Source organism: Triticum urartu, chromosome 1, assembly GCF_003073215.2.
Source record: "Triticum urartu cultivar G1812 chromosome 1, Tu2.1, whole genome shotgun sequence".
Classification (NCBI taxonomy): domain Eukaryota; kingdom Viridiplantae; phylum Streptophyta; class Magnoliopsida; order Poales; family Poaceae; genus Triticum; species Triticum urartu.
Window position 1 is genome coordinate 38,074,467 of NC_053022.1, and position 72,089 is coordinate 38,146,555.

A 72,089-nucleotide genomic window follows, 5' to 3' on the forward strand; every position below is an offset into this window, starting at 1 on the left:
CCCCAAGGACCAGTTCTTCGAGAAGGTCATCAACCCCTACCTCGCGGAAGTGCTGCAACACCCTCAAACCATTAAGATGCGTGAGGGGTTGTTGCACATCCGCGATGTTGAGGGACCAAGGAAGACCGGACGCACGGAGGCAAGGCTCGAGGCATTGGAGCAACAAGTTTTCAAGTGTCAGGAGATGGTGGAGCATGGACTCGGTTCCAATCACATTATGATCACGGAGTTCACCAACAACCACAAGCTGGACATCAAGGACATTGGGGAGGCCATCTTCAAGCTTCATGAGAAAATCGAGCACCTCCAAGCCCAGATCTATGACCTGCAAAATCAAAACTGTGAGTATGAATATGGATTCAAAAGGATGAGTTTGGCTGCAGATTTGAGGATCCAGGAGACTCGGTCATCCTTTTATGATGGTAAGCCTATGCCTTGGAAGAAGGACGACAAGCCTACATCATCAACAACTCCACCCTATCCACCAACAAAGAATAATTGAGTATCTGGTATGGGCACTCCCCTTGGCAACTGCCAAGCTTGGGGGAGTGCCCCGGTATCGTATCACCATCACTTTTATCTTTACCGTTTTTCTTAGTTCGATCCTTTTAATAATATTTTGATCTAGTAGAATAAAAGTTCTTAGTATGATCTAGTTGTGAGTTTTGCTTTATGATCCTTCTATGTAATCGAGTCCGTGAGCTATATATATAATAAAGATTAATGTTGAGTCCAGGGCTTGATTATCTTGCTATGATCTTGAGGAAATAAAAGAAAAGAGAAAGAATAGAAATGAAATAAAAGAGATCATATGGATCTTATGGAGAGTAATGAGCTCACATATAAAAATTATGATGAATAAAAGTTGTTGAGAGTTGACAAACATAGTTTTGGTCATCGTTGCAATTAATAGGAAGTAATAAAGAAAGAGAGGTCTTCACATATAAATACACTATCTTGGACATCTTTTATGATTGTGAGCACTCATTAAAATATGACATGCTAAAGAGTTGACATTGGATAAGGAAGACAATGTAATGGGTTATGTTTACTTACATCTGAGATAAATTATATTGTCATGGATCATCCAACATGATTGAGCTTGCCTTTCCCCCTCATGCTAGCCGAATTATTTACACCAAGTAGAGATACTACTTGTGCTTCCAAACACCCTTAAACCAGTTTTGCCATGAGAGTCCACCATACCTACCTATGGATTGAGTAAGATCCTCCAAGTAAGTTGTCATCGGTGCAAGCAATAAAAAAAATTGCTCTCTAAATATGTATGACTTATTAGTGTGGGAGAAAATAAGCTTTATATGATCGTGTGATATGGAAGAAATAAAAGCGACAGACTGCATAATAAAGGTCCATATCACAAGTGGCAATATAAAGTGACATTCTTTCGCATTAAGATTTTGTGCATCCAACCATAAAAGCGCATGACAACCTTTGCTTCCCTTTGCAAAGGGCCTATCTTTCACTTTTATCACCTACCTTCCATACGAGTCATGGTGCTCTTCACCCTTCCTTTTTAAATTTTATCTTTTGGCAAGCACAACATGTTGGAAAGATCCTGGTATATATGGTTAACTGGATGTTGAAAGGATCGAGAAGAGGTGTCTAGAGGGGGTGATTAGACACTAAGTGCCAAAAGTTGCAGTTTTTAATATTCTTAAGTTTAAGTGGAGTTTAAGAACAAGTTTAACAAACACAATACATATCAAGCAAGCATGCAATGAGTATATGAGCAGCGGAAAGTAAAGCATGCAACTTGCAAGAATGTAAAGAGAAGGGTTTGGAGTATTCAAACGCAATTGGAGACACGGAGGTTTTTGTCGTGGTTCCGATAGGTGGTGCTATCGTACATCCACGTTGATGGAGACTTCAACCCACGGAGGGTAACGGTTGCACGAGTCCATGGAGGGCTCCACCCACGAAGGGTCCACGAAGAAGCAACCTTGTCTATTCCATCACGGTCGTCGCCCATGAAGGACTTGCCTCACTAGCGGTAGATCTTCACGAAGTAGGCGATCTCCTTGCCCTTACAAACTCATTGGTTCAACTCCACAATCTTGTCGGAGGCTCCCAAGTGACACCTAGCCAATCTAGGAGACACCACTCTCCAAGAAGTAACAAATGGTGTGTTGATGATGAACTCCTTGCTCTTGTGCTTCAAATGATAGTCTCCCCAACACTCAACTCTCTCTCACAGGATTTGGATTTGATGGAAAGAAGATTTGAGTGGAAAGCAACTTGGGAAAGGCTAGAGATCAAGATTCATATGGTTGGAATGGAATATCTTGACCTCAACACAAGTGTAGGTGGTTCTCTCTCAGAAAATGTGTATTGGAAGTGTAGGTATGTTCTGATGAAGAGTGGGTGGAGGGGTATATATAGCCTCCACACAAAATCTAACCGTTACACTCAATTTACCAATCTCGGTAAGACCGAAGGGAAAAACTCGGTCGGACCGATTTAGTAAACCTAGTGACCGTTAGGGTTTTCGATGGGACCAACTAGTTCAACTCGGTGGAATCGATGTGCTAGGGTTAGGGTAAAACCAAAACTCGGTTTGACCGATTACTCAAACTCGGTGGGACCGATTTGGGTAATAAGCAAAACAGAGAGTTGGTCAAGCAAACTCGGTGGGGCTGATTGCATATCTCGGTGGGACCGAAAATATTGCAACAGGTAACAAAGAGTTTGCAAGCCCATCTTGGTGAGACCGAGATCCCATCGGTGAGACCGAAATGATTAGGGTTTCTGGCAGTGGCTATGTTAACTGAACTCGGTGGCTCCGGATAGAAAGAATCGATGGGGCCAAGTTTGACTTTTGGTTTAGGTCACATGTGGATGTGGGAAGGTAGTTGAGGGTTTTGGAGCATATCACTAAGCACTTTGAGCAAGCAAGCCATTAAGCAACACCTCATCCCCTCTTGATAGTATTGGCTTTTCCTATAGACTCAATGTGACCTTGGATCACTAAAATACAAAATGTAGAGTCTTGATCTTGAAGCTTGAGCCAATCCTTTGTCCTTAGCATCTTGAAGGGGTTCCACATCCTCTAGTCCATGCCACTCCATTGTTGAACTTATCTGGAACATACTAGGTAAAAGTGTTAGTCCAACAAGAGATATGTTGACATTAATTACCAAAACCACCCAGGGAGCACTTGTGCTTTCAATCTCCCCCTTTTTGGTAATTGATGACAACATACATCAAAGCTTTAGATAAAGATATAGAGAATAGCAAGTAAAGCTTTGGAAAGACATGTAACATGCATAGGCTCCCCTACATGTACGCAATCATGTGAATATTGAATATAGGAGCATGTGAATGCGTAAACATGACAGAGTAAGCAATGTGTTACATGTATCTTGGCTATATGCATCAGAGCAAATGATGTGAATGTGAGAAATGTACCTTCATGCTCATGAGTCCTTCTTGCAAACAGTATGTACATCAGCAAGGATTTCTCATTCACATGACTGAGATGCATATACTTACCTTGTGGTCTTGAGTTGGCTTAGGATGGGATGAACCTGCGCAAACAAGGTTAAGTAACACAGATACACCTACTGACCAGAGCAGAACAAGAGAAACCACAAGAGAACCAAGACTGGGATGACATGTAGAGTGAGTACTAAGTACCACATTGGATATAGACATGTCCCCAAAGGTAAAGATATGCAATAAAATCAGAGATTTCCTTCCCTTAGATGTCTTGCTCCCCCTGAATCTGCATGGGATATTGGAAGAAGATAAGGAACAGAAAATCAGAGCAACAAAAAAAAGGAAACAACAGAGCTTGAGCTAAAGCAAGAAACCAAACATGTCTTTCCCCTCTTAAAGACATGCGACATCTCTCCTCTTGAACACCAAGCATCTGGGGTCTTTGATGATATTACTTTCTCCTAGTTGAGAAACTCTCTCCCCCTGAGTATTCTCTCTTTCTCCCCCTATAGGAAGGATTAATCTTTGATGTGATCTCTCTCTCCCCCTTTGGCATCAATTTCCAAGAAGGGCTCTTCTGGACATGTGATACAAATGGGTTGGTCCTCGAGTCACAGAGCAAAGCAGCATGTCTAATATGATGCTGGTAGAGGACAAGAATCATTGAGTGGAGCTGGAGCAAACAGAAATCAGCAATAAGTGGCAAGTTGGTTTTCCTGTGATGGAATCGGTGACTCCGAGTTGTGGGCTTCGGTTGCACCGAAAGATTTCGGTTGGGCCGAAGAGAACAAACCGGTGTGACCGAGTTCATCAGAGTGAAACCACTTGTCACCTCAGCTCACTAGACAAGTAAGATCTCACAAGGATATGCAAGGAATTAACTGAAAGATTTGCAATGAATTGGATGCAGAAAATGCAAAACAAAAAGGAAAGAAAAGAAACTAAAAGTTCTAGATGAAGTTTTTTTGAAAGGGGAAACAAATATGCAAATGCAAAAGCACGGGGAAACACTAGAGAACTTCATCTAGAAATGGTCGGTGACAAAGTCACCTATGTTAGAGTATATTGACTTAGGAGTCAAGTGAGAGCACTTGATCATAGGTCATACTCATCGTTTAAGCTCAAAATGGGGTTACCATTTTTCGTTTAAGCCTTTTGATGTATTCACATCTTGTCGAGTTGCTTTGACTCATGACTTGGAGTAAAGCTTCTCTAAGATGGAATAACATACCTTGGGTGGTGGTGTTGATATTGTTCATGTAGTTGAACTTGTGTGGGTTGCTCAAGGTTGATGTAGTTCATCAAGGGTTGGGAGCACCACTTGGAGTTTGAGTTCATCTACCTACATGGGTTAGCTTTGCAAGGAAGAGCACTTGTGTATCCAAAATGACAATCATGAGACTCATCATGGAATTTGCCAAAGGATATGTTTGAATGGTTTCGTGCTTCCTTGTCTTCAACCACCATTGTGTAGAGACTTGGTGATTTAGAGATTGCTCAAGATGTGAGTGAGTTGCAATCTCATAGATTTAGATTCAACCAAGTACCTACACGGGTTAGATAACATGCAAGGTACAAATATATCCAAGACATATGAATAGCATCATAAGAGAAATATCGAGGATTAGTCATAGGCTCATGCCCCGCATGTATCAAATGGAGTTCCTACTCCAAGTTTGAAGCATCAATGATGTTAAATTCACCTCTCAACCTGCAAAACACTTTCTCATCAAGTGGTTTAGTGAATATATCCGCCAATTGCTTATCGGTGCAAACATGCTTAAGGTTAATGTCCCCTTTTGCAACATGATCTCGAATGAAATGATGACGAACTTCAATATGCTTAGTTAGAGAATGTTGCACGGGATTGTGAGCAATCTTAATAGCACTTTCATTGTCACATAGCAATGGAACATGTTTCACATATATCCCATAATCTTTAAGAGTTTGGGTCATCCAAAGTAATTGAGCGCAACATGAACCAGCGGCAATGTATTCCGCTTCGGCGGTGGATAAGGATACCGAGTTTTTTTTTCTTGGAAGACCAAGACACAAGAGATCTACCAAGGAATTGACAAGTACCCGAAGTGGACTTTCTATCAACCTTGTCTCCGGCATAATCCGAATCGGAGTAGCCAACAAGATCAAAAGAGGACCTCTTAGGATACCAAATGCCAAAATTTGGTGTATGGATTAGGTATCTCACTATCCTTTTCACAGCCTTAAGATGACATTCTTTAGGAGCAGCTTGATATCGTGCACACATGCACACACTTAGCATAATATCGGGATGAGAGGCACATAGATATAACAATGAACCAATCATAGAGCGATAAACCTTTTGATCAACCAGTTCACCATCTTTGGTCAAATCAAGATGTCCACTAGTAGGCATGGGTGTAGTCATACCTTTGCATTCTTGCATATTGAACTTCTTGAATAAGTCCTTGGTGTACTTCGTTTGAGAGACAAAGGTACCTTCCTTAGTTTGCTTGATTTGCAAACGGAGAAAGAATTTGAGTTCACTCATCATAGACATCTCAAACTTCTCCGACATTAGCTTTCCAAACTTCTCACTAAAATGAGGGTTAGTTGAACCAAATATGATATCATCAACGTAAATTTGGCACACAAATAATTCTCCATTAACCCTTTTAGTAAAAAGAGTAGAATCAATTTTACCAATTTCAAAGCCTTTTTCAATAAGGAACTTGGTCAAGCATTTATGGCTTATGTGAGAAGGTGCATCGGCTACAGTCCACAACTGGCGTCCCAAGCACACTAGCTCGCTCCCCAAATATCATTTCACTGTTCAATCATCGCCGGTGAAAGATGGTCACGTGGACCCATGTCGTGAGGGCAACTTCGATAGCCCACTCCGGTGAGAGCGCGGCCGCAACCGCCATCCGCATGGTAACAAGGTGCATGAGTGCGGCCGCAATCTGCAACCGGGCGGCAAAGGCAACCCAAACGGCTGTTGTTGCTTCTCAGGTGGCGGAAGCAACATCTGCCTTGGGGATAGCAACTGGCGAGAGCGGCACAACAGCTGTCCATTCTGCAGCGGCGGCCTTAGCCATGATGGAGGCTGCCCACGACCATGTCGAGGCCGCCCACGCCCAGCTCCTGGAGGTCACCGCACAAATCAAACGAAGCTTCTCCGACAATGGTCGGCAACCCACGGCCGAAGAGCTGGCAATCGCCGAGAGCGTTTGAGCAGCCGTCCGTTCCTCCGCCGCATACCTTGCGATGACGGAGCCCGTCCAAGCCCAGATCGCGTCTGCCCACACCTAGCTCGTGGCGGCCTTTTACAAAGAGATGGCGGACGCAGATGGCAAGATGCTTGCCGAGTATGGTGCGATGGATGCCATGGAGCCCCTTCCCCAGGAGACCGTCGGGCACGAGCTGGACATGGAGGCGGCGGCGGAGATCGATGAGCACCAGCCATAGTAGTACTCTTTGTTTTGTTTAATTAAGAGCGCCGGTCTTCAATTTGTTAGAGTAATGTTTAGGTCAGCTAGCTCTGATTAACTGGTGAACTTGCTCGATTAAGAAGTGTAGGTGTGCTATAGTCTCCTTTGTGAACCCAAATTATGCAATGACGTGCATGACCACTATAACCATGGAAATTCAAACCAAAACTTTTAACATTCAAACTCATCACACACGGGTGAAGCTATCTGAATCGTTTGTGATGTCCACATATCGTACACAGTTCTGAATAAGGGACCGTGTCCGATGACACTTTGCGCGCCAGTTTTTTGGCTGAAGCGATTCCAAATTTTCGGCTTCCGCGGAAATATCTACCTCCCCGCCCCTCCCCATTACCAAAAGCCACATTTCCCTTCTTTCCGCCTTCCTTTCCAAGTTGAAACCTTCACTCCTTGCTTGCAGCGCCGCCTCCTCGTCGATGACCTTCCTTCATGCTGCTCGGCCTCGTCTATCCAGGCAGGTAATCCACACCCGACCCCCATCCTCCTCCTCCTTCCACATCCCACATGCCCCGACCACTGGCGCGAGCGCAACACCTTCCACCCAAATCAACGACCCCTCCACCAAATAAGCGCCGCCCTAAGCCATGGTGCATGCAGTATAGCCAGGATCTCAAGGAGCATTTGGCGGCAGAGAAGCAAATCGTGGCCGCACGCGCGGATGAGGTCGCGATGGCTGCCATTCATGCCGACCCCCAGATCTTGGAGGAGCACCTTGCCATTTGCTAGCTACGCCGGTTAAGCATGCTCGGTTTACCCGTTGCGTGTGCTGCTCCTGCCTTTCCTTCACAAATTCTAGTAAATTGTGCTATCTAATTTTACCATGCAATCTGTTGCTCTAGTGTATTGATACATCCATTTTGCATCAAGCTTTTATATCGGTATTTATTGCATTATGGGCTGTTATTACACATTATGTCACAATACTTATGCCTATTCTCTCTTATTTTACAAGGTTTACATGAAGAGGGAGAATGCCGGCAGCTGGGATTCTGGGATGGAAAAGGAGCAAATATTAGAGACCTATTCTGCACAGCTCCAAAAGTCCTGAAACTTCACAGAAGTTATTTCCAGAATATATAAAAAATATGGAGCAAAGAAAGTTCCAGAGGGGGCCCACACCCTGGCCACGAGGGTGGGGGCGCGCCCTACCCCCCTGGGTGTGCCCCCTGCCTCGTGGGCCCCCTGGTGGCCCTCTGATGCCCATCTTCTGCTATATGAGGTCTTTCGTCCGAGAAAAAAAATCAAGCTTTGGGGAAGAAACTCCGCCGCCACGAGGCGGAACCAATCTAGGGCTCCGGCAGAGCTTTTCTGTCGGGGAAACTTCCCTCCGGGAGGGGGAAATCATCACCATCATCATCACCAACGATCCTCTCATCGGGAGGGGGTCAATCTCCATCAACATCTTCACCAGCACCATCTCATCTCAAACCCTAGTTCATCTCTTGTATCCAATCTTTGTATCCAAACCTCAGATTGGTACCTGTGGGTTGCTAGTAGTGTTGATTACTCCTTGCAGTTGATACTAGTTGGTTTACTTGGTGGAAGATCATATGTTTAGATCCATCATGCATATTAATACCCCTCTGATTATGAACATGAATATGCTTTGTGAGTAGTTACGTTTGTTCCTGAGGACATGGGAGAAGTCTTGCTATAAGTAGTCATGTGAATTTGGTATTCGTTTGATATTTTGATGAGATGTATGTTGTCATCCCTCTAGTGGTGTCATGTGAACGTCGACTACATGACACTTCACCATTGTTTGGGCCTAGAGGGAGGCATTGGGAAGTAATAAGTAGATGATGGGTTGCTAGAGTGACAGAAGCTTAAACCCTAGTTTATGCGTTGCTTCGTAAGGGGCTGATTTGGATCCATATGTTTTATGCTATGGTTAGGTTTACCTTAATACTTCTGTTGTAGTTGCGGATGCTTGCAGTAGGGGTTAATCATAAGTGGGATGCTTGTCCAAGTAAGGACATCACCCAAGCACTGGTCCACCCACATATCAAATTATCAAAGTACCGAACGTGAATCATATGAACGTGATGAAAACTAGCTTGACGATAATTCACATGTGTCCTCGGGAGCGCTTTCCTTCATATAAGAGTTCGTCCAGGCTTGTCCTTTGCTACAAAAAGGATTGGGCCATCTTGCTTCACCTTATTTACCTTTCTTACTTGCTACTCGTTACAAATTACCTTATCACAAAACTATTTGTTACCGATAGTTTCAGTGCTTGTAGAGAGTACCTTACTGAAAACTGCTTATCATTTCCTTCTGCTCCTCATTGGGTTCGACACTCTTACTTATCGAAAAGCTACGGTAGATCCCCTACACTTGTGGGTCATCATGTATATGTTCTATATGTCGTGCAGTGTGGTGCTCACTTATTAACTGTTTTGTTAATTAGTTGTCGTCTTCAGTTAACTGTTTGGTTCAATTTTGCAAATGTGATGTTCAATTCTTCAGGCTGCAATTTTGTATTGTCTTCCATGTGATAAATAAATTGAATTTATCTTTACAAAATACATGAGAAACGAATACAATTGCTATATTTCCAAGTTGTTAAGCATGCTTGGTTTGGTTATACATTGTGCAATGTGGTGCTCAGTTAACGTTTGGTTCATTTGTGTAGTGGAGTTTAGTTAATTGTTTGGTTCAATTCTGCAATGCGATGTTCAATAGTTGTGGGTGCATTCTATTATTGTATACCATGTGAGGAATAAATTGAATTTGGTTGTAGCAAATACATGAGAAACAAATACAATTGCTACAATTGGTTGTAGTTATAACTGTTTGGTTAACTGTCTGATCTTCTATTAGGAGTATGTTATATTGTGCAATGTGGTGCTTAGTTAATGTTTGGTTCATTTGTTGTGGTGTTTAGTTAACTGCTTGGTTCGATTCTGCAATGTGATGTCCAATTGTCGCGGGTAGAATTTTGTAATGTTGTGCATGTGAGGAATAAATCGAATTTGGCTGCACTTAATACATGAGAAACATATACAAGTGCTATATTTCCTAGTTCTTAATCATGCTTGGTTTGGGTAAATGGGTTTTCCGTGTGTCTTGAATTAATCTGATGAATCTGCAATGTGCTTATTTTTCATCAACATATTTTACCGATAGCATGCGAACCATTACTTAACCTGATGACTAACTACCTTATATGTATTGCAGGGAAACAATGGGAAGCACTGACGTTTACAATCGAGGTTAGCACGTGCATGGTCCGTTCTCTAATAGCACATTATTGTGCAATTGCAGGAACCATTCTAATATTTTGGTTTTTAACAATTTGGTCTTGCACATGTAGGTCCTGCTGTCAGAGGTTTTGACCCACTGTTCGACCCTTTTTGCATCTGGGGAAATGAGTTGTTCGTGAATATCAATCAAATCAAGAAACTTAGAAGATTGTTAGGATAAAGAAATTAGCGACAAAAAACAATAGGATCTTTGTCTGCACAATGAAGAAGACATCAGTTCACTACAAGATGGTACTAACTATTATACCTTGCCTTTTTTATTCCTTTGCCCCATTTCCAATATAGAGAAGATATTTATGCACATACTTGTTTTCAGGCCTTTCCAAAGCAGTTCACTGATGATTACCTCTTGATAACCCACAAGTATAGGGGATCGCAACAGTTTTCGAGGGTAGAGTATTCAACCCAAATTTATTGATTCGACACAAGGGGAGCCAAAGAATATTCTCAAGTATTAGCAGCTGAGTTGTTAATTCAACCACACCCGGAAACTTAATATCTACAGCAAGGTATTTAGTAACAAAGTAATATGATAGTAGTGGTAAGGTGGAAAAAGGTAACGATAGCAAAAGTAATATTTTTGGGTTTTGTAGTGATTGTAACAGTAGCAGCGGAAAAGTAAATAAGCGAAGAACAATATATGAAAAGCTCGTAGGCATTGGATCGGTGATGGAGAATTATGCCGGATGCGATCGATCATGTAACAGTCATAACATAGGGTGACACAGAACTAGCTCCAATTGATCAATGTAATGTAGGCATGTATTCCGAATATAGTCATACAAGCTTATGGAAAAGAACTTGCATGACATCTTTTGTCCTACCCTCTCGTGGCAGCGGGGTCCTATTGGAAACTAAGGGATATTAAGGTCTCCTTTTAATAGAGTACCGGACCAAAGCATTAACACATAGTGAATACATGAACTCCTCAAACTACAGTCATCACACGTAAGTATCCCGATTATTGTCACTTCGGGGTTAACGGATCATAACACATAATAGGTAACTATAGACTTGCAAGATAGGATCAAGAACTCTCATATATTGATGAAAACATAATAGGTTCATATCTGAAATCATGGCAATCGGGCCCTAGTGACAAGCATTAAGCATAGCAAAGTCATAGAAACATCAATCTCAGAACATAGTGGATACTAGGGATCAAACCGTAACAAAACTAACTCGATTACATGATAAATCTCATCCAACCCATCACCGTCCAGCAAGCCTACGATGAAATTACTCACGCACGGCGGTGAACATCATGAAATTGGTGATGGAGGAAGGTTGATGATGATGATGGCGACGGATTCCCCTCTTCGGAGCCCCGAACGGACTCTAGATCAACCCTCCCGAGAGAGTTTAGGGCTTGGCGGCGGCTCCGTATCGTAAAACACGATGAATCCTTCTCTCTAGATTTTTCTCCCGCAAGTGAATATATGGAGTCAAGGTTGAGGTCGGTGGAGCGTCAGGGGGCCCATGAGGCAGGGGGCGCGCCCAAGGGGGTAGGGCGCGCCCCCACCCTCGTGGACAGGTGGTGACCCCCCTGACGTAGATCTTTCCTCCAGTATTTTTTATATATTCCAAAATAATTCTCCATTGATTTTCAGGTCATTCCGAGAACTTTTATTTCTGCACAAAAATAACACCGTGGCAATTCTGCTGAAAACAACGTCAGTCCGGGTTAGTTCCATTCAAATCATGCAAGTTAGAGTCCAAAACAAGGGCAAAACTGTTTGGAAAAGTAGATATGACGGAGACGTATCAACTCCCCCAAGCTTAAACCTTTGCTTTTCCTCAAGCAATTTAGTTGATAAACTGAAAGTGATAAAGAAAAAAATTTACAAACTCTGTTTGCCCTTGTTGTTGTAAATATGTAAAGCCAGCATTCAAGTTTTCAGCAAAGATTATGAACTAACCATATTCACAATAACACTTAGGTCTCATGTTTACTCATATCAATGACATAATCAACTAGCGAGCAATAATAATAAATCTCGGATGACAACACTTTCTCAAAACATTCATAATATGATATGACAAGACGGTATCTCGCTAGCCCTTTCTGAGACCGCAAAACATAAATGCAGAGCACCTTTAAAGATCAAGGACTGAATAGACATTGTAATTCATGGTAAAAGAGATCCAGTCAAGTCATACTCAATGTAAACTAACAGTAATGGATGCAAATGACAACGGTGCTCTCCAACTGGTGCTTTTTAATAAGAGGAGGATGACTCAACATAAAAGTAAATGGATAGGCCCTTCGCAGAGGGAAGCAGGGATTTGTAGAGGTGCCAGAGCTCGGTTTTGAAATAGATATGAATAATATTTTGAGCGGTATACTTTCATTGTCAACATAACAACCGAGCGATCTCAATATCTTCCATGCTACACACATTATAGGCGGTTCCCAAACAGAATGGTAAAGTTTATACTCCCCCTCCACCAACAAGCATCAATCCATGGCTTGCTCGAAACAACGAGTGCCTCCAACTAACAAGAATCCCGAGGGAGTTTTGTTTGCAGTTATTTTGATTTGATTTGCATAAAGCATGGGCCTGGGCATCCCGGTGACCAGCCATTTTCTCGTGAGTGAGGAGCGGAGTCCACTCCTTTTGAGAATAACCCGCCTAGCATGGAAGATAAAGATAGCCCTAGTTGATACATGAGCTATTCGAGTATACAAAATAGAATGTTTATTTGAAGGTTTAGAGTTTGGCACATACAAATTTACTTGGAACGACAGGTAGATACCGTATATAGGTAGGTATGCTGGACTCATATGGAACAACTTTGGGGTTTATGGAATTGGATGCACAAGCAGTATTCCCGCTTAGTACAAGTGAAGGCTAGAAAAAGACTGGGAAGCGACCAGCTAGAGAGCGACAACAGTCATGAACATTCATTAAAATTAATGAACACCGAATGCAAGCATGAGTAGGATATAATGCACCATGAACATAAATATCGTAGAGGCTATGTTGATTTTGTTTCAAGTACATGCGTGAACATGTGCCAAGTCAAGCCACTCGAATCGTTCAAAAGAGGATACCACCCTATCATACCACATCACAACCATTTTAATAGCATGTTGGCACGCAAGGTAAACCATTATAAACTCCTAGCTAATTAAGCATGGCATAAGCAACTACAATCTCTAATTGTTATTGCAAATATGTTTCTTTCATAATAGGCTGAATCAGGAACGATGGACTAATCATATTTACAAAAACAAGAGAGGTCGAGTTCATACCACCTTTTCTCATCTCAATAAGTTCATCCTATAATCATCATTATTGCATTTCACTTGCACGACCGAATAGTGTGGATAAGAATAATAGTGCACATGCATTGGACTAAGCTGGAATCCGCAAGCATTCAATTCAAGAGAGAAGACAAGGTAATATGGGATCTTTGTTAGATCAACAATAATGCATATAAGAGCCACTCAACATTTTAATCATGGTCTTCTCCTCTCGACCCCCAAAGAACAAGAAAATAAATAAAACTATTTACACGGGAAAGCTCCCAACAAGCAAAAGAAGAATGATAAAATTTTTTGGGTTTTCTTTTTAGTTACTACTACTACAGGCATGGAAAGTAAACTAATTAAAAGCTACAACTAATTTTTTTCTTAAGGTTTATCAAACACACAAGAAGAAAGCATAAAAAGGAAATAAACTAGCATGGATGACACAGTGAAAAAGTATGAGCACCGACAACTAGCATGAGTGTGTGAACATGAATGTAATGTCGGTGAGAAATACATACTCCCCCAAGCTTAGGCTTTTGTCCTAAGTTGGTCTATGGCCACGGTTGGCCTGGCGGATATCCAAAGTTGTAACTGGGGTCGTACTGAGATGCAGCGGCAATTGCCTGATGAGTTGCAGCTTGGAGGCGAGCTGCCTCCGCCCTTCTTTCATACTCGGTCGCCTCCTCCCTGGTTATAAAATATCTCCCCTTTGCCTGAAAGTCAAAGAAAGCGGGAGCAAGGAGAGCGACGTGATAGGTGCGTCGTCTGTCAAAGATTAGTCGATACTGGAGGGACTGGTCGTTCCTCTCAACAAACTGATGACTGATGTCTACTACACAACCTTCTTCTTGTAGACGTTGTTGGGCCTCCAAGTGCAGAGGTTTGTAGGACAGTAGCAAATTTCCCTCAAGTGGATGACCTAAGGTTTATCAATCCGTAGGAGGCGTAGGATGAAGATGGTCTCTCTCAAGCAACCCTGCAACCAAATAACAAAGAGTCTCTTGTGTCCCCAACACACCCAAAACAATGGTAAATTGTATAGGTGCACTAGTTCGGCGAAGAGATGGTGATACAAGTGGTATATGGATAGTAGATAAAGGTTTTTGTAATCTGAAAAAATAAAAACAGCAAGGTAACTAATGATAAAAATGAGCACAAACGGTATTGCAATGCGTTGAAACAAGGCCTAGGGTTCATACTTTCACTAGTGCAAGTCCTCTCAACAATAATAACATAATTGGATCACATAACTATCCCTCAACATGCAACAAAGAGTCACTCCAAAGTCACTACTAGCGGAGAACAAACGAAGAGATTATGGTAGGGTACGAAACCACCTCAAAGTTATTCTTTCCAATCAATCCGTTGGGCTATTCCTATAAGTGTCACAAACAGCCCTAGAGTCCGTACTAGAATAACACCTTAAGACACAAATCAACCAAACCCTAATGTCACCTAGATACTCCAATGTCACCTCAAGTATCCGCGGGTATGATTATACGATATGCATCACACAATCTCAGATTCATCTATTCAGCCAACACATAGAACCTCAAAGAGTGCCCCAAAGTTCCTACCGGAGAATCACGATGAAAACATGTGCCAAACCCTATGCATAGGTTCATGGGCGGAACCCGCAGGTTGATCACCAAAACATACATCAAGTGAATCATGTGATATCCCATTGTTACCACAGATACGCATGGCAAGACATACATCAAGTGTTCTCAAATCTTTAAAGACTCAATCCGATAAGATAACTTCAAAGGGGAAACTCAATCCATTACAAGAGAGTAGAGGGGGAGGAGAAACATAAGATCCAACTATAATAGCAAAGCTCGTGATACATCAAGATCGTGCCAAATCAAGAACACGAGAGAGAGAGAGAGAGAGAGAAAGATCAAACACATAGCTACTGGTACATACCCTCAGCCCCGAGGGAGAACTACTCCCTCCTCGTCATGGAGAGCACCGGGATGATGAAGGTGGCCACCAGAGAGGGATTGCCCCCTCCGGCAGGGTGCCGGAACGGGTCTAGATTGGCTTTCGGTGGCTACGGAGGCTTCTGGCGGCGGAATCCCAATCTATTGTGCTCTCGGATGTTTTTAGGGTATATGGAGATATATAGGCGGAAGAAGTACGTCAGGGGAGCCACGAGGGGCCCACGGGGGTGGAGGGCGCGCCCAGGGGGTGGGCGCACCGCTACCTCGTGGCCTCCTCGTAGATCCCCTGACGTGCACTCCAAGTCTTCTGGGCTTCTTCTGATCCAAAAATAAGTTCCGTGAAGTTTCAGGTCAATTGGACTCCGTTTGGTTTTCCTTTTCTGCGATATTCTAAAATAAGGAAAAAAAAGCATAAACTGGCACTGGGCTCTAGGTTAATAGGTTAGTCCCAAAAATCATATAAAATAGCATATAAAGGCATATAAAACATCCAAGGTTGATAATATAATAGCATGGAACAATCAAAATTTATAGATACGTTGGAGACGTATCAGCATCCCCAAGCTTAATTCCTGCTCGTCCTCGAGTAGGTAAATGATAAAAATAGAATTTTTGATGTGGAATGCTATCTAACATATTTATCCATGTAGTTCTCTTTATTGTGGCAAGAATATTCAGATCCATAAGATTCAAGAAAAAGGTTTAATGTTGACATAGAAATAATAATACTTCAAGCATACTAACCAAGCAATTATGTCTTCTCAAAATAACATGGCCAAAGAAAGTTATCCCTACAAAATCATATAGTCTGGCTATGCTCCATCTTCACCACACAAAATATTAAAATCATGCACAACCCCGATGACAAGCCAAGCAATTGTTTCATACTTTTGATGTTCTCAAACTTTTTCAATCTTCACGCTATACATGAGCGTGAGCCATGGACATAGCACTATAGGTGGAATAGAATGGTGGTTGTGGGGAAGATAAAAAGGGAGAAGATAGTCTCACATCAACTAGGCGTATCAACGGGCTATGGAGATGCCCATCAAAAGATATCAATGTGAGTGAGTAGGGATTGCCATGCAACGGATGCACTAGAGTTATAAGTATATGAAAGCTCAAAAAGAAACTAAGTGGGTGTGCATCCAACTCGCTTGCTCACGAAGACCTAGGGCATTTTGAGGAAGCCCATCATTGGAATATACAAGCCAAGTTCTATAATGAAAGATTCCCACTAGTATATAAAAGTGACAACATAGGAGACTCTCTATCATGAAGATCATGGTGCTACTTTGAAGCACAAGTGTGGTAAAAGGATAGTAGCATTGCCCCTTCTCTCTTTTTCTCTCATTTTTTATTTTTTTATTTTTCTTATTTGGGCCTTCTCTTTTTTATGGCCTCTTTTTTTTATTTGGGCTTCTTTGGCCTCCTTTTTCGTCCGGAGTCTCATCCCGACTTGTGGGGGAATCATGGTCTCCATCATCCTTTCCTCACTGGGACAATGCTCTAATAACGATGATCATCACACTTTTATCTACTTACAACTCAAGAATTACAACTCGATACTTAGAACAAGATATGACTCTATATGAATGCCTCTGGCGGTGTACCGGGATGTGCAATGATGCATGAGTGACATGTATGAAAGAATTATGAATGGTGGCTTTGCCAAAAATACGATGTCAACTACATGATCATGCATAGCAATATGACAATGATGGAGCGTGTCATAATAAACAGAACGGTGGAAAGTTGCATGGCAATATATCTTGGAATGGCTATGGAAATGCCATAATAGGTAGATATCGTCGCTGTTTTGAGGAAGGTATATGGTGGGTACAAGGTATCGGTGAAAGTTGTGTGGTACTAGAGAGGCTAGCAATGGTGGAAGGGTGAGAGTGCGTATAATCCATGGACTCAACATTAGTCATAAAGACCTCACATACTTATTGCAAAAATCTATTAGTTATTGAAACAAAGTACTACGCGCATGCTCCTAGGGGGATAGATTGGTAGGAAAATACCATCGCTCGTCCCCGACCGCCACTCATAAGGAAGACAATCAATAAATAAATCATGCTCCGACTTCATCACATAACGGTTCACCATACGTGCATGCTACGGGAATCACAAACTTTAACACAAGTACCTCTCAAATCCACAACTACTCAACTAGCATGACTCTAATATTACCATCCTCATATCTCAAAACAATCATCAAGTATCAAACTTCTCATAGTATTCAATGCACTTTATATGAAAGTTTTTATTATATCCCTCTTGGATGCCCATCATATTAGGACTAAATTCATAACCAAAGCAAATTACCATGCTGTTTAGGACTCTCAAAATAATATAAGTGAAGCATGAGAGTTCATCTATTTCTACAAAATAAATCCACCACCGTGCTCTAAAAAGATATAAGTGAAGCGCTAGAGCAACAACAAACTACTCCGAAAGATATAAGTGAAGATCAATGAGTAGTTAAATAATTATTTAGCTATGTGAAGACTCTATAACATTTAATAATTTCAGATCTTGGTATTTTATTCAAACAGCAAGCAAAGCAAAGTAAAATAAAATGACGCTCCAAGCAAAACACATATCATGTGGTAAATAAAAATATAGCTCCAAGTAAAGTTACCGATGAATGAAGACGAAAGAGGGGATGCCTTCCGGGGCATCCCCAAACTTAGGCTTTTGGTTGTACTTGAATATTACCTTGGGGTGACTTGGTCATCCCCAAGCTTAGGCTCTTGCCACTCCTTATTCCATAATCCATCGAATCTTTACCCAAAACTTGAAAACTTCACAACACAAAACTTAAAGTAGAAAACTCGTGAGCTCCGTTAGTATAAGAAAATAAATCACCACTTCAAGGTACTGTAATGAACTCATTCTTAATTTATATTGGTGTTAAACCTACTGTATTCCAACTTATCTATGGTTCATACCCTCCGATACTACTCATAGATTCATCAAAATAAGCAAACAACACATAGAAAACAGAATCTGTCAAAAACAGAACAGTCTGTTGTAATCTGGATCAAACGTATACTTCTTGAACTCATAAAATTCTCAAATAAATTTATGGACCTGAGGAATTTATCTATTAATCATCTGCAAAAATAATTAACTAAATAGCACTCTCCAAATAAAAATGACAGCAATTCTCGTGAGCGCTAAAGTTTCTGTTTTTTTACAGCATGATCAACAAGACTTTCCCAAAGTCTTCCCAAAGGTTCTACTTGGCACAAACACTAACTAAAAGCATAAAACCACATCTAAGCAGAGGCTAGATGAATTATTTATTATTAAACAGGAGCAAAAAACAAGGAACAAAAATAATATTGGGTTGCCTCCCAACAAGCGCTATCGTTTAACGCCCCTAGCTAGGCATGATGATTTCAATGATGCCCACATAAAGGATAAGAATTGTAACATAAAGAGAGCATCATGAAGAATCTGACTCGCGCATTTAAGTCTAACCCTCTTACTATGCATAGGGATTTTGTGAGCAAACAACTTATGGGGACAAGAATCAACTTGCATAGGAAGGTAAAACAAGCACAACTTCGAAACTTTAAGCACATAGAGAGGAAACTTGATATTATTGCAATTCCTACAAGCATATATTCCTCCCTCATAATAATTTTCAATAGCATCATGAATGAATTCAACAATATAACCAGCACCTAAAGCATTCTTTTCATGATCTACAAGCATAGAAATTTTATTACTCTCCACATAAGCAAAATTCTTCTCATTCGGAATAGTGGGAGCATCATAAGAGACTCGAATATTATAAATTGTTTCCACATTAAAAGAGTAATGTTCAGAAAAAGGGTAATCATAATCATGACAAGTTTTATAAATATAATCATCACTACTTTTTATAGCATATGTATCATCACAATAATTATCATAAGTAGGAGGCATGCTATCATCATTATAAATTTGCATATCAAAACTTGGGAGACTAAAAATATCATCTTCATTAAGCGTAGCATCCCCAAGCTTGGGACAAACATTAATTGCAGCAAATATATTCTCAAAAACATCATCTTCATCAAACATAGCATCCCCAAGCTTGGGCCTTTTCATATCATAAGCATAATCACTCTCATCATTAACAGTATAGATAGCACCAATAGTGTAGCAATTATCATATTCTTCCAAGCAAGTTCCAAAAAGATTTTCAAGATCATAAGAAGTATCATTATCTTCCACAATTATATTTTCACGAGGCACAATAGTAATAGGAGCAGCATTATTTGGGAAAGATATCTTTTTACCTCTCTTCTTTTTTTCTTTTCTTCTTCTTCACCACATCATGTGTGGGTTCAATCCTCTTTTTGGAGCTCCTTATTAATGAGATTGGTTGAATAGGAGGCTCCTCCTCGTTACCTGATTCATCATAAGAAATAATAGGAGGATATTGGGAAGTCTCTTCCCTTTCATTGGTATTCTCTTCATCTTCTATTTGTTTTCTTTTCTTTATGTAGTTGGCAATATAAGGATTTTCAATACAATTCACCGCACAATACATATAAATTTCCTCTAGATCAAAATGAAGAACTCTATCAAGGGCAAATTTTGGAATATCCTTAGTTATACATTTCATTTCTTCATAGCCCAAGAGCAAACTAAGTTCATTATGATGTTCAAGGGAAATCAAGTCATCACAATTTTTTGGACACGATACGATCATGAAAAAATTTGCATTGGGTATTGAAACGATCATGTTCATTGCAAAGCTCACAAGTATGGCCAAGATAATTTAAATTTTCAACACATTCATCTAGCTCTTCTTGCAACAATTTAGTTTCTAAGTACTTACGCCTCTTGCAATATCTATCTTCCCTATTTGGTGTGTACTTACAAACCCAATGTACTCCACAAAAATTGACATGTTTATAGGAGACATCATAACTAGTGCAATCATCATTAGTATCATGGATATTCGAAGAATTCGTACTAACAACATTGCAATCATGCTCATCATTCAAATATTTAGTGCCAAACATTTTATAGATTTCTTCTTCTAGCACTTGAGCACAATTATCCTTTCCATCATACTTACGAAAGATATTAAAAAGGTGAAGCGTATGAGACAAACTCAATTCCATTTTTTATAGTTTTCTTTTATAAACTAAACTAGTGATAAAACAAGAAACTAAAACACTCGATTGCAAGATCTAAAGATATACCTTCAAGCGCTAACCTCCCCGGCAACGGTGCCAGAAAAGAGCTTGATGTCTACTACACAACCTTCTTCTTGTAGACGTTGTTGGGCCTCCAAGTGCAGAGGTTTGTAGGACAGTAGCAAATTTCCCTCAAGTGGATGACCTAAGGTTTATCAATCCGTAGGAGGCGTAGGATGAAGATGGTCTCTCTCAAGCAACCCTGCAACCAAATAACAAAGAGTCTCTTGTGTCCCCAACACACCCAATACAATGGTAAATTGTATAGGTGCACTAGTTCGACGAAGAGATGGTGATACAAGTGGTATATGGATAGTAGATAAAGGTTTTTGTAATCTGAAAATATAAAAACAGCAAGGTAACTAATGATAAAAGTGAGCACAAACGGTATTGCAATGCGTTGAAACAAGGCCTAGGGTTCATACTTTCACTAGTGCAAGTCCTCTCAACAATAATAACATAATTGGATCACATAACTATCCCTCAACATGCAACAAAGAGTCACTCCAAAGTCACTAATAGCGGAGAACAAACGAAGAGATTATGGTAGGGTACGAAACCACCTCAAAGTTATTCTTTCCAATCAATCCGTTGGGCTATTCCTATAAGTGTCACAAACAGCCCTAGAGTTCGTACTAGAATAACACCTTAAGACACAAATCAACCGCTGCCTTAGGTAGGATCGGATCACATTGTCATGAAGTCTCCTTATTATGTAGAGCGGGTATCTTGGATTTTTTGAGGCGACCGGGCTTTTCTCTCTCCGCAGCATCTTGTCATGAAGTCTCCTTAGATCGCCGTATATGGCCTCTACCGCTGCCTTAGGTAGGATCGGATCACCGGGGATATGGTATATATTTCGCCGCACCTATGATAGGTATACGGTCTTCAACCCAAGGCTGCGAAGGCGGCTGGCTCATAGAATCGGCTTTGCCTTTCTTCGTTCTCTTCCGATGCTTCTTTGCTACTAGAAGTGAGCCTATCATACGTTCATCCTCTGGCAATTCATGCACCAACTCATCACGCTCAAACCCTGAGTACTCATACTGATGAGCCATCAATCCTCCGTCTTTATAGGCGCCGGTATTGAGATACTGTAGAGGGTCATCACCCTCGTCGATAGCATCATGCATTACTTCTTCGACGGTGTCGACGTCATCAGCCACTAATGGAGCCTCTTCCTCATGTCGTCCGCTATCACCCGGCACGAAAGGCGACGCTAATTGGGTGAGTGGGGTGTTGGTGTTCATACCTTGCTGAGTCTGCTTGGTCGTGGGTGTGCTCCCAGCCGCTCCAGACAAAGCAGACTCTTCGGCCGCAACAGGACCCAACTCTTGCAATCGCCAAGCTGCCGCGGGGTCTCATCATCATCTCCCCCTAGTGCTACCGGAGGAGCCAAATTCTCGTGGCCTAGTTTGACACTGGCCACGGAAACCTTGAAGACGTCAGGGGGGATCGGTCGGCTGTGGAACAATGCTTCCTTCGGCTTCACTATCGTCGCCTTTCCCACATCCTAGTTTGTAGCACAAGTCATGCCGAAATTCACAGAAAATTTCGGCATGACCTTTGCTACAAAGTGGACAAATTGAGCGCCTGAAATTAGCCGGAACGAAAATGAGTCAATGTTCCGGCAAAACATAGGCCACTCAGAATCATTCCCTACAAACAACGAAAGGCCACTTGAGCACAATCGAACCACTTCAATGTTGCATATAACAGTACCACTTAAGAACCTGTACATGAGCAACTACAATAGTAGATATACATGAGCAAACACTATTGAGGAATTTGCATATAACATGACCACTTCAAATTTGCATCTCCTAGTGTTTGACACTTCAAGAAAATCTACACTCATGCTCTCTCAAACTCAATTCAAAACCAAATATAGATGGATGAATCCTAGAAACCTAGAACATTTACATATTTCTGTCCTAATAAAAATTATGTCCTAATATAAATTATGAACCCTAGAACTCAATTTCTGTCCTAAATTTTAAATTATGAACCCTAGAACTCAATTCAAATTATGTCCAAAATTTCTGTCGTAATAAAAATTCAGTAAAAATTAAGAACCTACTGGACTTGCAACACTAATACAAATTTATATTTTTATATTGAATTTTTCTCTAAACTAAACCCTATTGCCCTAATTAACATCTAGTTAAACCCTACTACCCTAACATTTCTAGTTAAACCCTGCTGCCCTAACCCTACTACCCTAGTACTTAAGCATCAACAAGTACTAACTAATTAGATGAACCCTAGCTAGCTACTTAAGCATCTACAACTACTTAAGCACCCATTGATGAACCTTAGGAATTATACAACTACTTAAGCATATATTGGGTGCAGAACAACTATACAAGTACTTAAGCAACTATACAACCCTAAAATATATTTAGTTAACTACTTAAGCATATACAAATTTGTCCTAAAATTATATTTAGTTAACTACTTAAGCATATACAAATTTGTCCTAAAAATTATATTTAGTTAACTACTTAGCATATACAAATTTGTCCTAAAAATTATATTTAGTTAACTACATTGGGTGCACAACAACTATACAACTACTTAAGCATCTACAAGTACTAGCTAATTTGATGAACCCTGACTAATTAGATGAACCCTAGCTAATTTGATGAACCCTAGGAACCCTAGCTAGGCAGAGGTAGGGGAGGAGGAGGAGGAGGTGTAGGCGTGCTCACCTCGGGCGTCGGCGGAGTTAGGGAGCAGGAAGAGGCAGAGCGACCGAGGGAGAGGGCATGCGGCATCGAGGTCGGGGTCGGGGCTCGGGCGCGCAGCGAGGGCGGCACCAGATGGCCACCAAGGGCAGCAGAAGGTGTGCAGAGGGCGACGGGAGGGCGCGCGGAGGCCGACGGCGATGTAGGGCGACGGTGGAGGCGATAGCAGAGGTGCAAGTGGGGATTTGGGGGAAGTGGCCAGGAGGGAAGAAAAACTGCACGGGAGTTAAGTCAGACATAGCGGTAGCGTCGGTCCGGAAAAGAGCTATAGCTAACTTAGCTATAGCGCTGGCTATCAAAACACGCTACTGCTATAGGCAGTAACTATTTATTTTCCTTTTTTTCTATTTCCTTTTTCTTATTTACTTTTCTTTTTTTCCTTTCTCCTTTATTTAAGGAACTTATCTATAGCGGGGGTATACAGAACGCGCTACTGCTATATTAGCTATAGCGCTTGTTTTGAACGCACGCTACTGCTATGCCTTTCTCCTTTAATTTTCTTTTTATTTTATTTTCCTTTATCCTTTTTCTATTCTTTCATTTTCTTTTACTTTTCTATTTGGTTTTCATTTTATTTTATTTTCATTAGTAGTAGCGCTTTCCACATAAAACACGCTGCTACAACCAACTTAGCGGCATCGCGTTTTCCCTAAGATTGCTACTACTATTTCTAGCCTGCCGAGAATAGTGTGGGGATTTTAGTAGTAGCACTTTTTGTTGCGGAGGAGCTACTGCTACCATCATAGTTGTAGGGTGTTTTCTTACCAAGCGCTACGGGTAAATAGCAGTAGCACTTGTTTATTGACCCGCGCTACTGAGAAACTTCTGTGTATAAGGTTTTGCCTAGTAGTGCCACAAGGCCTTGCGCGCGTTTCTCCAGGTTTGTCGATAGCCCCGACTACAAGTTCACTACGGTGGACACCATCAATAATGTAAAAGCGCTCAAGGTTTCAGGCTTGGCCTACCAGAAACTTGTCAAAAATCGTGGCCACTACAGGGTCTAGAGCAGCAAGAAGGAGAAGGGCTCCCTTGTTGACCTCGCATCGGCCATCATTGACCCCTACTACAAAGATATGATGGAGGATGCCAAGAAAAATCTTGCATCCTAGCACGGAGTCTGGATGAATCTTACCTCAAGTCCGCAGCCAAGAAAATGTACACGTGCTACGAGATGCATAGGCGGATTGTTGACACGAGGGAGTGCCTCCTTCCTATAATCGATGAGGGATCGAGCCACCAGCAGAGCAGTGGCGACAAGCATCACAAGAAGAAGTAGATGATGATTAGATGATCGTTTATCCTACTTAATTATGCATGTAATTGTTACTTTGGTGTGTGCAAATGTCACTAGTTACTTATATAATTGGATGTTTAATTTGGTTATACAATCATGTCCTTATAAGTATATATATATATATTGTTGTTCTGTAGAAAGAGCAAATCACATCGTACATGGACTAGACTAGGGAACCCGCCCGTGATGATTTCATCAATCGCTGACAATTGTATCCAACAAGCGTCTGTCCACAACACACATGACATATAAGCAGCAATCGTATGTGTTATTATCGGTCTTCGCACATATTTTTTTATTATAGACCTATTTGCCGCAGATCACACACATCTTGTTAAGTTGAACCATTTCTGTTGTTTTCGCTCATCGCAAACATCCAAGTGGACTGTGTGTCATCTATCGCACACACCTTGATCCGGTTGATCATTTTTGTTGTGTTGCCTAATCGCAAACAGTTCATCCAAGTGAAATGTATGCCGTATATTGCACACACGTTGATCCGAATGACCGTTTCTTTTGTTTTAGCTCATCACAAACAGTTCGTATGGATAAATTGTATGCCACGTATCACACACGCAACTATAATCTGAATCATGCTTGATATCTCCGCCATCGCACACAGTTTGTCTTATTTGTGGCGGTTTTATTACGACGCTGGTTGTGATGCATGCATCACACACAGTTGGGTCGAAGGGTAACTGATTCATGTGTCACGTTAGCAGCATCCTGCATCAGTGCTAGGTCGGAACCTGTCGGCCACGATGGCAACGACACCCGAGGGTGTCTTTTTCTTCTCGTAGACGTCATTCGGGCCCGCCCCACCTCACGGTCTCTCGGGTGAAAACCCTAGGGCGGCGACGACGCTCTTGGCATCGTGCCCTTCTTGAAGGCGTCATCATGAGAGCTATGTGGCGGTGGGTGCCGCTTGGGTACGTCGGCAGTTGCAGATGGCGTGTCCCTCTTCCTCCATGTGGCAGTTGTTCCGGGGAAAACCCTAGATCCGGGTCTCCCGGATCGGATGATGATGGGACTTTGGTGTCGTTCTCCCTCCAGGGGCATGGTCTTGGAGCAGTGGTTCACTTGAGAGGCCAACAGGTGGAGAGTGTTACATCGACCGCATTGAATACAATGGGTCTCGGTGGCATGGAGCAGTGGAGTCTCAGTGTTGGACACGGTTTGATTGACACACACAGGTTGGTGGTGCTGTTTGGTGTGGCAAGATCTTTGCAGTGATTCCTCCTGAAGACGAAACGGCGGAAGATGACGACGACGGATCCTAGAGCGTGCGCATGCGGTGCACGTTATGGGACGCCTATACCGGATGGTCTTAAGGCCACTGGATTAGATTGTGTCTGCTATGCGGACAAGACACATCTGCATACTTGTAGGTATAGCGACTTTGTTTGCTTAGAAGGTGGCTTCGGGTTGATCCTTATATTCATTTTGTCATGCTATGGTGAATAATTAATAAAGATGGTTGTATACATCATGCTAATGCAGATGCCTGGGGTAATCCTTCTTTTCGAAGAAAAAAAACTATATTTAACACATGATTTTTAGCTGCATAATAATCTGTTTCAATTTTAGTTTATATATTATTATTAATCTAAATATAAATATTAAATATAATCAAATCTTATTAAAAACCATTTTCATAGCAACATGCGGAATATCATCTAGTCTCTTGTAATTTCCATACCGAAATTATTCTATAACCCTATCATCACAAATAAATAACCCTTCCGTTCACAAATATAAGATGTTTTAGATATTTTAATATAAACTACATACGGACTGAAATGAGTAAACGAACACACTAAAACATATCTATACACATCAGATTAGAAAAAAAACTATAAAATATCTTTATATATTTATGAACAGAGTGAGCAGCTTATATATATACATTAGATAGAGAAAAATCCACGGGATATCAATGAAGCGAAGCGGGAGCGAAGAGTGAAGTTAACCACACTCCGCAATCCCAGTTAGTTCCCGCGCAAAACCAGAACCCCTTCTCGCCACTCCCAGCCGGCCCCACCGGCCAGAGCAGCCCGGGCCCGCCCCAGCACCCCTCTCTTTCCCCTCGCTCTCCTCCTCCTTCCTCCCACCTCGCCCGCCTCGTCTCTTCTCCCCCTTCCCCTTCCTCCCACCCCACCCCCGCCTCCCACCCCCACCCCACCCGGACCGGACACTTTTGCGCCCGGCCCCCTCGCCTCCTCCGTAATCCCGCCCGGCCCGCGCATCCGACGGCCCCCGCGGCCGCCACGTCTCCGTCGTCTTCCTCGCCCGCCCACTATTTATCCGCCTCCCGTCCCGTCCCCGTCCCCTCCGCCCCCATCCCCACTACCCCGCATCGCCGCGCTAGGGTTAGGGTTTCGCGCCCCCAGCTTCCGCGCCGCCGCTGCTCTCTCCGGTGAGATTTCCTGTTCTTCCTCTCCCCTTTCCGTTTGATTCGCGGGCGCGGCTCCGCTCCCGGTGGGGCGGGGCGGGGTGGATTGGGCTGGATTCGGGGGCTAGGGTTTTGGCCGGCGCGTGTGTTTTTGCTGAGGGTTGGTTTGGCGCAGGTGGTGGTGTGGCGCGATGGCGATCGTGAGGACCGGCGGCGCCAGGGTCCAGCGGCTGGAGTCCGGCGGGGAGGACGGCTCCACGGAGGACGAGGAGGAGCGGTCGCCCGCCACGGCGTCTGAGGAGTCCGAGGCGGATGGGTTCTCTCCCGAGGAGCAGAATGGCGGCGGCCAGGAGGAGGAGGAGGAGCAGGAGGCGGAGGAGGCAGAGGAGGAGGAGGACGACTCTGGGATGGGGTCTGACGAGCTGGAGATCACGCAGCTCGGGGAGGCGGGGGCGGAGATGTGTCAGGTCGGGGACCAGAGCGTCGCCCTGCCGCTGGAGCTCTACGACCTCCCCGACCTCGGCGGCGTGATCTCGCTGGACGCCTGGAACGGCCTGCTCTCCGAGGACGACCGGCTCCGCCTCGCCGCCTTCCTGCCCGACCTGGACCAGGAGACATTCGCCCGCACGCTCGTCGAGCTCCTCAGGGGGGACAACTTCCACTTCGGGAGCCCCCTGGCCGCCCTGTTGGACCGCCTCAAGGGCGGCCTCTGCGACCCCAGGATTGTCCTGTACCGCCGCGGCAGCCGCTTTGCGGAGCGGCGCAAGCACTACTACCATCTGCAGAGGTACCACAATTCGATGGTGCTGGGGCTGTGGGACACCAAGGACTGCTGGAAGAGCTGCAACGGGTACAGCCTTGGTGAGAGGCTCAGAGCTATGGATGCAATGAAGGCACAGCGGAAGCAGAAGGAACTGGGTTTGGTTGCCCGGGCTGGATCAGAGACTGACTCAGAGAGCAGGGAGTCTGCGGAACAGTTCTTGACACGGTCGAAGCCAGATAAGATGGCTCTCAACAAGGCTGGGAAGTTAGGGAAGGAAAGGTCCAAGGGCGTTCTGCGGTTGGGTGTGTCAAAAGCCGTGGGTGAGGAGTACATTGGAGGGGCTGGTCGTGATGCTGCAGTGGCTCTCCCTAAGCTTTCTCGTCCAGATAATGCTTATGGGTATGATGACGGAGTCGCGCATAGAGGGAAGCTGCACAGAAGCATAGATGGCCTTCATTCTGAGGACCTGGGATATGACAGGAATTTGCCCAGGATCCGGTCTCAGAGACCTCTGATGAAGCCAGTGAAGAAGGAATTGGCCACGGGCTATGATATCAATCCTTATGGAAACAACTACCATGATAGCCAGACTGGTTCTTCTTACTACCATGGCAGGAATGCCATTGGTAATCAGGGAGTTACCTTAGCAGCAGCATCATTTGAGCCTCCATATTCTGAGAATGCAAGGAGTGCAAAATACTCGGAGAGAGATCGGATATACGGTGGAAAAGCTGCCCAGAATAAAGCTCCCAAAGTGGAAGCGAGGGATTGGCCAGCTGGTAGCCATGCTGATCTCTTAAGTGACTGGCAGAGAGGGCAGCCTGAAGGCGATTACAGGAGCAGGAAGCCTCAAGTTGGTCATGGTGTGAAGGTTAAGTCCTACAAAAGTATTGAGCAGCAGATAAATGGTGCACATTCTGGATCTGATCCTAGAGGCAGGATATCACAGGTTAAGATTAATGTTAAATCCAATAGTCAGCATGGTAGGATTGGCCAGAAGGACTCCAGGAGCAAAGCTGCCCATGTTCAGAGTGAGGAGACAGAATCTGATTCATCAGAACGGTTTGAAGATGGGGCAGATATGAATCTTGTTGAAGAACAGCCAAACCTTCAATATTCTGAACTTCATATACCAGCATATGGTGCCAAAAAGTCAAACAAACTTAGCAAATCAGTCAAAACAAATTATCCTGCCCCTACTGCAGATTTGGAACCCTACCAGACTCAGAGCAAGCGGTCACACAGAGGAAAGGTTGCAGAGCCTGATTATTTACGCGATGTGCATGTGGAGGTGGCGGAACAGATTAGTGAAGTGATGAGACCCCCAGCAGCAAGGAGTGAAAGAAAGCGCAAGGGAATTGCAAACCTGGACATGCATGGTTATGACAACTCTGAATTGCATGATAGCAACGAGAAAGCCAATGAATCACTGAGGTCACCAGAGAGTGATAGGCTGGCCAGTAGAGCAGGCTATGCAGTCCAAGATTCTAATGGCGACTTTGATGTTTCTGAAAGAGTGAACATGCCGCTCGCAAGTTGCAGCTCTGGCTCCAAAAGGCAAAAAGGAAGAGTTGAACTTACAAGCCTGGATGAGCATGGTGAGTATGCGCCATCTGGTCCAAAGGTGGTAGAAATCAGTGGCAGCTCGAAGAAGAAAAGTAAAAAGAAGCCAGATACTGTTACAGATGCAATTACTGTAGCAGAACCAGCTCCTGTCGTGCCGGAGGTTATTGTGGTGCCAGTAGAACCTGAGAAACCTAAGAAGAAGTATGTACCAATTACACCAACCATCCATACTGGCTTTTCTTTCTCCATCGTACATCTTCTAACCGCTGTTAAGAAGGCTATGGTTGCTCCGGCTGAGGGTACTCCAGTGGCAGCTACGGTCACTCCTGCTGAGGTTACTCCAGTGGCAGCTACAGTCACTCCTACTGAGGTTACTCCAGTGGCAGCGAAGCAGACTGATGGGGAGGAGAACAGAAAATGGTTCAATAGTGAGGAACCTGGCAAAACGCCTCAAGAGCCAAGTGCAGCAGAGCAAGCACAACCGGGCAATGAAGTTGGAGATACCAGTGCTGCAGAGCAGACCGCACAGAGCAATTCGCCGGCACTAACTGTTCAAGATCTTGTTAACCGGATTAAAACTAATCCTGGAGATCCCAACATACTTGAAACACAGGAGCCCCTGCAGGATTTAGTTCGAGGAGTGCTCAAGGTACTGTCATCTAGAACAGCTCCTCTAGGTGCAAAGGGCTGGAGAGCGCTAGTTGCCTATGACAAGTCGAACAAAAGCTGGTTCTGGGTTGGTCCACTGCCTTCTGCTACCTCATATAGTGATCCTAATGAAGAAACTTCTGCTGAGGCATGGGGTATACCACACAAGATGCTTGTGAAGTTGGTCGATGCATTTGCTAATTGGCTGAAAAGTGGTCAGGAAACCCTTAAGCAAATAGGATCCCTTCCACCACCTCCAGCACCAAATCCTGCAAACTTGGATTTGAAGGAAAGATTTAAGGACCTTAGGGCCCAGAAGAGTCTGAACACAATAAGCCCAAGCTCTGACGAAGCAAGGGCATATTTCCAGCGTGAGGAGTTTTTGAGATACTCAATTCCTGATAGAGCATTTTGCTATACTGCTGCTGATGGGGAGAAATCTATTGTTGCTCCTTTGCGAAGGGGAGGTGGAAAGCCCACGTCAAAAGCTAGGGGACATCCCATGCTCTTGCCTGATCGCCCTCCGCATGTCACTATTCTCTGTCTTGTAAGAGATGCTGCTTCTAGGTTGCCTGGAAGAACTGGAACAAGAGCTGATGTTTGCACACTTCTCAAAGATTCACAGTACCTAAATCATGCAGAATCCAATAAAGAGGCTGCTGTTAATCAAGTTGTCAGTGGCGCTCTTGATCGCTTGCATTATGAGCGTGATCCTTGTGTGCTGTATGATAATGACAAAAAATTGTGGACCTATCTGCACAGGGGTAGAGAGGAGGAAGATTTTGAGGATGATGGCACATCATCTACGAAAAAGTGGAAGAGACCAAGGAAAGATTCAGATCCCGCAGACCCTGGTGCAGGAAACGATGATCCTGAGGATGATGGCACCCCTAATGCAAAAAAACAGAAGAAAGCTGATGCAGACCCTACAGCGTCAGGAGAAGACAAGGATGGTGTTCAGGATCCATCTAACAGCGGGCTGGAAGGTGACCTTGAGCTTGATGTTGTTCCATCATCAACAAATGACAAAGAAACCAGCAAGCTTGTTTCTACTGATGCAAGGCCAGATATTGGTAGCTCCAGACCTTCAGTAGATGCAGCAGCAGCAAGGGGGACAGCTGATGCAAGGCCAGATATTGGTAGCTCCAGACCTTCAGTAGATGCAGCAGCAGCAAGGGGGACAGCTGATGGCAATTCATCAAGAGCCCCAGAAAAGAAGCACAATATGGCACTCCCTGTGCAATTCACCAGCAGGGAGTTTAATAAAGGTGCAGACAGAGAGGGGTCAAAAGAGTTCATGGATGCAACCCTGTCATGAATAATGCTTAGCAGGACATATATTGGAGCACCAGATTAGGTAATTGCTGAAGAAACTTGAAGTTTTCTGAATTTATTCTACTTTTACCAGGCATTCTTTTCATTGTTATAGTGTTACTTCATCCTTCTCTTTATCCTATAGTAACATATAAACTGGAAACTGCTAGGTGGTCATTTGTTGTATGAAACCTGTTGATCTATATATAAGTTTGAGCTTGCCTTTATACCAAAACTGCATAACTGCAAGTTGTAATATACTGCTTCAGCCCTAAATATATCTGCGACTCACTTTCTGTGTCTTAGTCGTAATTTTCTTGTCTATTTCTTACTTCTCACAATGATCATCAGCTAGTAGCTTCCTTAGGAAAAGATGTACAGTAGGATGACCTGTAGATCTGTTTGTTCAGGCTGATTAAGACATTTCTGGGCTTGAATCTGTCTGTGAAAGCTGTGACCTAGGAGAAGTTTGCAGTTATCTACCTTTTTGCCAAAGGTCTTATATCTCTAGTTCACCGGTAGGAGGGGTTGTTTAGAACAGCTTCAGGAATCCCTTATCATGCAGTCTGTATATGCCTCAGGCATAGCGCATTTACCTCCAGCCTAATTATGTTGAGAAAAAAAAATAGCAGGTGAAAACTAGATATTGTGTACAGTAATTGTTAGCGTGGGAAGTGATTTGAACAGATGTTCTTTTTTTGTTTTTGTTAATTTTTAGTTCACCGACTGATTGTAACAATTATCCTAATTATGTCGTGCATTTCCGAATATAATTTTTAGTCCAGTTCCCCCTGTTCCTTCATCCATAATCCCCATACTGAGGATCTCTTGTTTTTGGTTTGCAGGGTATGAAGCGGCAGCCGCCTTTATCAGTCAGGCCTTCCCCTCAACAGAATATTTTGTAGCAGAAATAGTTTTTTGGTTCTGCCCTTGTGCTTGTACATTCTTGTCAAGAAGCAGCGGCTTTCATAGTTTTCTTTTTGTCCTCCTAGTGGCTTTGTGCAGTTGTGGTGCAGTTCTCATCTAAAGTTGTTAGATCACCAATATATGTTTATGTAACTACAGTACGTTTCACTCATATTTGGATACCAGCCAGCAATCCAGTGCCAGTGACACTTGACCTACCGACAGTTGAGGCTTGTTTGCAACAGAGATTTAGTCATCAGGTTATTATTGTTATTATTATTTTCAACAAAGATTTCTTCATCTTTCAATAGATATTTAGTCATATATCAGTACAACAGAGATTTCGTCATCAGACATGGACTTTCTGCTTGGGTGAATAGAAAAAACTGAAAAGTTAATATTAAAAACTTTTTTTTGTAACACATGTCCAACTCCTGTGCAAAACTTCTTGCAGAAATAACATTCCATGTGCTCAGAAACAGCTCATGTCTTAAGCATTTTAGGGTGCCTTTTTTTTTACCCAAAGCATCATGAATGTGATCTCTTCATGAAAAATTGTACGTAGGGAGAGCAGTCAAGAATGTTTGTCTTCATCCAGGTACATTTGCACCTGGGAGCAAAATAGCACTTTCGTCATCAAGACGTCATGTTTTTCTTATTTTTCATGGAGGAAAATCATCTAGCGCATGAAGCATAATATTCAGCTCAATGAGTCTTCCCTTGGTGCTCAAAAATATTATTCTTTCACTGTGTTGCCTATGTAAATACATATATATTACATGAGATCCACTGATGCAGTAGTAAGTACACATACTCTTCACTGGTGACCAGCCTAAGAACAGCAAACCCCTCAACCGACAATAGCAATTAATCAAATGGATGGCACTATCAACAGCAAACCAACTGGGTAAATGGTAAAACTAAACAAATGGCTCCTTTGTACAGGATGATCTGGATGAATCTAATTTCTTGCTATAAGGGGGACCCTCGCATCCCTGACCGACGATGGTGATGTAGATTCTTCTTGCGCCTCCGGGAGGTGTTTCGTGTCTCCGTTCGCCTGCTTCCATCCAGCCCTCGACTCGCGGAACGACCTGAGGAGCTCGTCGTAGTCTGGGGTCCGCAGCTCCTCAATCGACTCGGCGCTTGGAAGGTCGATTTCCCGCCTCCTTGGCGTTGAACACGACGGTTCATCCACCTGTGACATTTAAGGAGAAGATGCAACGCAGGTTTGGTCAGTCACTGTCAAGGATGATAAAGAACAGATTTCCCCACCAATCACTTTTCATGACTGCTCACCAGGTATTCTTCCTCTAGGCATTTCCCCGCATTTCCGGTTATCTCCACGACCTTGTGGTAATGCGCACCCTTCAACTCCGTCATTTCCCCATGGCACGGGGTGAGAACGGAGACGATGTTTGCGCACGCCTCATGGTCAACCTTCAGCGAGCCTGAAATAACATTAAGTTGTCATCAAAATGAGGAAAAATCACGCTATGCCCTGTGTTTTAGTAACTCGAAGCATTAAGAACTTACTGTCAATGGAAGAAAGAAGGGCCTTGTTTGCTACATCTATATCTTCAAGGGTAGTCGATACTGCGGCAGACAATTTGGAACGCAGCAATTGGTTGGCTTCTCTCCCGGTCCTGGTAAAATGCACACACCATGATTGCTATTCACAATTGCCAGTTTAAGATAAAAAGAAAATTTAAAATCTTCCAGATCAGTTCCTGTGCTAATACCTGACTATGCTATCTACTGATTCAACATTTCCTTTGCCAAGGCTGAAGAGAGAATCCTCAGCATTCTTCCATTGTTGTGCACCCATGCCCGTCTTAGTTTTGCTGCAGATTTCGAGAAAACGTTAAGCACTGAAATCTCCATATTTCATAGCAGAAAGCATCACATCAAGTAGCCATACTGACCATTCCACTAGAACTTCTGCCAAGCAAGACCGTCCACTGTCGACTGCAGTGGTATCTTCAATGTAATTATTCTCCGTTTCTTCCATGTAAAAGCCCCACTTTTCCCGTACGGATGAGGTGAAGTCCTGTGCTGTTGAAATTTCTTTCTGCAGCTGACCTGTCCTGTTTACAGCGCTCTCTCGAAGGTCACCTACAGCCGTTTGGACCTGTAGTATGTGCTTATGATTAACAATGTGTAGCAGTTGTGTAATAGTTCAACTCCTCAATCAATCATCGACGGCACATAACTTCTTTTTTTGGTATCACGTCGTATACTAGATTACTAGCACTCAGATAGTCACAGGCTAAAATATGAATTACAGAAGATGGATAACACTTACTAGCTTCTTCTTTCTTGCATTAGAAATTGCAAGCATCTCTGCCACCTTTTCTATAAGTTGCTTTTCTTCATTAGCTGCACACTCCTGTCAAAAATGATAAAATCACATTATGTTAGGAAGTTATATTAATTTATTAACTGCATACTGAATGTAATAATTATCATTAGGAATAACCTCAAATTTCTTCTCAAGATCAATAAGTTGTTGATCTTGCACACCTTGTGTTTCTTCCAAAATACTAGTAAGTTTAGATGCATGAACATCCAGTGAATGGAAGAAACCAACAGTAATATTTGAGATGGACCGCGACGCTTCCACAGCTCTTAGGTGTCCCTGCACACATTAACAGAAAAGTTGAAACAGAATGGCTTAAGCAAATATCAAATGTTCTAGTGCCTCAAAATATATTACAGACCTCCCGCTGCTTGTTTGCGAAGTGGGCTAATCGCTCTTCTTGTTTCGAAAGGCTACACTGAAGCTCATTTAACAAGTTGTCTGCTCCCAAAGCAATTACTCCGAAACACTATAAAATACAGGAAAATCAATCAGAAATATTCCTATAGTCACTGCAACCACAAGTTGGCCAAAAGAAACAAAGCTTACTTTCTCAAGATCTGATGTGTGTGATTGTACTTGTGAGTTCAGTTTCTCAAATGTTGTCTGAGAATTCATGTCAATTTCGCCTGCTAAATTATCCAGCGCTGTAATACCTGAACCATGCAGGGCTTTCAGGTTTTGTATGCTCTCCTTTAGCCCTTGTGCAGCCTAAAAATGGGTAACTCAAGCATGTCATACTCCACCTAACATAGCAGTAACACAAAATAAACTTTTAAGTACAACATTGAGGGGAAACTAAATTGCCTCATCTTTTGAAGATACGAAGGACTGCATATCATCTTCCATTTCTTTGAGGTGATCCTCCTGCTGCATCACTGAAGTGGAGACGGTTTTATGCAAGGCATCAAGCTCCTGGGTCAGTTGAGATCTAAATCTCTGCACAAGTGACCTGTTTCCATCTTCTATTTTGTCTTTACGCTCTGCCAGTATTCAAGAACAATGACCATTGAAGTGAAACCGGTCCATCACAAAGTAGGGGTGATCGAGTTGAGATGCCGAACCTATTTTGGAGAATAGACCAGAAACATCTGCTGCAGCATTTTCTAATTCTGCGCGGAGATTATAGGCACAGTCTACCAGTGATTTTTCTGTAGCAAAAATACCAGCAAGTTTCATTGAATGTCGTTAAACATAGTAAGTATACACTCAATTGGCTAACTGAAATCAAGTATGGATGAGCACATAAACTTTTGATTCTATGTCAAGAGAATTGACAACAATTGATGATTCATTTACCAGTAATTATAAGAAGGAAATGAGCAAGCCTTGCTAAGCAAAGAGACTTGCAGTAATGAGTTAATTCTTGCTTTTGCAGGTAATAATTAGTTAGTTCAACAAACCTGAGTTCTGAAGATTAGATATTACAAATTCCTTTTCTTTGATAGTAGACTTTGCTTCATTGTATTTTTCTTCTAAATCATGCAGAGCATGCCTGGTGTCCTCCAGATCTTTCTGCAGACAAAAGACAGATGGAATGGCAATTATATAATGTATTTGCCCAAGATTGCAAAACCATGAGTTGGACACTATAAAGATACCTGAGTTTTCTCGAGTTTTTCGCCCAACTCTGCACTCAAAAGCATTTGAGCATCATAAAGTTCTTTTAGTTCCACCAATTGCTGCCCATAGATCGTGTAGAGGATTTAAAATCAAATCATCATTCAAATAAATGGTTTGCTGTGACATACTTATAGACAAACTAACCTTATCCCTAGCCTCTAGATCAACTCCCAGTTTTTCTATTTTTTCTGTCATGGCCTGAGTGAAAAAGTTAGGTTTGAAAAGTTGAGATGATGAATAAAGATTTATTCAGTTTACTTGAACAAATCTAACAAGGGTTTAATTGAAAAATGGAGATAGACCTTTTTCTCAGCTTCCTCTTGGAGGTAGCGCTCTCTTGGAATGTATATACCATTTTTCTCTCTTGCCGCAAACACTTCTGAAAACAGATAGGAGACTAGGTGAGTAGAAAATGCATGACATTTAACATTTCAGTATAGCAAAAAAGTGCACGCAGACAAACCTTGTTTAAGGCGGTCAATTTCGGAGTAAAGGTCCTTGATGACAGCAGATTTCATCATCTTTTGGTTCACCTGGACTCGATGTTAATAAGAGTAAGTTAGGCGATACAAAACACAGTCAATGTTTCTACTATCTGAAGTAGTGAAACATCAATATTTACGGATTATCGAAACAAAAAAAACAAGATAGTAACCTCGGGTTTGTTCCTGATATTTTTTGCACGATGTGCATAATCGAGTGTGCTCAACGTCTCTTCCAAGCAATATACCGAAGGTGATATTGTAGCAATAATGCAAGTCTTTGTTTTCCCTCCCAATGAATCTCGCAATAATCTTGTCAGCTTGCTATCTCTGAAACAAATAGGTAGAGCAATGTTAAGTCCTCTTTAGCAATGCTTTGCTACCACAGGTGCAGTCAGGAGAATGCCCTTAGAGCTACCTATATGGGACATGTCCAGAGTGCTCGACTAGAGCATTAATAACACGGCCAAGTGTGAGCAAACTCTTGTTGATCTCCCCAGCCTCTCTCGCTCTGCCCTGCAATCCAATTGAATATCAAATGTACTTCATGGCATTTGAAAAATCAGGTACATGGGAAGAAGAAGAAAAATACTGAATAGGACATTTGAAGTTCACTCACATCTCTAGCACCTGAGCGTGATATATTTTCTGAACCAGCTAGATCGACGAGATTAAGCTTCCCAATTTTGATCATCTCCTCGCTTTCATGAGTCAATTCCTTGATGTGAATTGTGATTGAGAATATGGAGTGTGACCTGCTGCTTTGCTTGTTCAGCAATGTCTCTGCGGTGCGCCTCTTTGCAGAGCCCTTGTCAAGAATCTTGTAGATTTCGCCAGCAGAGTACACAACCTCCTCTTCAAGCCCTCTAACAAAAACACCACCCTTGCCATCTTCCATAAGGGCAATGGGCTTTTTATTCTTGTCCTCAGGGACAGGTAACACAGGGAACCTTGGCTCATCAGGAGCCAACAAATCAGTGATCTCTTCATTGTAAAGCTCAAGAAAGGTGACTTTCATGCTGTACTCCGCGCACTGGGCCTCAAGGATGTCGAAAATTTGCCTGACGGACCTCGGGATAACTCCAGCATCAGTTGGGAGCTCACCACTCTGGTTGTTACAGGAGCCAGCCAATGGTAAGGAACATGCATACCAAAGGTACATTTTTAATTGACTTCAAGTACAAAATGTTAACAATTTACCTTGGCCTTTCTGGTTCCACCTCCTTCCATTGTATAGGTTTTGCCGGTACCGGTTTGCCCATAGGCAAAAATTGTGCAATTATAGCCCTCAAGGACCTCATGCACTATTGGTGAGATGGATTGTTCAAACAAGTCCTTCTGCTTTGATGACGGGCCAAAGACCTACTCGGAACCAATCATTAGACTAAATTTGAGTCAAAACTTGCATACATGAAGTCAACAACAACAATCAACAAATGTAAAGTGCAAAACAGGTGACTAGACAGAGGTTGTCACCAGTTAGTGAGGTAATAGCTTATGCTCAAGTGACCGTGGAAGATGATGTAATACCTTGTCGAAGGCGAAAGTCCGGTCAATCTGCTTATTGGCGATGACCTGAGTGGCGGCGACCTCCCGGCGGCGCTCGTTGCACGATATCACCACCGGAGTATTCCCCTTTGTCTCATCTTCACTCAGTGGCCTGAATGCACCAAATTGCAGAGTGTGAGTGGGCACAAAAAACAGCATGACACTGAACTTGTCTGAAGCAGAACTGCTGAGCACTCCTCACTCACCTGCATCTAAGGATGACCTGCACATTGACTCCCTTCTCCTTGTCGCCTTTCGGGGTGGCGTTGCCGCCGGCGCTCGCGCCGCCGTTGGCGTCCCCCGACCTCGTCAAGTCCTTTCCGGACTTCTCCGTCGACCTCGGCGACGGCGATGGAGTGCCACCCCTCTTCTCCATCCCCAACTCCACTCAACAGTCCAATCTCTAGTCCCTTATCAAGAGAACCCAGTTCTGCAGTCAAGCGCCAAACCGTTTAAATGCGGAAGCAAATTGCTCGGATGGTGAACTGTAAAACATAAAATCCAGCTACTGGCTGATCAGCAACCAGAGTGAAAAAACAAAAGATTACTGAATGTGACAGACAAATTTGGCCAGATCAGAGGAGCCAAAACTGCCGGCCACTAGGAGCCCAAATGCAGTAATAATGCAGCAAGAGACAACGGGGGCCGAGACAAAGTCGCCGCCGATGCAAATCTCGGATGCATCGCCATGGGATATTCACGAGAGGAAATCAAGGCAGGATTGGCTGCTGTTTGGCGAATCAAACCAAAAGGAGATCTTTTCTAATGCCGCGAAAGGAAACCGAACCGGAGCATGCTCAAATCGCTGGTGAAATGGAAGACAGAAAGAGAAACAATTCGTCACATTTTATCAGCTGCCAAAAACACAGATCTTTGTGGTACAGAAATCACGAACTGGTAACCGAACGGAAGGAAAATCCAAGAACTTGGGCAAGCAGCAGAGAGCCCACGGAACCATCACAGTCAGATCTTCCTCGCGGGGAGCAAAACAGGGGCACCGGAACCAAATCAAGAACAAGAAGCAAAGCCAAGAACACAAATCGATCGGGGAACAGGAGCGCTCACGCTGACGCGCGGACGGGGCTCGAGCCGAGGCGATCCAATCCGAGCGGCTGGAGACAAGTGTGGCCGTGGTCGTAGAGCAGTGGGTAGGTGGGTGACCAGGGGGGGTGTGGGCAGTGGCGGCAGAGGCAATGGCAGCGGGCAGGGGCGAGATCCAGGGGGGCAGCAAGCAGGGTCAGGACTCAGGAGGCTCCTGCAGAGCGGAGCGGTGGCTTGGAGGAGAGCTCGTGGTCTCTATCAATGGCAACCTCCCCCCGCTTCTTCTATCTGCCCCACCCCAGCTTTGCCTGCCTTTCTTTTCGTTCCCTCTTTTTCTGCCCTTGGGTTGGAGACACACCATGCATCAGATGACGCCGACGCACTCGAGCTTTCCTGCCATCGCCATCTTGACGGCAATAATAATCCGCGTTAACGTCAAAAATTCCCGGACGGTAACGTCACTTTTACTACCGTACCGTTGCTCCCAGACGCATTTTTTTTTTAATTCTTATGAAGTTACAGTTACTTTTGCCTCCATTGTAAAAATGTGTAGGTTAAATCAAAATATTTATTTTCGGGAATGGGTGGTGGTAATTTGAATATAGCCAGTTTGTGTCTTCCGCTCTGTCATTTGTGGAATGTATTTCTTTTTGGTGGGTGTTGGTGGGATTTGATCGCTACGTTTATAGTACCTTTATAAGATCTATCCAAATGTACAACGCACACTCGCACATACCTTCTGTGGTTTTTAATTCGGTAGAGTAGATAGATTATGGACCAACTCCCGGTGGCCAGTGGGTGCTGCAAGCTTCTTGTTGACCTCAACCTCGCTTTCGAGTTTTGACCGACTTGGTGCGTTTGACTAGTCAAGGTAACGCCATTACAACTGCACATTGATACTCCCTCCGTTCCAAAATAGATGACTGGGAGTATGCACGTAGATGTATTTATTACCCTTTAGTTATTTCTTCTGATGTATTCAACCATTTTAAAAAAATCTTACGTACTCCTCCTGCCATGTATACAGGGCCTAATGCATTTTTCGACGATAATTTTGACCACATGTTAAAGCAATAATATATGGCATGCAAGTTATAGAAAGCACACCATCAAATCCATATGTGGAAGGAGCTCCTAATGATATAATTTTCACATTATACATCTCATACATTATTGATCTTATCAATAGTCAAGGGCTGCCTTGAAAAATGTATTAGGCCATATCATACATTATTGATCTTATCAATAGTCAAGAGCTCCTAATGAGAAAAGAGGGAGTACATGTTACTCTATCCGTCCTAGAATGTAGTGTGTTTTTAATTTTTTGTAAGTCAAATGTTGTAAACTTTGACCAAAATTATATACTCCAGGATACCAAATCGATGTCGATAGATTAATCATACATATCTAAACTAAATGTTAGGTTCCTTGTGGTGGAACCAGCCTACATGGGTTCATGTCCTAAACTTTGCAGTGGTGCTATATTTCACTGGATTTATTTCAGATTTTGTGGCCATGTTTTCTTTACTGGGAGAAAATGTTCTCGTTGGCTATGAGGCGCATGTGGTGGCTTCATTAATTTGTAATGTCAACTCAGTATCTCGCAGATGCTCATAGGGATAGGCTGTGTGTGCATGCGTTACAATGGCGAGTATATGTGCGTGTATGTGGGCATCTGTGGTTGTACTATGTTTTAAAAAAGATTCATCATAAATATATCTTCATATCGTATGTATATATATATATATGGTATTATAGATACGGAAAATTTTCTCTATAAACTTTGTCATAATTTGTACTTTCATGAAAACCAATGTACATTACATTATGGGCCGGATTGGCTATTTTCTTTTGGTCGCATGCCATGTTTTCACTAGTTAATATATTTGACTCTGCATATTATTACCCTGGATATTTATTTTTAAATATTTACTAAGATGGAAAAATGATGCTCCAAACAAGAACAACATGGAAATATAAAAAAGTTCATTTACCATGGAAATATTTTATTTGTTAAAGAGGACAAATTTTGTTAGGTTTCTACTGATTAGCTCTCTTGTGGTAAATGGGTTTGAAATACAAGCACAAGCAAAAAACTTGGAAATAGATATAGATTTCATTTATATCGATAAATCTGTGTGTAAAATGTTTACAAACAAGAACGGCATGGTTGAGGTATCCATGACGAGTGAAAAGCGCCCATATAGCATATGTTTTTTGGGGGGGAATATCGCATGTCTTTTTGATATCAAGGTATGGTAATTAAAGTAGAGGTCCATACCCAAGATCGGAAATGTATCCCCCACATAAGCTAACATACTTTAGTCTCTGCTATTACAGGGGGTAGGTTGCTCTCTCCTTAAAAATCCTTGCAAGTGTTTATGACATCAAATTATCTAACTAGAAAGCTAACCATTTTTAATGACAAAATGGGGGCTTTCACAAACAAAACCATCTAACACGGCAAAAGTCATGTTACAACCCACAAGTCATGACCAAAATAAAAGCAAAGAAGCTAAGTTGAAGGGCACATAGGCGAAAGTCCTCTTCTGCTCCCGAGCTCAAATGAGCTCGGGATGAACGTAAAATTGAAAAAAAAAATCAAAGTGTTCTGAATTTTTTTGTGCCAAACTATGAAAAATGTTTTGTATGATTGGCAAATTACATCATGAAATGACATTCATGGAAGTCATGGCAAAAAAAAACAGAACTGCAAAATGTCCTTTCATTTTTTTGCCACGACTTCCACGAATGTCATTCATTATGATATTATTGCAAGGACACAAAACATATATCAAAGTTTACCACCAAAAAGACTTGAAATTGTTTAAACTTTTTACTATTTTTTATTATACTGTTCATCAGGGAGCATTTGCGCTCGGGAGTAGATACTCCACTTCTGACATAGACGTCCTTCCACAACACATGGACTGAGTCATGAGCGACAAAAGAAAAATAGACTTGATCGAACATTACAAAGAATTAAATGCTTGCTATCGTCTTTAAGTGTTTTTATTAAATCAGGGGTGGACCTACATAGTGATGAGTGAGTGCCTAGGACCCACTCAAAATTTTGAAATTTCAAGCTTGTATTCTAAAAGAATTTTTTGAAATTCTTCAAATTTGTATAGTAAGTGCCCCACTCCACAAAAAATAGGTCCAACCCTGTTTTAAGTATACATATATGGCTATTTGCATCAGCTACAGGATGATGGTTAATCGTCCTTTTCGTGAAAAAGAAAAGAGTGAAATGAATATTGCCTATCGATATGACTATACTCAACATCTCCAATCTTTTAGATTCTCCAAGAAATTTGCAGAGGCACGCACCGTGCCAACCACCCGATTGCCTTCCAATCCGTAAAGTCGTGGGATCCCGCACGACGGTACAATAAGTTTTAAGTTTTAGTTTCTGAAATTTACTATTTTGTCAGTCGCAGATTCCGAAACTAAGCATTTTGTCGATCGCTTGCACCAAGTTTCAGAGTTGAAACTTAACAAAATTGTAAAACTCGTTAGAACGTATTGAAATATATCTCATTTGAAAGCCATCATCACAAAAGAAAACATGAATCTAAAAAGGAACTTAATTTTGACTTTTGGTTCAAAAGAAATGTAACATTGAAAATCGGAAGCCAACAGAAAAAGGTGATGCGATGACCCGCAACCCTTGCTACAAATCTATCTCAAGCTTTTTTTCACAAAAGAGAAATCTCACCTTGAGGGGCCAAATGTCCCAGTTATAAAATCGCTGAGCCACAGAGAGTATGCAAAATACAATAGTGCGCTTGTAGTTGCCACATGTGTTGCTCACATTTCTCTCTCAGCTTAACCTTCTTGATCAAACTTGTTCGTGCATAAAAAAAAATTACTTGATAGCTGCAATCTCTCCACAATATATTAGCTGGGCGAGTAGAATTTTCCAGACCATAATAGTCATTTCTCTGCTTTGGACTCGAAGAGCCAGTAAGACACTGACACATGGAAATCTCATGACATGATAAGCCATGTGGCGCTTGCATTCTCTGCAATCTTCCTGTCTAACTGCACACTCATGTTCTGATGCTGAACTTTGGCCCCTCACCACGTGATGCTCTGCCTTTCTCAGACACGTACTTATGAGTTCTTTTGAACACTGTCAAGAAGCCCTTCTGCTTTATACTAGTTTTTAATCACCCTCCCAATTTTCTATTCTTCACTTTATTAACCCCAGATATTGGTCGGTGGAATGTTAATTAATCGCACCACTTGGGTTTGTAAACCAAGATAAGCTTTTTGTCTTGTGCTGCAAAAGCTACTGCGTGTTCGTTTCATCCGGAAGGCTTTTTGTCGGTGCAAGAGAATCTAGTGAGCCGCTTCGAATGTACTGCCCGTTACTTGTTTTGGCATTGAGAAAGTCTCTGATGCTTGCATGTATATTTGGTGATTACTGTTTTTCTATCGCATGCTAATTGAAAATACATTTTCACTTTTAAATTGTTATACTCAGTTTAGCTTTTATTTTCCGATTTGTTTACCTGATGACGGATGAGCACTGTCCATAGTTCACTTGACTTTGCTAGTTTACGTAATTTATGTTTGCGGGGTCAGTTTACATATAATTGTGATATGGTCCCAACATGGCAGGCCCATATGGCGACGAACGTCACTCGCGCCTAGAGCACGTGCCTTAGGATTGAGTGTACGGTGATGCATACCAACTACTTCCTCCGTTCCTAAATACTTATCTTTCTAGGCATTTCAATAACTGACTACATACGGAGTAAAATGAATGAATCTACACTCTAAAATATGTTTACATACATTCGTATGTAGTAGTTATTTAAAATGTCTAGAAAGACAAATATTTAGGAACAGAGGAAGTATTACCAACAATACGGTCATGGTTAACAAACTTGTGTTGGTTGGAGCCTTGGAGGGGGCCATATCCAGGGCAAGTATATTAGTGTAGAGTTTCTGTATTAAGAAAGTACCGGTGTACAAATTCTTGACGACAACCCACGGCATTTATACTGTAACAAAATTAGAGCATCTTCAGTCACGCCCCCAAGGTGCCCCCCAAGGCCCTTTTTCGTCGTCGGCGTAGAAAATTCGGTCCAGTCGCACGCCCAATTTTCACCGGTTAGGGCCGATTTTGGCGCCGGCGGACCCAGTCCGAACCCGGCGCGCTGGGGGCGTCTGGGGGTGCCCGGGGAACGTTTTTTGGCGCGAAAAGGAGCGGGTCTATCGAGTATTCGGCCCCGTCGCGTCTCCAAAATCCCAATTTTCGTCGGTTAGGGCCAATTTTGGTGCCGGCGGACCTAGTCTGAACCTGGCGCGCTGGGGGCGCCGGGGAAACGTTTTTTTGGCACGAAAAGGAGTAGGTCCGCCGAGTCAGTGACTCGCCGCCTTTGTCGTCCTCATCGCCTTGGTTCCTGCAGATATCAATGCCAAGGCTGCCGCGTTGCCACGCCGGTCAGCCTTCTATTGATGCCTCACGGGTGGCGCAATGAAGGCGCGGCGACGCGCGTCCCGCCCGCTCCCGCCACGCGGCACACGGCGACAGCTCTCCCACCGCCCATCCGCGGCTATAAAAGCCGTCTTCCCTCGCCGGTGAACGCACAAGCTCTCGCCACCGACGCCCTTCCCTCTACCTCTCGCCGCCGGCGCCTCTCTCTCCCACTCTCCCCCATGCGACGGCGCAACGGCGAACGGCTTCAGCAGCCGCCATCTGCACGAGGATGAGGCAGGCCTCCTCTACGAGGCCGACTACCCGGCGCCCCCAGACATGCGGGTGCTGGGCACCTGGAGGCTCAGCGTCGGCGGCGTCCCTGTGCCGCCCGCGCCCACCAGAGCGGCCCGGCGAGCCGAATCGCGCGCATCCGGTCTTTGCTGCCGGAGCCACAGCGGAACCAGCCGAGGTACGCCCTCGACATCAACGCGCCGTGGACGACGTACTTCGACGGCGCCACGAGGAGCAGATTGCCGCCACCAACGGCGTCGAGCCCCGCGGCCGCCTCAACTCCGAGGGGCGGCGCCTATGGTGGGGCGTCCCAGGCTGCACCCTTGAGTCCGTCCTCGAGTACATCCAGGTCGGCAACACGCCACGCCTGGAGTACCCGACGCCCCCTTCCTTCTCTCGCCGCTGCGACAGCTCCTGGACGCCACGGCGAATGAAGACGGCGACATCATCTTCGTCAGGCTCTGGCTCTCTGTCCTCTGGCTCGCCGGCGCTTCGCCCCGTCAAGCCGGAGCCGCAGGAGACGACACTGGGGAGCCGCACCCGTGGCGGTGCCCTTGTCATCAACGAGGGCGGCCGCCCCTGTCCTTCTTCCTACCGCCTCATCCGGGCAAAGATCGAGCCAGGTTTGCTCCCCGTGAAGAAGGAGCACGAGGCCATGGTCGCTGTCGACAAGACCACCCTCAAGTGGGCGAAGGCGGTGTTGGGAAACGCAGTAATTTCAAAAAAATCCTACATGAAGGAAATATGCCCTAGAGGCAATAATAAAGTTATTATTTATTTCCTTAATTCATGATAAATGTTTATTATTCATGCTAGAATTGTATTAACCGGAAACATAATACATGTGTGAATACATAAACAAACAGAGTGTCACTAGTATGCCTCTACTTGACTAGCTCGTTGATCAAAGATGGTTAAGTTTCCTAGCCATAGACATGAGTTTTCATTTGATAAACAAGATCACATCATTAGGGGAATGATGTGATTGACTTGACCCATTCCGTTAGCTTAGCACTTGATCGTTTTAGTTTACTGCTATTGCTTTCTTCATGACTTATACATGTTCCTATTACTATGAGATTTTGCAACTCTCGAATACCAGAGGAACACTTTGTGTGCTACCAAATGTCACAACGTAACTGGGTGATTATAAAGGTGCTCTACAGGTGTCTGCAATGGTACTTGTTGAGTTGGCATAGATCAAGATTAGGATTTGTCACTCTGATTGTCGAAGAGGTATCTCTGGGCCCTCTCGGTAGTGCACATCACTATAAGCCTTGCAAGCATTGTAACTAATGAGTTAGTTTTTGGGATGATGCATTACGGAACGAGTAAAGAGACTTACCGATAACGAGATTGAACTAGGTATTGAGATACCGACGATGGAATCTCGGGCAAGTAACATACCGATGACAAAGGGAACAACGTATGTTGTTATGCGGTTTGACCGATAAAGATCTTCGTAGAATATGTGGGAGCCAATATGAGCATCCAGGTTCTGCTATTGGTTATTGACTAGAGATGTGTCTCGGTCATGTCTACATAGTTCTCGAACCCGTAGGGTCCGCACGCTTAACATTCGGTGACGATCGATATTATGAGTTTATGTGTTTTGATGTACCGAAGGTAGTTCAGAGTCCCGGATATGATCACGGACATGATGAGGAGTCTCGAAATGGTCGAGACATAAAGATCGATATATTGAATGACTATATTCGAACACCGAAAGTGTTTCGGGTGGTTTCGGAGAAAACCGGAGTGCCGGAGGGGTTACCGGAACCCCCGGGGGAAGTATTGGGCCTTAGTGGGCCTTAGGGGAGAGAGAGGGCAGCAGCCCAGGAGGTGGCGCCCCCCAAGGGGAGTCCAAATTGGACTAGGGGAGGGGGTGCGCACCTCTTTCCCTCTTCCTCTCTTTCCTTCCCCCTTCCCTCTTCCTAGTTGGACTAGGAAAGGGGAGTCCTACTCCTACTAGGAGGAGGACTCCCCCCTCCTTGGCGCGCCCCAAGGGCCGGCCGACCTCCCCCCTTGTTCCTTTATATATGGGGGCAGGGGGCACCCTATGACACACAAGTTGATTGTTCCAAGCCATGTGCGGTGCCCCCCTCCACCATAATCCACCTCGGTAACATCATAGCGGTGCTTAGGTGAAGCCCTGCATCGGTAGCATCATCATCACCGTCATCACGCCGTCGTGCTGACAGAACTCTCCTGCGAAGCTCTACTGGACCATGAGTTCGTGGGACATCACCGAGCTGAACGTGTGCGGAACTCGGAGGCGCCGCGCGTTCGGTACTTGGATCGGTTGGATCGTGAAGACGTACGACTACATCAACCGCGTTGTCATAACGCTTCCGCTTATGGTCTACGAGGGTACGTGGACGACACTCTTCCCTCTCGTTGCTATGCATCACCATGATCTTGCGTGTGTGTAGGAATTTTTTGAAATTACTACGTTCCCCAACAGTGGCATCCGAGCCAGGTTTATGCGTAGATGTTATATGCATGAGTAGAACACAAGTGAGTTGTGGGCGATACTAGTCATACTGCTTACCAACATGTCATACTTTGATTCGGTGGTATTGTTGGATGAAGCGCCCGGACCGACATTACGCGTACGCTTACGCGAGACTGGTTCTACCGACATGCTTCGCACACAGATAGCTGGCGGGTGTCAGTTTCTCCAACTTTAGTTGAATCGAGTGTGGCTACGCCCGGTCCTTATGAAGGTTAAAACATCACATACTTGACGAAATATCATTGTGGTTTTGAGCGTAGGTAAGAACGGTTCTTGCTTAGCCCGTAGCAGCCACGTAAAACTTGCAACAACAAAGTAGAGGACGTCTAACTTGTTTTTGCAGGGCATGTTGTGATGTGATATGGTCAAGACATGATGCTATATTTTATTGTATGAGATGATCATGTTTTGTAACAAAGTTATCGGCAATTGGCAGGAGCCATATGGTTGCCGCTTTATTGTATGCAATGCAATCGCCCTGTAATTTTTTTACTTTATCACTAAGCGGTAGCGATAGTCGTAGAAACAATAGTTGGCGAGGCGACAACGATGCTACGATGGAGATCAAGGTGTCGCGCCGGTGACGATGGTGATCATGACGGTGCTTTGGAGATGGAGATCAAAGGCATAAGATGATGATGGCCATATCATATCACTTATATTGATTGCATGTGATGTTTATCTTTTATGCATCTTATTTTGCTTAGATCGGCGGTAGCATTATAAGATGATCTCTCACTAAATTTCAAGGTACAAGTGTTCTCCCTGAGTATGCACCGTTGCCAAAGTTCGTCGTGCCGAGACACCATGTGATGATCGGGTGTGATAAGCTCTATGTTCACATACAACGGGTGCAAGCCAATTTTGCACACGCAGAAATTCCTAGGTTAAACTTGACGAGCCTAGCATATGCAGATATGGTCTCAGAACACTGAGATCGAAAGGTCGAACATGAATCATATAGTAGATATGATCAACATAGTGATGTTCACCATTGAAAACTACTCCATTTCACGTGATGACCAGACATGGTTTAGTTGATTTGGATCACGTGATCACTTAGATGATTAGAGGGATGTCTATCTAAGTGGGAGTTCTTAAGTAATATGATTAGTTGAACTTTAATTTATCATGAACTTAGTACATGATAGTATTTTGCTTGTCTATGTTGTTGTAGATAGATGGCCCGTGTTGTTGTTCGGTTGAATTTTAATGCGTTCCTTGAGAAACCAAAGTTAAAAGATGACGGTAGCAATTACATGGACTGGGTCCGTAACTTGAGGATTATCCTCATTGCTGCACAAAAAAAATACATCCTGGAAGCATCGCTGGGTGCCAGGCCTGCTGCAGATGCTACTGATGACGTTAAAAACGTCTGGCAGAGCAAAGCTGATGACTACTCGATAGTTCAGTGTGCCATGCTTTACAGCTTAGAACCGGGACTTCAACGACATTTTAAACGTCATGGAGCATATGAGATGTTCCAGGAGTTGAAGTTAATATTTCAAGAAAATGCCCGGATTGAGAGATATGAAGTCTCCAATAAGTTCTACCGCTGCAAGATGGAGGAGAATAGTTCTGTCAGTGAATATATACTCAAAATGTCTGGGTATAATAATCACTTGATTCAACTGGGAGTTAATCTTCTGGATGATAGTGTCATTGACAGAATTCTTCAATCACTGCCACCAAGCTACAAGAGCTTCGTGATGAACAATAATATGCAAGGGATGGATAAGACAATTCCCGAGCTCTTCGCAATGCTAAAGGCTGCGGAGGTAGAAATCAAGAAGGAGCATCAAGTGTTGATGGTCAACAAGACCACCAGTTTCAAGAAAAAGTGTAAAGGGAAGAAGAAGGGGAACTTCAAGAAGAACGGCAAACAAGTTGCTGCTCAGGAGAAGAAACCCAAGTCTGGACCTAAGCCTAAGACCAAGTGCTTCTACTGCAAACCGACTGGTCACTGGAAGCGGAACTGCCCCAAGTATTTGGCGGATAAGAAGGATGGCAAGGTGAACAAAGGTATATGTGATATACATGTTATTGATGTGTACCTTACTAAAGCTCGCAGTAGCACCTGGATATTTGATACTGGTTCTGTTGCTAATATTTGCAACTCGAAACAGGGACTACGGATTAAGCGAAGATCGACTAAGGATGAGGTGACGATGCGCGTGGGAAATGGTTCCAAAGTCGATGTGATCGTCATCGGCATGCTACCTCTATATCTACCTTTGGGGTTAGTTTTAGACCTGAATAATTGTTATTTGGTGCCAGCATTGATCTTGAACATTATATCTGGATCTTGTTTGATGCGAGATGGTTATTCATTTAAATCAGAGAATAATGGTTGTTCTATTTATATGAGTAATATCTTTTATGGTCATGCACACTTGAAGAGTGGTCTATTTTTGATGAATCTCGATAGTAGTGATACACATATTCATAATGTTGAAGCCAAAAGATGCAGAGTTAATAATGATAGTGCAACTTATTTGTGGCACTACCGTTTGGGTCATATTGATGTAAAGTGCATGAAGAAACTCCATACTGATGGACTTTTGGAATCACTTGATTATGAATCACTTGGTACTTGCGAACCATGCCTTATGGGCAAGATGACTAAAACGCCGTTCTCCGGAACAATGGAGCGAGCAACAGATTTGTTGGAAATCATACATACTGATGTATGTGGTCCGATGAATATTGAGGCTCGTGGCGGGTATCGTTATTTTCTCACCTTCACAGATGATTTGAGCAGATATGGGTATATCTACTTAATGAAACATAAGTCTAAAACATTTGAAAAGTTCAAAGAATTTCAGAGTGAAGTGGAAAATCATCGTAACAAGAAAATAAAGTTTCTACGATCTGATCGTGGAGGAGAATATTTGAGTTACGAGTTTGGTCTTCATTTGAAACAATGCGGAATAGTTTCGCAACTCACGCCACCCGAAACAACACAGCATAATGGTGTGTCCGAACGTCGTAATCGTACTTTACTAGATATGGTGTGATCTATGATGTCTCTTACTGATTTACTGCTATCGTTTTGGGGTTATGCTTTAGAGAGGCTGCATTCATGTTAAATAGGGCACCGTCTAAATCCATTGAGACGACACCTTATGAACTATGGTTTGGCAAGAAACCAAGGTTGTCGTTTCTTAAAGTTTGGGGCTGCGATGCTTATGTGAAAAAGCTTCAACCTGATAAGCTCGAACCCAAATTGGAGAAATGTGTCTTCATAGGATACCCAAAGGAGACGGTTGGGTACACCTTCTATCATAGATCCGAAGGCATGACATTCGTTGCTAAGAATGGATCCTTTCTGGAGAAGGAGTTTCTCTCGAAAGAAGTGAGTGGGAGGAAAATAGAACTTGATGAGGAAACTGTACCTGCTCCCTTATTGGAAAGTAGTTCATCACAGAAATCTGTTCCTGTGACTCCTACACCAATTAGTGAGGAAGCTAATGATGATGATCATGTAACTTCAGATCAAGTTACTACCGAACCTCGTAGGTCAACCAGAGTAAGATCCGCACTAGAGTGGTACGGTAATCCTGTTCTGGAAGTCATGTTACTTGACCATGACGAACCTACGAACTATGAGGAAGCGATGATGAGCCCAGATTCCGTGAAATGGCTTGAGGCCATGAAATCTGAGATGGGATCCATGTATGAGAACAAAGTATGGACTTTGGTTGACTTGCCCGATGATTGGCAAGCCATCGACAATAAATGGATCTTCAGGAAGAAGACTGACGCTGACGGTAATGTTATTGTCTACAAAGCTCGACTTGTTGCGAAAGGTTTTCGACAAGTTCAAGGAGTTGACTACGATGAGACCTTCTCACCCATAGCGATGCTTAAGTCCGTGCGAATCATGTTAGCAATTTCCGCATTTTATGATGATTAAATTTGGCAAATGGATGTAAAGACTGCATTCCTGAATGGATTTCTGGAAGAAGAGTTGTATATGATGCAACCTGAAGGTTTTATCGATCCAAAGGGTGCTAACAATGTGTGCAAGCTCCAGCGATCCATCTATGGACTGGTGCAAGCATCTCGGAGTTGGAATAAATGTTTTGATAGTGTGATCAAAGCATATGGTTTTATACAGACTTTTGGAGAAGCCTGTATTTACAAGAAAGTGAGTGGGAGCTCTGTTGCATTTCTAATATTATATGTGGATGACATATTGTTGATTGGAAATGATATAGAATTTCTGGATAGCATAAAAGGACACTTGAATAAGAGTCTTTCAATGAAAGACCTCGGTGAAGCTGCTCATATATTGGGCATCAAGATCTATAGAGATAGATCAAGACGCTTAATTGGACTTTCACAAAGCACATAGCTTGACAAAGTTTTGAAGAAGTTCAAAATGGATCAAGCAAACAAAGGGTTCTTGCCTGTGTTAGAAGGTGTGAAGTTGAGTCAGACTAAATGCCCGACCATTGCACAAGATAGAGAGAAAATGAAAGAAGTTCCCTATGCTTCAGCCATAGGCTCTATCATGTATGCAATGCTGTATACCAGACCTGGTGTATGCCTTGCTATTAGTTTAGCAGGGAGGTAGCAAAGTAATCCAGGAGTGGATCACTGGACAATGGTCAAGAACATCATGAAATACCTGAAAAGGACAAAGGATATGTTTCTCGTTTATGGAGGTGACAAAGAGCTCGTCGTAAATGGTTACGTCGATGCAAGCTTTGACACTGATCTGGATGACTCTAAGTCGCAAACCGGATACATGTTTATATTGAACGGTGGAGCTGTTAGTTGGTGCAGTTCTAAACAAAGCGTCATGGCGAGATCTACGTGTGAAGCGGAGTACATAGCTGCTTCGGAAGCAGCAAATGAAGGAGTCTGGACGAAGGAGTTCATATCCGATCTAGGTGTCATACCTAGTGCATCGGGTCCAATGAAAATCTTTTGTGACAATACTAGTGCAATTGCCTTGGCAAAGGAATCCAGATTTCACAAAAGAACCAAGCACATCAAGAGACGCTTCAATTCCATCCGTGATCAAGTCTAGGTGGGATACATAGAGATTTGCAAGATACATACGGATCTGAATGTTGCAGACCCGTTGACTAAGCCTCTTCCACGAGCAAAACATGATCAGCACCAAGACTCCATGGGTGTTAGAATCATTACTGTATAATCTAGACTATTGACTCTATTGCAAGTGGGAGACTGAAGGAAATATGCATTAGAGGCAATAATAAAGTTATTATTTATTTCCTTAATTCATGATAAATGTTTATTATTCATGCTAGAATTGTATTAACCAGAAACATAATACATGTGTGAATACATAGACAAACAGAGTGCCATTAGTATGCCTCTACTTGACTAGCTCCTTGATCAAAGATGGTTAAGTTTCCTAGCCATAGACATGAGTTGTCATTTGATAAATGGAATCACATCATTAGGAGAATTATGTGATTGACTTGAACCATTCCGTTAGCTTAGCACTTGATTGTTTTAGTTTACTGCTATTGCTTTCTTCATGACTTATACATGTTCCTATGACTATGAGATTATGCAACTCTTGAATACCGGAGGAACACTTTGTGTGCTACCAAACGTCACAACGTAACTGGGTGATTATAAAGGTGCTCTACAGGTGTCTCCGATGGCACTTGTTGAGTTGGCATAGATCAAGATTAGGATTTGTCACTCTGATTGTCGAAGAGGTATCTCTGGGCCCTCTCGGTAATGCACATCATTATAAGCCTTGCAAGCATTGTAACTAATGAGTTAGTTTTTGGGATGATGCATTACGGAACGAGTAAAGAGACTTACCGATAACGAGATTGAACTAGGTATTGAGATACCGACGATGGAATCTCGGGCAAGTAACATACCGATGACAAAGGGAACAACGTATGTTGTTATGCGGTTTGACCGATAAAGATCTTCGTAGAATATGTGGGAGCCAATATGAGCATCCAGGTTCTGCTATTGGTTATTGACTAGAGATGTGTCTCGGTCATGTCTACATAGTTCTCGAACCCGTAGGGTCCGCATGCTTAATGTTCGGTGATGATCGATATTATGAGTTTATGTGTTTTGATGTACCGAAGGTAGTTCGGAGTCCCAGATATGATCACGTACATGACGAGGAGTCTCGAAATGGTCGAGACATAAAGATTTATATATTCAATGACTATATTCGGACACCGGAAGTGTTCCGGGTGGTTTCGGAGAAAACCGGAGTGCCGGAGGGGTTACCGGAACCCCCCGGGGAAGTATTGGGCCTTAGTGGTGAAGGAAATATGCCCTAGAGGCAATAATAAAGTTATTATTTATTTCCTTATTTCCTTATTTCATGATAAATGCTTATTATTCATGCTAGAATTGTATTAACCGGAAACATAATACATGTGTGAATACATAGACAAACATAGTATCACTAGTATGCCTCTACTTGACTAGCTCGTTGATCAAAGATGGTTAAGTTTCCTAACTATAGACATCAGTTGTTATTTGATCAATGGGATCACATCATTAGGAGAATGATGTGATTGACTTGACCCATTCCGTTAGCTTAGCACTTGATCGTTTGTTTACTGCTATTGCTTTCTTCATGACTTATACATGTTCTTATGACTATGAGATTATGCAACTCCTGAATACCGGAGGAACACTTTGTGTGCTACCAAATGTCACAACGTAACTGGGTGATTATAAAGGTGCTCTACAGGTGTCTCCGATGGTACTTTTTGAGTTGGAATAGATCAAGATTAGGAATTTTCACTCTGATTGTCGGAGAGGTATCTCTGGGCCCTCTCGATAATACACATCACTATAAGCCTTGCAAGCATGATAACTAATGAGTTAGTTACGGGATGATGTATTACAAAATGAGTAAAGAGACTTGCCGGTAACGAGATTGAACTACGTATTGGGATACCGACGATCGAATCTCGGGCAAGTAACATACCGATGACAAAGAGAACAACGTATAGTGTTGTGCGGTTTGACCGATAAAGATCGTCGTAGAATATGTAGGAACCAATATGAGCGTCCAGGTTCCGCTATTGGTTATTGACCGGAGACGTGTCTCGGTCATGTCTACATAGTTCTCGAACCCGCAGGGTCCGCACGCTTAAAGTTCTGTGACGATCAGTTTTATGAGTTTATATGTTTTGATGTACCGAAGGTAGTTTGGAGTCCCGGATTTGATCACGGACATGACAAGGAGTCTCAAAATGGTCGAGACATAAAGATTGATATATTGGAAGCCTGCATTTGGACATCGGAATAGTTCCGGGTGAAATCGGGATTTTATCGGAGTACCGGAGTGGTTACCGGAACCCCCCGGGGGCTAATGGGCCTTGTTGGGCCATAAGGGAAAGAGAGAGGGGCCGGCCTAGGGCAGGTAGCGCGCCCCCTTCGCCCTGTTTGAATTGGACTAGGAGAAGGGGGCGGCCCCCCCTTTCCTTCTCTTTCTCTCCCTGCCTTTTCCCCTCCTAGTAGGAGTTGGAAAGGGAGGAATCCTACTCCTACTAGGAGGGGGATTCCTACTCCTAGGCGCGCCAACAAGGGCCGGCCGGCCTCCCCATTGCTCCTTTATATGCAGGGGCAGGGGGGCACCTCTAGACACACAAGTTGATCGCAAAGATCTCTCCCAGCCGTGTGCGGTGCCCTCTCCACCATAATCCACCTCGGTCATACTATAGCGGTGTTTAGGCGAAGCCCTGCTGCGGTAACTTCATCAACATCATCACCACGCCGTCGTGCTGACGAAACTCTTCCCCGAGCTCTACTAGATCGTGAGTTCGCGGGACGTCACTGAACTGAACGTGTGCTGAACGCGGAGGTGACGTACGTTCGATGCTGAGGATCAGTCGATCGTGAAGACATATGACTGCATCAACCGCGTTGTCATAATGCTTCTGCTTAACAGTCTACAAGGGTACGTGGACAACACTCTCCCCTCTCGTTGCTATGCATCACCATGATCCTGTGCGTGCGTAGGAAAATTTTGAAATTACTGCATTCCCCAACAGTGGCATCCGAGCCTGGTTTTATGCGTTGATGTTATATGCACGAGTAGAAGACAAGTGAGTTGTGGGCGATACAAGTCATACTGCTTACCAGCATGTCATACTTTGGTTCGGCGGTATTGTTGGATGAAGCGGCCCGGACCGACATTACGCGTACGCTTACACGAGACTGGTTCTACCGACGTGCTTTGCACATAGGTGGCTGGCGGGTGTCAATTTCTCCAACTTTAGTTGAACTGAGTGTGGCTATGCCCGGTCCTTGAGAAGGTTAAAACAACACTAACTTGACGAACAATCGTTGTGGTTTTGATGCATAGGTAACAACGGTTCTTGCTCAGCCCGTAGCAGCCACGTGAAACTTGCAACAACAAAGTAGAGGACGTCTAACTTGTTTTTGCAGGGCATGTTGTGATGTGATATGGTCAAGACATGGTGCTATATTTATTGTATGAGATGATCATGTTTTATAACGGAGTTATCGGCAACTGGCAGGAGCCATATGGTTGTCGCTTTATTGTATGCAATGCAACCGCCCTGTAATTGCTTTACTTTATCACTAAGCGGTAGCGATAGTCGTAGAAGCAATAGTTGGCGAGACAACAACGATGCTACGATGGAGATCAAGGTGTCGCGCCGGTGACGATGGTGATCATGACGGTGCTTCGGAGATGGAGATCACAAGCACAAGATGATGATGGCCATATCATATCACTTATATTGATTGCATGTGATGTTTATCCTTTATGCATCTTATTCTACTTTGTTTGACGGTAGCATTATAAGATGACCTCTCACTAAATTTCAAGATAAAAGTGTTCTCCCTGAGTATGCACCATTGCCAAAGTTCGTCGTGCCGAGACACCACGTGATGATCGGGTGTGATAAGCTCTACGTCCATCTACAACGGGTGCAAGCCAGTTTTGCACACGCAGAATACTCGGGTTAAACTTGACGAGCCTAGCATATGCAGATATGGCCTCGGAACACTGAGACCGAAAGGTTGAGCGTGAATCATATAGTAGATATGATCAACATAGTGATGTTCACCATTGAAAACTACTTCATTTCACATGATGATCGGTTATGGTTTAGTTGATATGGATCATGTGATCACTTAGATGATTAGAGGGATGTCTATCTAAGTGGGAGTTCTTAAGTAATATGATTAATTGAACTTAAATTTATCATGAACTTAGTACCTGATAGTATTTTGCTTATCTATGTTGTTGTACATAGATGGCCCGTGCTGTTGTTCCGTCGAATTTTAATGCGTTCCTTGAGAAAGCAAAAAGATGGTGGTAGCAATTACACGGACGGGGTCCGTAACTTGAGGATTATCCTCATTGCTGCACAGAAGAATTACATCCTGGAAGCACCGCTAAGTGCCAAACCTGCTGCAGGAGCAACACCAGATGTTATGAATGTCTAGCAGAGAAAAGTTGATGACTACTCGATAGTTCAGTGTGCCATGCTTTACGGCTTAGAACCAGGACTTCAACGACGTTTTGAACATCATGGAGCATATGAGATTTTCCGGGAGTTGAAGTTAATATTTCAAGAAAATGCCCGGATTAAGAGATATGAAGTCTCCAATAAGTTCTATAGCTGCAAGATGGAGGAGAATAGTTCTGTCAGTGAGCATATACTCAAAATGTCTGGGTATCATAATCACTTGACTCAACTGGGAGTTAATCTTCCTGTTGATAGTGTCATTGACAGAGTTCTTCAATCACTGCCACCAAGCTACAAAAGCTTCGTGATGAACTATAATATGCAAGGGATGAATAAGACAATTCCCGAGCTCTTCACGATGCTAAAGGCTGCAGAGGTAGAAATCAAGAAGGAGCATCAAGTGTTGATGGTCAATAAGACCACCAGTTTCAAGAAAAAGGGCAAAGGGAAGAAGAAGGGGAACTTCAAGAAGAGCGGCAAACAAGTTGCTGCTGAGGAGAAGAAACCCAAGTCTGGACCTAAGCCTGAGACTGAGTGCTTCTACTGCAAACAGACTGGTCACTGGAAGCGGAATTGCCCCAAGTATTTGGCGGATAAGAAGGATGGCAAGGTGAACAAAGGTATATGTGATATACATGTTATTGATGTGTACCTTACCAGAGCTCGTAGTAGCACCTGGGTATTTGATACTGGTTCTGTTGCTAATATTTGCAACTCAAAACAGGGACTACAGATTAAGCGAAGACTGGCTAAGGACGAGGTGACGATGCGCGTGGGAAATGGTTCCAAAGTCGATGTGATCACCGTCGGCACGCTACCTCTACATCTACCTTCGGGATTAGTTTTAGACCTAAATAATTGTTATTTGGTGCCAGCGTTAAGCGTGAACATTATATCTGGATCATGTTTGATGCGAGGCGGTTATTCATTTAAATTTGAGAATAATGGTTGTTCTATTTATATGAGTAATATCTTTTATGGTGATGCACCCTTAAAGAGTGGTCTATTCTTGTTGAATCTCGATAGTAGTGATACACATATTCATAATGTTGAAGCCAAAACATGCAGAGTTGATAATGATAGTGCAAATTATTTGTGGCACTGCCGTTTGGGTCATATTGGTATAAAGCGCATGAAGAAACTCCATACTGATGGACTTTTGGAATCACTTGATTATGAATCACTTGGTACTTGCGAACCATGCCTTATGGGCAAGATGACTAAAACGCCGTTCTTCGGAACTATGAAGCGAGCAACAGATTTGTTGGAAATCATACATACTTATGTATGTGGTCCGATGAATATTGAGGCTCACGGCGAGTATCGTTATTTTCTCACCTTCATAGATGATTTAAGAAGATATGGGTATATCTACTTAATGAAACATAAGTCTGAAACATTTGAAAAGTTCAAAGAATTTCAGAGTGAAGTGGAAAATCATCGTAACAAGAAAATAAACTTTTTACGATCTGATCATGGAGGAGAATATTTGAGTTACGAGTTTGGCATACATTTGAAACAATACGGAATAGTTTCACAACTCACGCCACCCGGAACACCACAGCGTAATGGTGTGTCCGAACGTCGTAATTGTACTTTACTAGATATGGTGCGATCTATGAGGTCTCTTACTGATTTACCGCTATCATTTTGGGGTTATGCTTTAGAGACGGTTGCATTCACGTTAAATAGGGCACCATCAGAATCCGTTGAGACGACGCCTTATGAACTATGGTTGGGCAAGAAACCAAAGTTGTTGTTTCTTAAAGTTTGGGGCTGCGATGCTTATGTGAAAAAGCTTCAACCTGATAAGCTCGAACCCAAATCGGAGAAATGTGTCTTCATAGGATACCCAAAGGAAACTATTTGGTACACCTTCTATCACAGATCCGAAGGCAAGATATTCGTTGCTAAGAATGGATCCTTTCTAGAGAAGGAGTTTCTCTCGAAAGAAGTGAGTGGGAGGAAAGTAGAACTTGATGAGGTAACTATACTTGCTCCCTTATTAGAAAGTAGTTCATCCCAGAAACCGGTTCGTGTGACATCTAAAACAATTAGTGAGGAAGCTAATGATGATGATCATGAAACTTCAGATCAAGTTACTACCGAACCTCGTAGGTCAACCAGAGCAAGATCCGCACCAGAGTGGTACGGTAATCCAGTTCTGGAGGTCATGTTACTTGACCATGACGAACCTACGAACTATGAGGAAGCGATGATGAGCCCAGATTCCGCAAAATGGCTTGAGGCCATGAAATATGAGATGGGATCCATGTATGAGAACAAAGTGTGGACTTTGGTTGACTTGCTCGACGATCGACAAGCCATTGAGAACAAATGGATCTTCAAGAAGAAGACAGACGCTGACGGTAATGTTACTGTGTACAAAGCTCGACTTGTTGCAAAAGGTTTTTGACAAGTTCAAGGAGTAGACTACGATGAGACCTTCTCACCCGTAGTGATGCTTAAGTCCGTCCAAATCATGTTAGAAATTGCTGCATTTTATGATTATGAAATTTTGCAAATGGATGTAAAGACTGCATTCCTGAATGGATTTCTGGAAGAATAGTTGTATATTATGCAACCTGAAGGTTTTATCGATCCAAAGGGAGCTAACAAAGTGTGCAAACTCCAGCGATCCATTTATGGACTGGTGCAAGCCTCTCGGAGTTGGAATAAACGTTTTGATAGTGTGATCAAAGCATATGGTTTTATACAAACTTTTGGAGAAGCCTGTATTTACAAGAAAGCGAGTGGGAGCTCTGTAGCATTTCTAATATTATATATGGATGACATATTGTTGATTGGAAATGATACAAAATTTCTGGATAGCATAAAAGGATACTTGAATAAGAGTTTTTCAATGAAAGACCTCGGTGAAGCTGCTTATATATTGGGCATCAAGATTTATAGAGATAGATCAAGAAGCTTAATTGGACTTTCACAAAGCACATACCTTGATAAAGTTTTGAAGAAGTTCAAAATGGATCAAGCTAAGAAAGGGTTCTTGCTTGTATTACAAGGTGTGAAGTTGAGTAAGACTCAATGCCCGACCACTGCAGAAGATAGAGAGAAAATGAAAAGTGTTCCCTATGCTTCAGCCATAGGCTCTATCATGTATGCAATGCTATGTACTAGACCTGATGTGTGCCTTGCTATTAGCCTAGCAGGGAGGTACCAAAGTAATCCAGGAGTGGATCACTGGACAGCGGTCAAGAACATCCTGAAGTACCTGAAAAGGACCAAGGATATGTTTCTCATTTATGGAGGTGACAAAGAGCTCATTGTAGATTGTTATGTTGATGCAAGCTTTAACACTGATCCGGACGATTCTAAATCGCAAACCAGATACGTGTTTATATTAAACGGTGGAGCTGTTAGTTGGAGCAGTTCTAAACAGAGCGTCGTGGTGGGATCTACATGTGAAGCGGAGTACATTGCTGCTTCGGAAGCAGCGAATGAAGGAGTCTGGATGAAGGAGTTCATATCCGATCTAGGTGTCATACCTAGTGCATCGGGTCCAATGAAAATCTTTTGTGACAATACTGGTGCAATTGCCTTGGAAAATGAATCCAGATTTCACAAGAGAACCAAGCACATCAAGAGACGCTTCAACTCCATCCGGGATCAAGTCCAGGTGGGAGACATAGATATTTGCAAGATACATACGGATCTGAATGTTGCAGACCCGTTGACTAAGCCTCTTCCACGAGCAAAACATGATCAGCACCAAGGCTCCATGGGTGTTAAAATCATTACTGTGTAATCAATATTATGGACTCTAGTGCAAGTGGGAGACTGAAGGAAATATGCCCTAGAGGCAATAATAAAGTTATTATTTATTTCCTTATTTCATGATAAATGTTTATCATTCATGCTAGAATTGTATTAACCGGAAAGATAATACATGTGTGAATACATAGACAAACATAGTGTCACTAGTATGCCTCTACTTGACTAGCTCATTGATCAAAGATGGTTAAGTTTCCTAACCATAGACATGAGTTGTTATTTGATCAATGGGATCACATCATTAGGAGAATGATGTGATTGACTTGACCCATTACGTTAGGTTAGCACTTGATCGTTTGTTTACTGCTATTGCTTTCTTCATGCCTTATACATGTTCTTATGACTATGAGATTATGCAACTCCCGAATACCGGAGGAACACTTTGTGTGCTACCAAACGTCACAACATAACTGGGTGATTATAAAGGTGCTCTACAGGTGTCTTCGATGGTACTTGTTGAGTTGGCATAGATCAAGATTAGGATTTGTCACTCTGATTGTCGGAGAGGTATCTCTGGGCCCTCTCGGTAATAAACATCACTATAAGCCTTGCAAGCATGATAAGTAATGAGTTAGTTACGGGATGATGTATTACAGAACGAGTAAAGAGACTTGCTGGTAACGAGATTGAACTAGGTATTGGGATACCGACGATCGAATCTCGGGCAAGTAACATACCGATGACAAAGAGAACAACGTATTGTGTTGTGCGGTTTGACCGATAAAGATCTTCGTAGAATATGTAGGAACCAATATGAGCATCTAGGTTCCGCTATTGGTTATTGACCGGAGACTTGTCTCGGTCATGTCTACATAGTTCTCGAACCCGTAGGGTCCACACGCTTAAAGTTCTATGACGATCGGTTTTATGAGTTTATATGTTTTGATGTAGGGAAGGTAGTTCGGAGTCCCGTATTTGATCAAGGACATGACGAGGAGTCTCGAAATGGTTGAGACATAAAGATTGATATATTGGAAGCCTACATTTGGACATTGTAATAGTTCCGGGTGAAATCGGGATTTTACCGGAGTACCGGAGGGGTTACCGGAACCCCCCGGGGGCTAATGGGCCTTGTTGGGCCATAAGGGAAAGAGAGAGGGGCCGTCCTAGGGCAGGAAGCGCGCCCCTTCCCCTTGTCTGAATTGGACTAGGAGAAGGGGGGTGGCGCCCCCCTTTCCTTCTCTTTCTCTCCCTGCCTTTTCCCCTCCTAGTAGGAGTAGGAAAGGGAGGAATCCTACTCCTACTAGGAGGAGGATTCCTCCTCCTAGGCGCGGCAACAAGGGCCGGCCGGCCTCCCCCTTGCTCCTTTATATACAGGGGCAGGGGGCACCTCTAGACACACAAGTTGATCGCAAAGATCTCTCCCAGCCATGTGCGGTGCCCCCCTCCACCATAATCCACCTCGGTCATACTGTAGCGGTGTTTAGGCGAAGCCCTGCTGCGGTAACTTCATCAACATCGTCACCACGCTGTCGTGCTGACGAAACTCTTCCCCGAGCTCTACTAGATCGTGAGTTCACGGGACGTCACCGAGCTGAACGTGTGCTGAACACGGAGGTGCCGTACGTTCGGTGTTGAGGATCAGTCGATCGTGAAGACGTACGACTACATCAACCGCGTTGTCATAACGCTTCTGCTTAACGGTCTATGAGGGTACGTGGACAACACTCTCCCCTCTCGTTGCTATGCATCACCATGATCCTGTGTGTGTGTAGGAAATTTTTGAAATTACTGCGTTCCCCAACAAGTGGACCTTGGGGGAGAGAGAGGGCAGCAGCCCAGGAGGTCCCCCCCAAGGCGAGTCCGAATTGGACTAGGGGAGGGGGCACGGCCCCTCTTTCCCTCTCCCTCTCCCTCTCTTTCCTTCCCCCTTCCCCCTTCCTAGTTGGACTAGGAAAGGGGAGTCCTACTCCTACTAGGAGGAGGACTCCCCCATCCTTGGCGCGCCCCAAGTACCGGCTGGCCTCCCCCTTGCTCCTTTATATACGGGGGCAAGGGGCGCCCTAGGACACACAAGTTGATTGTTCCAAGCCGTGTGCGGTGCCCCACTCCACCATAATCCACCTCGGTAATATCGTAGCGGTGCTTAGGTGAAGCCCTGCGTCGGTAGCATCATCATCACCGTCATCATGCCGTCGCGCTGACATAACTCTCCCGTGAAGCTCTGCTGGATCATGAGTTCATGGGATGTCGCCGAGCTGAGTGTGTGCAGAACTCGGAGGTGCCATGTGTTCGGTACTTGGATCGGTTGGATCGTGAAGACATACGACTACATCAACCGCGTTGTGATAACGCTTCCGCTTACGGTCTACGAGGGTACGTGGATGTGATACGTCTCCAACGTACCCATAAATTTTGATTGCTCCATGCTATATTATCTTCTGTTTTGGACAATATTGGGCTTTATTATTCACTTTTATATTATTTTTGGGACTAACCTATTAACTGGAGGCCCAGCCCAGAATTGCTGTTTTTTGCCTATTTCAGAGTTTCGCAGAAAAAGAATATCAAACGGAGTCCAAACGGAATGAAACCTTCGGGAACATGATTTTCGGAACGAACATGATCCAGAGGACTTGGACCCTACGTCAAGAAAGCCACCAGGAAGCCATGAGGTAGGGGGCGCGCCTACCCCCCAGGCGCGCCCTCCACCCTCGTGGGCCCCACGTTGCTCCACCGACGTACTCCTTCCTCCTATATATACCTACGTACCCCCAAACGATCAGATACGGAGCCAAAACCCTAATTCCACTGTCGCAAACTTCTGTATCCATGAGATCCCATCTTGGGGCCTGTTCCGGAGCTCTGCCGGAGGGGGCATCGATCACGGAGGGCTTCTACATCAACACCATAGCCCTTCCGATGAAGTGTGAGTAGTTTACTTCAGACCTACGGGTCCATAGTTATTAGCTAGATGGCTTCTTCTCTCTTTTTGGATCTCAATACAAAGTTCTCCCCCTCTCTTGTGGAGATCTATTCAATGTAATCTTCTTTTGCGGTGTCTTTTTTGAGACCAATGAATTGTGGGTTTATGATCAAGTTTATCTATGAACAATATTTGAATCTTCTCTGAATTCTTTTATGTATGATTGGTTATCTTTGCAAGTCTCTTCAAATTATCAGTTTGGTTTGGCCTACTAGATTGATCTTTGTTGCAATGGGAGAAGTGCTTAGCTTTGGGTTCAATCTTGCGGTGTCCTTTCCCAGTGACAGTAGGGGCATCAAGGCATGTATTGTATTGTTGCCATCGAGGATAACAAGATGGTTTTTTTATCATATTGCATGAATTTATCCCTCTACATCATATCATCTTGCTTAAAGCGTTACTCTGTTCTTATGAACTTAATACTCTAGATGCATGCTGGATAGCGGTCGATGTGTGGAGTAATAGTAGTAGATGCAGGAAGGAGTCGGTCTACTTGTCTCAGACATGATGCCTATATACATGATCATACCTAGATATTCTCATAACTATGCTCAATTCTGTCAATTGCTCAACAGTAATTTGTCTACCCACCGTGAATACTTATGCTCTCAAGAGAAGCCACTAGTGAAAACTATGGCCCACGGGTCTATTTTCCATCATATTAATCTTCCAACACTTAGTTATTTCCATTGCTTTTATTTTACTTTGCATCTTTATCATAAAATTACCAAAAATATTATCCTATCTTATTCAGATCTCACTCTCGTAAGTGACCGTGTAGGGATTGACAACCCGTTATCGCATTGGTTGCGAGGATTTATTTGTTTGTGCAGGTGCGAGGGACTCGTGCGTAGCCTCTTACTGGATTGATACCTTGGTTCTCAAAAACTGAGGGAAATACTTACGCTAATTTGCTGCATCACCCTTTCCTCTTCAAGGGAAAACCAGCGCAGTGCTCAAGAGGTAGCAGGATGACACTCTTCCCTCTCATTGCTATGCATCACCATGATCTTGCGTGTGTGTAGGAAAATTTTGAAATTACAACATTCCCCAACACTACGATCACGCAAGATCTATCTAGGAGAAGCATAGCAACGAGCGGGGAGAGTGTATCCACGTACCCTCATAGACCGAAAGCAGAAGCGTTTTATCAACGCGGTCGATGTAGTCGTACGTCTTCACGATCCGACCGATCCTAGCACCGAACGTACGACACCTCCGTGTTCAGCACACATTCACCATGATGACGTCCCTCATACTCCTGATCTAGTTGAGGCCGAGGGAGAGTTCCGTCAGCACCATGGCGTGGTGACGGTGATGATGAAGTTACCGGCGCACGGCTTCGCCTAAGCACTACGACGATATGACCGAGGTGTGTAACCATGGAGGAGGGCATCGCACACGGCTAAGAGAAACTTTAATGTCCTCTAGGGTGCCCCTCTCCCCATGTATATAAAGGAGGGAGGGAGGAGGCTCGCCAGCCCTAGGGGGCGCGCCCAAGGAGGGGAGTCCTACTAGGACTTCAAGTCCTAGTAGGATTCCACCAAGAGGGAGAGAGTGGGAAGGAAGGAGAGGGAGAGGGAGTAGGAAAGGGGGGCGTCGCCCCCTTCCCTTGTCCTATTCGGAATCCAAGGGGGGGGGGGCGTGGCCTACCCTGGCCTCCCTCCTCTCTCTCCAATAGGGCCCATGGTGGCCCATTAGTTCCCCGGGGGGGGGGGGGGTTCCGGTAACCCCTCCGGCACTCCAGTTTTACCTGAAACTATCCGGAACACTTCCGGTGTCCGAATAACATGGTCCAATATATCAATATTTATGTGTCGACCATTTCGAGACTCCTCGTCATGTCCGTGATCTCATCCAGGACTCCAAACAACCTTCGGTACATCAAATCACATAACTCATAATACAAATCGTCATCGAACGTTAAGCGTGCGGACCCTGCGGGTTCGATAATTATGTAGACATGCATGACCGAGACACATCTTCGGTCAATAACCAATAGCGGAACCTGGATGCTCATATTGTCTCCTACATATTCTACGATGATCTTTATCGTTCAAAACGCATAACAACATACATTGTTCCCTTTGTCATCGGTATGTTACTAGCCCGAGATTCGATCATCGGTATCATCATACCTAGTTCAATCTCGTTACTGGCAAGTCTCTTTACTCGTTCCGTAATACTTCATCCCGCAACTAACTCATTAGCCACATTGCTTGCAAGGCTTATAGTGATAAGCATTACCGAGAGGGCCCAGAGATACCTCTCCGAAACATGGAGTGACAAATCATAATCTCGATCTATGCCAACCCAACAAATACCTTCAGAGACACCTGTAGAGCATCTTTATAATTACCCATTTACATTGTGATGTTTGATAGCACACAAAGTGTTCCTCCGGTATTCGGGAGTTGCATAATCTCATAGTTTGAGGAACATGTATAAGTCATGAAGAAAGCAGTAACAATGAAACTGTAATGATCATAATGCTAAGCTAATGAATGGGTGTTGTCAATCACATCATTCTCCTAATGATGTGATTCCGTTCATCAAATGACAACACATGTCTATGGTTAGGAAACATAACCATCTTTGATAAACGAGCTAGTCAAGTAGAGGTATACTAGGGACACTTATGTTTTGTCTATGTATTCACACATGTACTAAGTTTCTGGTTAATACAATTCTAGCATGAATAAGAAACATTTATCATGAAATAAGGAAATAAATGATAACTTTATTATTGCCTCTATGGCATATTTCCTTCAGTCTCCCACTTGCACTAGAGTCAATAATCTAGTTCACATCGCGATGTGATTTAACACCAATAGTTCACATCACCATGTGATTAACACCCATAGTTCACATCACCATGTGACCAACACTCAACGGGTTTACCAGAGTCAATAATCTAGTTCACATTGCTATGTGATTAACACCCAAAGAGTACTAAGGTGTGATCATGTTTTGCTTGTGAGAGAAGTTTAGTCAATGGGTCTGCCACATTCAGATCCGTATGTATTTTGCAAATTTCTATGTCTACAATGCTCTGCACGGAGCTACTCTAGCTAATTGCTCCCACTTTCAATATGTATCCAGATTGAGACTTAGAGTCATCTGGATCAGTGTCAAAGCTTGCATCGACGTAACCCTTTACGACAAACTTTTTGTCACCTCCATAACCGAGAAACATATCCCTATTCCACTAAGGATAATTTTGACTCCTGTCCAGTGATCCATTCCTGGATCACTATTGTACCCTCTTGACAAACTCATGGTGAGGTACAGAATAGGTCTGGTACACAACATATCATAGTTTATAGAACCTATGACTGAGGCATAGGGAATGACTTTCATTCTCTTTCTATTTTCTACCGTGGTCGGTTTTTGAGTCTCACTCAACTCCACACCTTGCAATTCAGGCAAGAACTCCTTCTTTGACTGATCCATTTTGAACTCCTTCAAAATCTTATCAAGGTATGTACTCATCAAAAGTCTTATCAAGTGTCTTGATCTATCTTTATAGATCTTGATGCCCAGTATGTAAGTAGCTTCACTGAGGTCTTTCTTGGAAAAATCCTTTCAAACACTCCTTTATGCTTTCCAGAAAATTCTACATCATTTCCGATCAACAATATGTAATTCACATATACTTATCAGAAATTTTGTAGTGCTCCCACTCACTTTCTTGTAAATACAAGCTTCACTGCAAGTCTGTATAAAACTATATGCTTTGATCAACTCATCAAAGCGTATATTCCAACTCCGAGATGCTTGCACCAGTCCATAGATGGATCGCTTGAGCTTGCACACTTTGTTAGCACCTTTAGGATTGACAAAACCTTCTTGTTGTATCATATACAACTCTTCTTTAAGAAATCCATTAAGGAATGCAGTTTTGACATCCATTTACCAGATTTCATCAAATGTGGAAATTGCCAACATGATTCGGACAGACTTAAGCATTGCTATGAGTGAAAATCTCATCGTAGTCAACACCTTAAACTTGTCGAATTTTTTTTGTGACAATTCGAGCTTTGTAGATAGTAACACTACTATCAGTGTCTGTCTTCCTCTTGAAGACCCATTTATTCTCAATGTCTTGCCGATCATCGGGCAAGTCAATCAAAGTCCATCCTTTGTTCTCATACATGGATCCAATCTCAGATTTCATGGCCTCAAGCCATTTTGCGGAATCTGTGCTCATCATCGCTTCCTCATAGTTCATAGGTTCATCATGGTCTATTAACATGACTTCCAGAACAGGATTACCGTACCACTCTGGTGCGGATCGTACTCTGGTTGACCTACGAGGTTCGTAGTAACTTGATCTGAAGTTTCATGATCATCATCATTAACTTCCTCACTAATTGGTGTAGGCATCACTAGAACTAATTTCAGTGATGAGCTACTTTCCAATTCGAGAGAAGGTAAAATTACCTCATCAAGTTCTACTTTCCTCCCACTCACTTCTTTTGAGAGAAACTTCTTCTCTAGAAAGGATCCATTCTTAGCAACAAAGATCTTGCCTTCGGATCTGTGATAGAAGGTGTACCCAACAGTTTCTTTTGGGTATCCTATGAAGACGCACTTCACCGATTTGGGTTTTGAGCTTATCAGGCTGAAACTTTTTCACATAAGCATCGGAACCCCAAACTTTAAGAAACAACAGCTTAGGTTTCTTGCTAAACCACAGTTCATACGATGTCGCCTCAATGGATTTAGATGGTGCCCTATTTAACGTGAATGCAGCTATCTCTAATGCATAACCCCAAAACGATAGTGGTAAATCGGTAAGAGACATCATAGATCGCACCATATCCAATAAAGTACGGTTATGACGTCCGGACACACCATTACGCTGTGCTATTCCAGATGGCATGAGTTGTGGAACTATTCCACATTTTTAATGAAGGCCAAACTCATAACTCAAATATTCACCTCCACGATCAGATCGTAGAAACTTTATTTTCTTGTTACGATGATTTTCCACTTCACTCATAAATTCTTTGAACTTTTCAATTGTTTCAGACTTATGTTTCATCAAGTAGATATACCCATATTTGCTCAAATCATCTGTGAAGGTCAGAAAATAACGATACTCGCCGCGAGCCTCAACACTCATCAGACCGCATACATCAGTATGTATTATTTCCAACAAGTCTGTTGCTCGCTCCATTGTTCCGGAGAATGGAGTCTTAGTCATCTTGCCCATGAGGCATGGTTCGCAAGCATCAAGTGATTCATAATCAAGTGATTCCAAAAGCCCATCAGCATGGAGTTTCTTCATGCGCTTGACACCAATATGACTTAAATGGCAGTGTCACAAATAAGTTGCACTATCATTATTAACTTTGCATCATTTGGCTTCAATATTATGAATATGTGTATCACTACGATCGAGATTCAGTAAACCATTTATATTGAGTGTATGACCATAGAAGGTTTTATTCATGTAAGTAGAACAACAATTATTCTTTGATTTAAATGAATAACCTATTGCAATAAACATGATCCAATCATATTCATGCTCAACGCAAACACCAAATAACATTTATTTTAGGTTCAACACTAATCCCGAAGGTAAAGGGAGTGTACGATGCTGATCTTATCAACCTTGGAATCACTTCCAACACACATCATCACCCTTCCCTTAACTAGTCTATGTTTATTTTGCAACTCCCGTTTTGAGTTACTACTCTTAGCAACTGAACCAGTATCAAATACTGAGGGGTTGCTATAAACACTAGTAAAGTACACATCATTAACATGTATATCAAATATACCTTTGTTCACTTTGCCATCCTTCTTATCCTCCAGGTATCTAGGGCAGTTCCACTTCCAGTGACCATTTCCTTTGCAGTAGAAGCACTCAGTTTCAGGCTTGAGTCTAGCTTTGGGCTTTTTTATGGGAGTGACAACTTGCTTGCCATTCTTCTTGAAGTTCCCTTTCTTTCCCTTGCTCTTTTTCTTGAAACTAGTGTTCTTGTCAACCATCAACACTTGATGCTTTTTCTTGATTTCTACCTTCGCCGATTTCAGCATCGCGAAGAGCTTGGGAATCGTTTCTGTTATCCCTTGCATATTATAGTTCATCACGAAGTTCTAGTAACTTGGTGATAGTGACTAGAGAACTCTATCAATCACTATTTTATCTGGAAGATCAACTCCCATGTGATTCAAGTGATTGCAATACTTAGACATTCTGAGCACATGCTCACTGGTTGAGCTATTCTCCATCTTGTAGGCAAAATAGAGGTGTCATACTTATCGACACAGGCATGAGACTGAAATACCAATTTCATCTCTTGGAACATCTCATATGCTCTGTGGCGTTCAAAACGTTTTTGAAGTCCCGGTTTTAAGCCGTAAAACATGGTGCACTAAACTAACAAGTAGTCATCATACCGAGCTTTGTCAAACGTTCATAAGATCTGCATATGCTCCTGCAATAGGTCTGTCACCTAGCGGTGCATGAAAGGAATAATTCTTCTGTGCAGCAATGAGGAAAATCCTCAGATCACGGACCAAGTCCACATCATTGCTACTATCAACTATCAACTTATTTTTCTCTAGGAACATATCAAAAATAAACGGGGAGCAACATCGTGAGCTATTGATCTACAACATAATTTGCAAATACTATCAAGACTAAGTTCATGATAAATTAAAGTTCAATTAATCATATTACTTAAGAACTCCCACTTAGATAGACATCCCTCTAGTCATCTAAATGATCACGTGATCCATATCAACTAAACCATGTCCGATCATCACGTGAGATGGAGTAGTTTTCAATGGTGAACATCACTATGTTGATCATATCTACTATATGATTCACGTTCGACCTTTCGGTCTTAGTGTTCCGAGGCCATATCTGCATATGCTAGGCTCGTCAAGTTTAACCTGAGTATTATGCGTGTGCAAAACTGGCTTGCACCCGTTTTATGTGAACGTAGAGCTTGTCACACCCGATCATCACGCGGTGTCTCGACACGATGAACTGTAGCAACGGTGCATACTCAGGGAGAACAATTGTACCTTAAAATTTAGTGAGAGATTGATACGTCTCCGTCGTATATACTCTTCCAAACACTTTTTCCCTTGTTTTGGACTCTAACTTGCATGATTTGAATGGAACTAACCCGGACTGACGCTGTTTTCAGCAGAATTGCCATGGTGTTATTTATGTGCAGAAACAAAAGTTCTCGGAATGACCTGAAACTCCACGGAGATTATTTTTGGAAATAATAAAAAATATTGGAGAAAGAATCAAGGTCAGGGGGGCCACCACCTGTCCACGAGGGCAGGGGGCGCGCCCCCCTGCCTCGTGGGCCCCCCTGGAGCTCCATTGACCTCAACTCCAACTCCATATATTCGTGATCGGGGAGAAAAAAATCAGAGAGAAAGATTCATCGCATTTTACGATACGGAGCCGCCGCCAAGCCCTAAACTCTCTCGGGAGGGCTGATCCGGAGTCCGTTCGGGGCTCCGGAGAGGGGAATCCGTCGCCATCATCATCATCGACCATCCTCCATCACCAATTTCATGATGCTCACCGCCATGCGTGAGTAATTCCATCGTAGGCTTGCTGGATGGTGATGGGTTGGATGAGATTTATCATGTAATCGAGTTAGTTTTGTTAGGGTTTGATCCCTAGTATCCACTATGTTCTGAGATTGATGTTGCTATGACTTTGCTATGCTTAATGTTGTCACTAGGGCCTGAGTGCCATGATTTCAGATCTGAACCTATTATGTTTTCATGAATATATGTGAGTTCTTGATCCTATCTTGCAAGTCTATAGTCACCTACTATGTGTTATGATCCGACAACCCCGAAGTGACAATAATCGGGACCACTCCCGGTGATGACCGTAGTTTGAGGAGTTCATGTATTCACTATGTGTTAATGCTTTGGTCCGGTACTCTATTAAAAGGAGGCCTTAATATCCATTAGTTTCCATTAGGACCCCGCTGCCACGGGAGGGTAGGACAAAAGATGTCATGCAAGTTCTTTTCCATAAGCACGTATGACTATATTCGGAATACATGCCTACATTACATTGATGAATTGGAGCTAGTTCTGTGTCACCCTATGTTATGACTGTTACATGATGAACCGCATCCGGCATAATTCTCCATCACCGATCCAATGCCTATGAGCTTTTCACATATTGTTCTTCGCTTATTTACTTTTCCATTGCTACTGTTACAATCACTACAAAACCCAAAAATATTACTTTTGCTACCGTTACCGTTACTTCCATATTACTTTGCTACTAAATACTTTGCTGCAGATATTAAGTTATCCAGGTGTGGTTGAAATGCCAACTCAACTGCTAATACTTGAGAATATT

At 43.1% G+C, this 72,089-nt stretch overlaps 2 protein-coding genes across 3 annotated transcripts; one reads left to right on the forward strand and one right to left on the reverse strand.

Annotated features, from left to right (window-relative positions):
• The first annotated feature begins 26,819 nt into the window (after positions 1-26,819).
• LOC125545202 lies at positions 26,820-32,442 on the forward strand. Of its 2 annotated transcripts, XM_048709096.1 has the most exons (4): positions 26,820-27,076; positions 27,228-31,091; positions 31,158-31,386; positions 32,189-32,442. In XM_048709096.1, the coding sequence occupies exons 2-3, from the start codon at positions 27,244-27,246 to the stop codon at positions 31,345-31,347; spliced, it is 4,038 nt and encodes a 1,345-aa protein (XP_048565053.1). In that variant the 5' UTR covers positions 26,820-27,076; positions 27,228-27,243; the 3' UTR covers positions 31,348-31,386; positions 32,189-32,442. The 2 variants fall into 2 exon arrangements, with proteins under 2 accessions (XP_048565053.1, XP_048565045.1); XM_048709088.1 differs by having other exon boundaries at positions 26,821-27,076; positions 27,228-31,386.
• A 506-nt stretch (positions 32,443-32,948) lies between these two features.
• LOC125545216 (kinesin-like protein KIN-5A) lies at positions 32,949-39,648 on the reverse strand. The gene is made up of 23 exons (XM_048709109.1): positions 39,327-39,648; positions 38,468-38,691; positions 38,244-38,373; positions 37,914-38,075; positions 37,333-37,821; positions 37,132-37,229; positions 36,887-37,043; positions 36,695-36,764; positions 36,534-36,610; positions 36,376-36,429; positions 36,210-36,290; positions 36,012-36,123; positions 35,673-35,759; positions 35,416-35,591; positions 35,158-35,319; positions 34,970-35,077; positions 34,729-34,887; positions 34,555-34,638; positions 34,175-34,380; positions 33,992-34,093; positions 33,786-33,895; positions 33,549-33,700; positions 32,949-33,447 (listed from the first exon to the last, which is right to left on the reverse strand). Exons 2-23 carry the CDS (start codon positions 38,635-38,637, stop codon positions 33,211-33,213), a joined length of 3,183 nt encoding a protein of 1,060 aa, XP_048565066.1. The 5' UTR covers positions 38,638-38,691; positions 39,327-39,648; the 3' UTR covers positions 32,949-33,210.
• Positions 39,649-72,089: the final 32,441 nt, after the last annotated feature.

What these genes read in the sequence shown, in the direction of transcription:
- LOC125545202 (XM_048709088.1), top strand. Translation starts at nt 27,244, where the DNA reads ATGGCGATCGTGAGGACCGGCGGCGCCAGGGTCCAGCGGCTGGAGTCC.
- LOC125545216 (XM_048709109.1), bottom strand. Translation starts at nt 38,637, where the DNA reads ATGGAGAAGAGGGGTGGCACTCCATCGCCGTCGCCGAGGTCGACGGAG. An exon ending in TCGTATCTTCAAAAGATGAG is followed by an intron (nt 35,320 to 35,415) that starts GCAATTTAGTTT and finishes ACCCATTTTTAG; the next exon opens with GCTGCACAAGGGCTAAAGGA. An exon ending in ATGCAAGAAAGAAGAAGCTA is followed by an intron (nt 34,381 to 34,554) that starts GTAAGTGTTATC and finishes CACATACTACAG; the next exon opens with GTCCAAACGGCTGTAGGTGA.